General features: G+C 37.8%; 1 protein-coding gene and 1 long non-coding RNA gene across 3 annotated transcripts; one reads left to right on the forward strand and one right to left on the reverse strand.

Annotated features, from left to right (window-relative positions):
- Positions 1–35,171: 35,171 nt before the first annotated feature.
- LOC137011638 (serine-aspartate repeat-containing protein D-like) lies at positions 35,172–59,828 on the reverse strand. Of its 2 annotated transcripts, none has more exons than XM_067374661.1 (11): positions 56,464–59,828; positions 55,780–55,806; positions 41,847–41,921; positions 41,489–41,569; positions 40,735–40,809; positions 40,377–40,457; positions 39,600–39,674; positions 39,243–39,323; positions 38,468–38,542; positions 38,110–38,190; positions 35,172–35,838 (listed from the first exon to the last, which is right to left on the reverse strand). In XM_067374661.1, the coding sequence occupies exons 1-11, from the start codon at positions 56,483–56,485 to the stop codon at positions 35,603–35,605; spliced, it is 909 nt and encodes a 302-aa protein (XP_067230762.1). In that variant the 5' UTR covers positions 56,486–59,828; the 3' UTR covers positions 35,172–35,602. The 2 variants fall into 2 exon arrangements, with proteins under 2 accessions (XP_067230762.1, XP_067230761.1); XM_067374660.1 differs by lacking the exons at positions 55,780–55,806; positions 56,464–59,828 and adding exons at positions 47,429–47,506; positions 47,869–48,307.
- On the forward strand, positions 42,181–45,219 carry LOC137011492 (uncharacterized). The gene is made up of 7 exons (XR_010893477.1): positions 42,181–43,588; positions 43,960–44,098; positions 44,183–44,346; positions 44,557–44,620; positions 44,722–44,811; positions 44,919–45,013; positions 45,120–45,219. It is a non-coding gene; the product is annotated as an uncharacterized lncRNA (long non-coding RNA).
- Positions 59,829–61,081: the final 1,253 nt, after the last annotated feature.

Here is a 61,081-nt window from a genome sequence, read left to right on the forward strand (position 1 = left end):
TCCAACTTAAAAAGCATAAAGTAAATTGTCTCCAAACGCAGAAAACAGTGGCGCCGTGTATCATTTCTGATTAATGAATTCATTTGAGCTCAACAGCATGATATCAGCAGGAGCGCACATTGATATTCACCAAAACAACAACAAAAACAGGATTCCTTTGAAATGCCCCCAAAAGACGAAAGGCAGAAGTTGGCCAAACCTGAGAGAAAAACAGAAGAAATTAGCAGTTGAAGAGCATTTTCACTCTAATTTGTCATCGATGCATAAATCTTGCTGACAGGCAGCAGCGGCGTAATGGCATCGCGTTGGATGGAAAAGCTGTGTAAACTTGCGCAGTTGCAGAAACTGAAAAACTATATGTTGAACATCACCTTATTTGCATAATTTAGCGAAAGCCAATGAGGCAGCACCGAGAGCGCGTGTGGCGGCCGTAAGTGTTTGAGAGGGGGGGCCGTAAATGGGTCGCCTATGGGGATTTCTGCGCTCCGTAGGGGTGGGAAATGAGGAATATTTTTCAAACAGCAGGGGGAAAGGTTTTAAAAGCAGAAACACACGCAGAGATAAAGATGTTAATGCCATGGGGTGCGATGCAGGAAAACTCTCAGCGTTGAGAGAAAGAGTGAAAAATATCAACTAGGCTGCGTAATTTCAGCATTAAGAGGTCATAATCATGTTTCACTCGCGATATTAAAACCGAAGCGCACATCCTCTCATGAGAGGACTCAAAAGATAAATAAAAAGGAAAGATCATCAGGTAGGTTTGGCTAATGGACTGCAGGAATGTGTGTGTGTGTGTGTGTGTGTGTGTATAAACACTGCGGCGAGCCTCTCTCTCTCTCTCACACACACACACACACACACCTCTCGCAAACAAACACACACCTCATGCTGAATTCAGAAAAGACGCACATGCGTGTGTGTGTGTTTCTTTTATTGATGTTTGGACTGACTCTGCCCCGCGCTGACTCAAACACATTTGGGATTTCATGCGTGAGGGCTTTTGTTCACGGAAGGAAGCCTTTCACAATGTTGTTTTGGTGCTGTGTCATAAACTCCAGCGATTCTAGAAGAAAGCGAGCCAAGACGCCAAAGAAAGAGGAAGACTTCCTGGTAGAAGCTCTTTATAATGTGACATGACCACTGAAACTCTCATGAGTCAGTAAAACAGGGTCCAAAAGTATATTTTAGCAATGTGAATGGAGTACATTTCATGGCCCTAAATATTGAGCACAAACCACAAATCTGTATTTAGCATTGTTATTTTGTTTTTTTAAATCATGAATTATATATATATATATATATATATATATATATATATATATATATATATATATATATATATATATATATATATATATATATATATATATATATACACTCTAAAAAATGCTAGGTTAAAAACAACCCAAGTTGGGTTGAAAATGGACAAACCCAGCGGTTGGGTTAAATGTTTGATCAACCTGCTGGATAGTTTTATTTAACTCAACTATTGTTTAAAAATTACTGAATTGCTTAATTAAAATTAACCCAAAGTATGTTGGAAATTAACATATATTAATGTTCAATGAATAATTATTAAACAATAAACATTTATTAAATTGCGTATTAATAAATTTATATTAATAACCTATTAAACTATTAAATTTATATGAATAAAATATTAAAGTTTATTAATAAACATTCACCTTTTGTCTATTATTGTTGTCTCTAATTGCATCTGGTTTTTAATTTCCCAACTATTTTGGGTTCATTTTAAGCTAGCCATATTTTTAAATAATAGTTTTAAATAGGTTTAAATAAAACTACCCAGCAGGTTGATCAAACATTTAACCCAACCGCTGGGTTTGTCCATTTTCAACCCAACTTGGGGTGTTTTTAACCCAGCATTTTTTAGAGTGTATATATATATTATATATATATATATACACACACACACATATTTTTTTGACAAAAAATATTTTTTCTTCCAGATTAGTGACACACAGTAGGTGATTGTATGGCAGTCCGTCATCATCTCACAGTGAAAAAGCATCCATCATGTATTGACACAACTGAAATTTTTTTAGAGATTTTTTTTTTTTTTGAGATTTAGCAGTGAGTAAGTTCATGCTTGACAAACATCTGATGGAAAATCTTTCACTAAAAATCATTATTAAACACTAAAATCATGTTTTCTTAGGTCAAATGATCATTTTACAGTTTTACCAAAAAAAAAAAAGAAAACATGTTGCAGCTGCTATTAAGTCTGTTTTATTAATTTGTCAAAGCTAGTTTGTAGGGCTGTACGATTAATCGCATGCGATTGTCATGCGTGTCTCGTCAGTAAAGCCGGTTCTGTGATTAGCGGTAAATGTTCATCACCTGCTTTCAAATGGAGCGGCACTTAATATACAGAGCCGTAGTTCACTGACAAGCCACGCAATATCGCGTTCATTATCGAAGGCGATTCATCTGAACGTGATATTGCGTAGCTTGTCCGCGAACTACGGCTCTGTATATTAAGTGCCGCTCCATTTGAAAGCAGGTGATGAACATTTACCGCTAATCACAGAACCGGCTTTACTGACGAGACACGCATGACAATCGCATGCGATTAATGGTGCAGCTCTACTAGTTTGTATTTCCAGTTTGGCAAGTGCTAAAAAAATAAAATAATAAATGATAATAAAAAAGTTTTTTTAAAAAAAGGACAGGAACACAGGGAAAAGAAAACAGAGCAAGAAAGAAGGCCAGGAGCTGAAGAGTACAGACGGCTCTGCGGTGGCGTTTGGTCGAAGCTGCTAAGCCTCTTCAGAGCAGCACAAAGATTAGAGCTGAATGAGTGTGAGAGACAAAGATAGAGAGAATGAGAGAGAGATACTGAGGACGAGTGAGAGGCTGGACGGCCCAGACAACACTTGGCATTCGGATGTCTTTTGAACGCCAAAGACACACATTACACTGAGGAGCAGACGCCCTTCAGACAAAACACAAGGAAGGACATGAATCAAACACACCATGATCACAGGCCTGTGAGATCCAGAAAATCACTACCTGAACACTAATCACAGGAGAGTAGGTTGTAATGCACTTTACAATAATGTCCTGTTAGTTAACATAAGTTAATGCCTGTTAACAATGGATCCACATTGTTTCCACTAATACATGTTCCTCATGAACGTTTGAGAGGAACTTGTTCATGAGAATCTGTCAATCACAAAACAACAAAACTCGCAATTCTCATCAAGAGCACGTCTGGGTCACATTTCACTTCAAATCAAAACAAACAAGCTAACTAAAATGAATAAACAAGAGAAAAAAAGACATTCAAAAATAATAAAGTAAGAGATGTTTATGTTTTCTGTAATTTTTCCAAGGAATGTTTATTTATGAGACTCTTAAAAATCTTCTTTTGAATGCAGAGGACAAACTGCGAACAAAAAACTTTTGCTCCATCATGACGGTAAATGACTCTCAAAGAGAAAATAACATGCTGTACTGTTTTTATCAGCCACTTTGGTTCAGTTTCAAATGAAAATATTTTCCCCTTAAAACAATACATTCAGATATCTGAAAAACAAGCACTTTCTGCGGCAGTGCTGAGAATGTGAAACGCAGATCGCTGAGGACGTGCATCTTTGCGCAGAGCATGTTTTACACCCTAAACTGTGTTTTTGGATATGAAGTCGCTGCAGTGTCACTAATGTATGTGTGTAAGTCTCTTTCTGTGCTGATATTCGGAGAGAAGCCTTTTTCAGCCACATGGAGGCACTGCCTATTTTTGATTAATTCATTGTGTATATATTTATATATCTAGTGTGACATTGAGGAGGTGAGAAGGCATTTTGTCAATTCTTAAGTGTCTGACAAGTTGAATAAAGTTTGGCATAGCAGGAACACAAGGACGTCAAGGAAAGAATCAAAGAGAAACAGCGAGAGCGCGGGTGATTTGAGTGACACTGCTGCTGACCTCTTGACCTCGACGTCTCGCGGGGGTCACCGTCCCTCAGATGGAGGAAAAGGCAGTAGTGCGAAAGGTTCCTCGGTGACAGGAGGTCATCATGTGACTGGCCTCAACACTCTCTCCAGCTGTCAAACGCTCCATTTAGTCAAACAGCCAATGAAACAAAAGCAGTCGGAGTCGAGAGAAGTTTGGAAGGACAGAATTGTGAATTGTTTTGTGGGGATTGTTTCAATGAGATGGTCACTGTCAGAAAGAGAACTACAACATGATAAAGACAGACTGCAGTGCTGGTTTAGTTTCAGGACATGCGCAGTGTTTACATCATGTAGTGAGCCAATACAGTGGTTTATTGATGGAAAGTAACATAAATATTCTTAAAATCAAACATTAGATTACATTTATTCAACCCAGGCTCACTGAAAAAGATTTTGTATCATGGCACAGACTAATAGAAAAATGGCTACGTTTGTTTTTTGTCGGCTGACTCCTGTCCATGTCTAATGTGACTAGATTTCACAAAGTGGCAGATGAATTTGTCCCAAAATAACTTGGGCTTCGATTAGACACACAACTTTTGACGTCAAAAGCAAAAGATTTGGGGAATGTTTTCTCCTTTCTTGTTCAATAAAGCAGGAGACAATTTTTATTATTTTATTTTGCCTGCAGTTTATACAGTTAGTTGCAGTTCATTATTTGCATTTTGCATTGTTCTTTCCCTGCTGTCCTCAAGCCATTAGAACAGACCCACAGCCGGCGATGGTGAATCTCTGTGTCAGTCTGAGAGAAATGACTCGAGCGGTCGTGTGATGGTTCAAGTGCCTCTCTGCCGTTTAATAAGAGAGACTCTTTCCTAAACGCATCCTGAGCGGAACAACAACAGCGCCCGTATCTCTCACAGCAGGTATCGCTGTACCGCGGCAACAAATACCTCCGTCTGACGCGCTTTCACGATCCCCATCTGCTCTCCCAGGTGCTGTTTAGATTCCAGACCCCCAGGGGATGAACCACAAACTTTTTATGCTCCTTTGTAACGGAGAAAAACACTCAGTGATCTCTGCCAGTACCACATGTCACATGTAAAATACATCACAATAATGTAGTGGGAGGCCGTATCGCTCTCTGGTTTCTGTTGTTTCGGCTTCAGTGCTGAAATATTAAGCCGTTTTCACAGAGCGTCTGTGCGAGCGATTTCCTCTCTGTTGTTTAAACAAACACCTTGATTTTCATAAAGAGAGCTGAATGATCAGGTCTCTGGTAGTCGGCAATAAATCAATGTACCTGTTTTATTCTTTACGCTGGAAGATGAATTGCCCGTTTGATAAAAGATGACTTCTCAAACACCGTGACAATTACCTGCCTTATTCTCATTATGAAGCGGACAGCAGACACCTCACACAGTCACGCATGACGGCGCAGAAACGCCCGTGACACATTAATCATGAGACCGATAGTGTCTGTCTGTGGATTACCGAAGGAATTGTATCAGTACCTTTCAGATTTGTAATTTTAATATCAAACACACGCTTTTTAATAAAGGTTTATGAACAACACATTTGAGGGCAAGAACGTTAGACTTTATGCATCAAATGCACTGTGAAATGTTTTTCTGAGTCTCTTCTGCTCATCAAAGCTGCATTTATTTGATCAAAAATACAGTAAAACAGTGAAATATTATTCCAGTGTAAATCAGCTGTTTTCTATGTGAATATATAGTAAAGTGTAATTTATTCCTGTGATCAAAGCTGAATTTCCAGCATCTTCAGTGTCACATGATCCTTCAGAAATCATTCTGATATGATGATTTGATGCTCAAGAAACATTTATGATTATTATCAATGTTGAAAACAGTTCAGGTTTCCGTGGAAACCGTCATTTTTCCAGGATTCTCTAGCATTTATTTTACAGAAACCTTTTGTAAAATGTCTTTACTCTCACTTTTGTTCAATTTATCTTGTGTGAATTAATTCATTGCATAAATTGCTTAAATTGTTGCATTCAATTTTAAGTGACAATGTGCATACAGTAAGAATTTACAGTAATTTACACATAAATCTGTTTTTCATTAATGAAGCCCATTATTTCTGATTCAGAGTGAATGCCTGCTTCAAATAACGCAGCAATTCAGTACCAAAATAATCACCAAAAGGAACTGCATGACTGTTTTCAACCAGGTTGCCTGAACACTTGCCCTGTCTGCAATTGGTCAGTCAAATAAACTCACCTCATTGGTTAAGTCAAAAGTTCAAACAAATTGACCAATGTTCTGAAAGTGTCACAAAGTCACAGTGTTTCATTCTTCAGGATGTCAAACTACTAATGACCGACAAACAGTGACTCTGAACATTGAACTGACGCTCCATAAAGTGTATGGATATTTGAACATCACACCCAGCGGCTTTAACTATAAAATTATATATATATATATATATGTATAGAGTATACAACTGCTTTATTCTTTTGTTCACACACTCACAAATACACACTGACGGAAACAGGAAAAACTCTATCTGAATGAACTAAAGTAACTTCCACTAAACTCAAAATGACAGAATGACATGAACATTATTTTGTTGATTTCCTATCAAGTTTAAAGTGCAGTTTTTTCCCCATTTCCCGTATCTATTGCGAGTGACGGTAAGAGACAGAGAGAGGAGGAGATGGGCAGATGGACGTATGGATGGCGCAGATGTAATCACATGTGATTGAGATCTTTTGAGTTGAGAGAGTCCGAGAGTGATCTGCTTATTCCATTTCTGATGTGTGCTACAGACATAAGGAAAAATCATATTTGGCTCCCAAGAAACGTAATAAGCAGCACTTAAGATGGACAACATATTTATTTATTATCATGAATGTGTCCATGGCAGACTGAGTCAATCTCCCAGGCTTCCGTCTAATAAACTACACAGGAATCACCACAGGCACCAAACCCTTTTCACTTAACAAGAGCTGCTTTTTATGATCTACTTCATTTTAAATGGATAAATGGGGGAAAAAAGATGGACAAAAAGCTAGAAAAATAATAACAATCACTGTTTCCAGTCTGATATATAGCAGTTAGTTCCAGGGCTTTCCAGTAAAACCAACTGAAAAAAGAGAAGCAGAACACTGGACTGACAAACAGCGAGGCTTTGAATCACCTTCTTTCTGTCCTTCTCTTTGATTTGTATTTGTTGTGATGTGATGGTGCAATGATATAACGTTGTGTTTTGGTGGTAATGTGCTGGTGATGTGATACATGTTAGTATTTGAATAGTAAAAGTGTGATGGAAAGAATTGGTATAATGTTATTTAATGCTGGGATCTTGTGATGGTGTTTTGAAGGTGATGGGATACAGGGTGAAGTTATGATGTTATTGTGCGGCGGTGGATGATTGTGTTGTGATAGTGACGATGTTATATGGTGGTAAGGCTGGGACCTTGTGGCGTTGATGATAGGATAACATGGTTATGATGTTATTGTGATTGGTGTATTGGTGATGTAATCGTGTGATGATGAAGTCATAGTCCAGTGGTGTGTGATTCAGTAACTGTGATGGTCTCATAATGCAATATGATGGTGTTTTGTGTTGATAATGCTGGGACCTTGTAAAATCCTGTGATAGGAACGATGATGATGTCACAGGCTGTTGCAATGGCAGAGAGGATGATGAAGATGATGATGACAGTGAAGGGTTGGAGTCGTGTCAAGACAATGTGATTGTAGTAGTTGTAATTCTTGGGAGATTATGTGATTGTAAAGACGCTCATGAAACACAGAGCAAATGCAGACCCTCAGGACCCTGCAGATGGAGTCCTACATATTTAACAGTGAAAACCCTCGTTCTCCATCACTCTCCACAATATATGAGCCTCAGAGGCTCTTCCATACATGCCTACAACGATCAGGAAGAAACTAACAATAAAAATATACATAATAAAGAATATATTTGATTTGATTTAGAACGCACGCACACGCAAACACACACACACACACACACACACTGAAGCATTCATAAGGAATCAGACTTATTTGGGGTTGAATGAGTTTGGATTTGCTTGCATGTCAACAGAAGAACAGCAGCCATAGCTGGGAGGAAGAAACCTGTGACACACACACACACACACACACACACACACACACACACACACACACACACACACACACACACACACACACACACACACACAGATGGTTCACTTGTGTTTCAGTTACAGTGGCCTTACAAATGCATTATCTGTTGCCTTTAGCAAAATACCATCAGGGAGGAAAAGCAGTAATTAAGTGTGTTCTCGTACTCACTCAGCGCATTCAGAGCTTATTTTGACAGATTTAATTGTTTTAAATTTTGTTAAAATAATACTTGCGCCTCTTTGCTTTGATGGGGAAGTATTGTGTGTGAATGAAAGCCGTGTCACACTCACTCTAGTTCATTAAGAGAACACCGCCGTTGTGTTTTTGAGTTTTTGAGTCTCGTGGGGAGACAATTCATTTAAATGGTGCGAATAAAAGCACAGCGGGAAGAAATTCATCCACATTCATTCAGCAGAACATGTAAGAACATGGGTTTGTGGAGAGAACTGACACTGACATTTCTCAGCTATGACACACTGAAATCTATTCAGATAATTTTCTCTAAAAGTGTCTTCAGCCGTCATGCTGGATTAGCAGGGTCAATCTCACGAAAACATGTCCTGGTCAAATTTCACCTTAAAAAAACATAGTAAATACATGAGAAAATATATTTTTCAAAAAAAAAAAAAAAAAAAAAGGATGGTTGTGACGTTACTTTCATGATAATTAAGCACATATACTTTTGAGATTAATAACTGTAATACAGTATCTTTTGATTATTGTCATGCAAACAGCTGTGGCTGTAGTAATAAGCACAAGACGAAGGAGTAAGAACAAAAACACAATAAATCCAAAGTAAACACACAGGAGATCGCAGGAGAATAACATAACCACTCAAAACGGAACAATGAAACACAACAAACTTAAACACACATTGGAAGCTAACAGAAACAGAAGCAGGTGTGTAACTCATCAGTAACCATAGAAACAAACTAGTGGTGGGAAAATGAGAACAAAAGAAACAGGAACAGGAACTAAACCAAAACAGAACATACACTTTACAATTGTATTACAATAAATAATTACTGCAATTCATCCATAAAAGGATTTGCGTGTGTGTGTGTGTCTCTTTGCTATACTGGACAAAAAATGATGTGTATAGTCATTATTTAGAAAGCTCAGTAAATGTGTGTGTGTGTGTGTGTGTGTGTGTGTGTGTGTCTGTGTGTGTGATTTATGAGGGCACAAATGTGTATAATGACATGGGTATTACACTGGTATTATGACATAAACATGTTAGGAGGACATTTCATGAGTCCTCATATTTAAAATAGCTTTAAAAACATACTAAACAATGTTTTATTTTCAAATGTAGAAATGCAGACAGTTTCCTGTGATGGTTAGGGTTAGGGTTAGAGGTAGTGTAGGGGGAGATAATGTACAGTTTATACAGTATAAAAACCATTGCGCCTATGGATCTGGATCAACATGCACATTCCCAAATTTCTATATATCCTAATTATTGTTAATATGTAATTCATTTTTCCAGGAGATTTTGCTTCTACCTTCAGTTAAACTGCTAACAGTGATTGTAAATTAATTGCCTAAATTATTACATTATTTGCTAACTGCATTCTTTAAATTATAATGTTGACATGCATTCCCTGTAAAGCTATTATCAAGTATTGACTGTGGCATGACCGTAGATGGCGCTTTGGTTTCCTGTCCACTTTCACCATAAAAGCCTAATTTTTAATTTCCTTTTCAAATCATTTTCATCAGACAAAATATATACATTTAAAAACATTCACTATTCTTATATCTGAAATTTAAAAAAAAAAAAAAAGATTGTTCACTTAACATTGCCATAAATGCTGTGAATAAAAAAATCAACTTCAAAACACAAACAACTTTACTGCTTTCACTACACACAGTGAACATGAATGCACGAACATTACAGTGTTAATTTATGTACACATTGTAGCAACTCTGAACTCGTCTTGGCTTCACCTCGGGATTTAATTCAGCGTTTGGGAAAGGTCGCCCACTCAAGCGTTTTTCGGAGAGATTGATAAATGGTGGAATCTGAACGTGGTGTTGGAGGGGAATGCAGATATTAAAAATTTGGTCAAGAATCTAATTAGCCGGCAGTAATTAAACAGTCTAGCTGAGGGTCATTAATCTCTCGTGTGGACCTTTGATGTTTTGCATACTGTCCCACCATCATTAATAAAATTCATAATGCGTTCCTTTGTGTTGTTTTATCATCGTTGTTTTTTTGTAAGCGCACAGAGCAAGTGTCAACACATCACACGAGTTCTCCGCAGCTCATTTACTCTCTGCTCCACACCGCAACCTCTGCATGAGTGTGTGTGTGTGTGTGTGTGTGTGTGTGTGTGTGTGCGCCCGGGCACGGCCTGTCAGCAAATGCAAAGGGAGAAAACACAATGTTGTGTGGCCATTGTGTCCCAGTAATTACATTTATTACAATCAGTCTATCGCAAATCAGTCATGCTGTAAATATTAGAGAGACAGCAAAGTAATTTCTAGCATCATCATCCTCATGTCTTGATCTGAATAACACCACTGATACCTCCACTTCACACTTTTAATGGCCACTCTAGGATTACCGCGGTACGTGTGTGAGTGAAGGCTGCATTAATTTACTGTTATCTTAATGAGCTGTGCTGTAATATGTACATGCCCCGGTGTAAGTGCTGAAGAGATACTGTACCGTACTGCTGAGCTTAATGGTTTAATATATCGTCATGTTTAACACTGCACATTAAAATCACTGCTGACTCTTGACAGCTACTGACGACACATTGATGCAACTCTGTGTGAGAGAGTTTCTATCAGCGCTGAGATTCACACAAACATTCACATATAACATGATGACGGCTATGATTTATTATGACTTGATTCTGTCTGGACCATTCAAATATTTTACATTTCCACTTGTATTTTATTTGAGACCAATAAAGGGTTGCAACAGTTGCAAAACATCCTTTTCCAGCTAACAAAATGATTACAGTGCCCCTGCATTGCTGTTTGTGTATCATAAATAATATGTTTGTGTGTATATATATATATATATATGCCAATATTCTTACAGGTAACAAATTATTTTGAAAAGGCTACTACTGAACTTTAAATAAATCATATTTTCTCACCTCAGAGCCAAATTAATATCCTTATTAGTGCTTCAGATTATATTCAGATTCATTATTTTTCTGAATCAGTTTAGGCATCAGGAAGCATGAACTGAGCAGACATCCAAATCCTAAATCTACAACCATTTGATCAAAGAAATATCCTAATATCATCAATCGGACAAATTAAGTTCTTTCTTATCAAGAACAAATAAACCAGCCAATCGAAATTCAACAGATCAATACATTCTTTGGCCGTAGCACAAACTTCACAAAACTTTAATCAGTTTAGAATTCTATTACTTCAGAAAATTCTCAAAAATTAATGTTAATTTACTATTACATTATTACATTCAAAAGCTGCATTTGTTAATTATTTAATGTACCCGAACTAACATGAACTAACAATGAACAGTTGTATTTTTATTAAAGGGATATTTCAGTTATCATTTTCCCACCCTCAAGTTGTTCCAAATCTGTAAAAATGTCTTTGTTCTGCTGAACACAAAGGAAGATATTTTCAAGAAAGTTTGTAACCAGGCCGCTTTGGGGCACAATTGACTTCCATGGTAGGGGAAAAAATACTATGGAAGTCAATGGTGCCCCAGAACTGTTCAGTTTCCCACATTCTTCAAAATATCTTCCTTTGTGTTCAACAGAACAAAGACATTTATAGAGGTTTGGAACAATCTAAGGGTGAGAAGATATTTTTGCTTGAACTATCCCTTTAACTAACATTAACAAAGATCAATAAATACTGCAACAAATGTGTTGCTATCTTTGTTGGTATTAGTTAATGCATTAACTAACAGTAATAGGACCTCATTGTAAAGTGTTATCAATGATTTTGATTAATTTAATTTAAATAATTAGAATACTCAATAAAAACATGGTTGACAATCTTTGTGATATACGTCCATTGTGAGCCAGAGGTCTAAAGCGCATAAACTATTCAATAGTTTGATCATTTTAGACGGTGCATTTTAATAATCGGAACTGCAAACTGAACTGTGGATTTCTGTAAAATTCAAATCTCTGCCACATTATAACAGAAAACCAAGTCAAAATGGTCCATTTATTCTCAGTATTTAGAGAATGCTGCACCATGGCAACCCTTTCCGATAAGAAGCGTGGACTGAAGATGTTCTGAATAGGGCCTGGACCCGAACGCACACGCGTGTGAATCTGTCACGGTTAAGAGCTTTAGGCTGCTATTGAATCAGAGACAGAGCGGCGCGGCGCGGACACCACCGATAACCCGACATCATTATGCTCATGTTCCTCTGGTTTTAGCATGTGAATGTGGAATCAGGCCGGTCAGGAGACGCAGCCTAACAGGCCTAAAACAGGACGAGCGTCTGAGTGAGAGCCGAATTATAGAGTCTCAGACACATTTTACACACGGATCACTGCGTCTGCTGTGCGGAAGAACACGTGTAGAAACAACAGGAGAAACTGCAGTAATGCTGATGGTTTTTTTCGGTAATGATGACTATCAATTGCTATTTCAATTTAATGAATTTTTACTTTCTTGCATTCTAATTGCAATTCTGCATATTAGTAGACTGGGCTAGGTTACAGTTCGGGTTAGTAGAATAAGTTGCAAAGTTATTTATAGTCAGTAGAAAGGCAAGAAGATACGGCGAGGTAAAACATCTAATTGCAACAGTTAAACTGTAAAACAAAACAAAGATACAAGCAGAAAATAATCCAACGAAGACAAACAACAGCAGCCAATGAACTGAGTGAACGTGGGGTCATATATACACACGGTAATGAACTAACAGGAAACAGGTGTGAGTAACTAATCAAAACCATGGTAACCAAGGATGAGCTGGGAAATTAGGAACAAAGGAAACAGGAAACAATGAAAAACAAACTAAAAGTCCATGAAAATGAAACTGAAACAATAACAGAACGTGACGGTTTCTTATTGGTTTAGTTAACTATAATAACCCTGACCCCCCCAGCAGAAACACATTCATACATCACCGTCTTAGCATAAAGATATCATCTTTGTATTTATAGTTTGTAACACTCTAAATGTTCAGTAAACACTCATGACCTGTTCAGATGTTGTTTGTTGGTTTAGAACAGCAATAGCTGAATTCTCAATATGACACAAAACACATCGGCATCTGATCTCACGGCAAATGCTGAAACCAACGGAAGCCTGTCTGGCTTTCTTGAGTAACTCGAGATTCTTAAAGCAATATATACTATATAGCAATCTGAACTGCTTGATTGCTTGTATCGACTCAAAATGTAACTATATTATATTATTTAACTCTAATCTACCAAATTCGACTATCTAAAATCTGAAATTTCACTTGACACCTCCAGGTTCATGAATATCCTGCTTCATATCAGGGCAGGTTGTTGTGGGTCTGATTATGTGTGTGTTTGTAGGGCTTGTGTGTTGCTGTGGTTTTCTCGATGAATTTTACAAGTCCTGGTGTCACAGATTCCCTGCACCTTCAGCTCATGATCACCACTGCCAATATTTCCGCTCTCAAATTCATTAGCATTGGGTGATTAGCAGAATATTTTGGCCTCAAATACGAATCCAAACTTATTACATATTTAATCCAATCAGCGGCTCTGATAGATTCTGCTCTAAGCAGCCATTACATGCCTGATTTCATGTGACTGAAAAGCTGAACTTGGTCGAGGGGCTTGTAACACGCCACATGTTTCAGGTCGTACACGAGCCAAAGCGACACTTAGAGGATATTTCAGAAAGAAACAGACAAAGGAACTGCTATTACGAGGGTAACGTTCAGACGCTGTTGCTGCGGTGTTTGTTCTAATAGGATTTGGGGAAGATGTAGCGTTAAGGTCTGCTGTGGGCCGCTGGGACTCTTGAAGAGCTCAGCCCTGGAGGTGACAGAGAGCAAACGGCCCCTGAGCGGATGTTTTCCTGAGAGCCCAGGGGCCCGGGGCCACACCTACCGTACCGTACACTCTCAGACAGATGAGAGCGTGTGATTGGCCGCTCGTGGTCCGAACATGACAGTCAAACCTGAATATATTTGCATAGATACAGCAGCAGAGACCTGTGGGCGACTCTTACGGCCGGCCTTGTGTCTGTCTGTCTGAAGCGGTTCTGACCGCAGCTGTGCGTCTGACAGACCCTCAAAACACAAACGTGTACTTGATCACTGATGTGGGTGACTGTTGTTGTTTCATCCTGCCATGTGCTGCTCAGGATTCATTTGCATTGTTGGTGCTCTTTTTCCATTATAAAATTAAGCTACTAAATTTCTTAACATAGGAAGCATAAAATATGCCTATTAGATAGAAATATCCTGCCAGGTTAAAACAGTGCCACCTATTGGTCTGGTTGCATTTGACAGTTACTACAGCATGAAGACAAATTATGTTTTATTAACGTAGTTCGGGAGGAACAAGTCAAATAAGCTACACAATCATTATTTCATCTCATTACGTCATCTCAACCAGCTGTCAACAATCTGTAATCAACATATCTACCCAATCAGCATGCGTTCAGGCCTATATATAATCACAGTCAAACTCACCCAACACTCAAAAAAATGAATTGTTGGATTTACTTAAAAAATAAGTGTCAAGTGGTTCCACGCAACAATATTGAGTAATTTGTACAAAAAACTATTTAGTTGAATGAACAAAAGAATTCAAGTAAAGCTGACAAAATTTCTTTGAGTAAATACAAATCATTTGAACGTCACTGTTACATAATATTTAAATGTGCAGTTTACTTAATAATATGTTGATTTTTTTGAATAATCATTTAAATAAAAAGGATACAACATATCAGAATGCAACCCCAAAATGCATTCAAAAAATAACTAATTGAACAGACTCAATCAAACGAGTGCAGGAAATTAATCCTATAAACATGAGGATATGAGCGCTCACAGCCTAAACACAGGCGACACTCTTCTGCATGATGGTAACCACAAAATTCAAAAACATTACAGAAACTACTCTAAATGTCCAACATAACTGAACATTAAACACTAACATAAACTAACAACATCTTTCCCTTTACTGAAAAACACATAAAATAACACTTTAATCCCTAAATTGACTCTCCTAATGCAGTCCCTTGCAAAGCATGCTGGGAACTACGGATCCACTGCAAAGTTAGTTATGTCAACAATAATCTGTGCGTTTCACACAGCAATGTTAAGTTGACTGAACAAACACTTACTAAGTAAAGCTGACAATACTCAATTTTAGTAGAAACAATGCAGTTAAATTACGTTCATGTAGTTACATGAGTTTTTTTAAGTAATGTGAACAAGAGTGGTTTGAGTGAAACTAACAACAGTGAAAGTTCATTTTTTTGAGTGAAGGATCCTTGACAGTTTCCAGAATCCCTCCACCAGCCCGTCTCCTCACACTCTCGTGTCTAATCTAAAGGGGGGGGTACTCTGTGTTCGGGCCGATTACCGAGCTCGGAGCCCTCTCCCCGGACAGCACGCCAAATACGTTTACCAATTAATTTACCTGACTTATTTGTAAGTGTGAACTCGTGAAAGCAGCCTTATTTTTGAACGTGAAGCGCATGTGTAGATAATGTTCCAATCTGCAATGCATGTGTTTTCATTTTTGACATAAAAATTTAAATTTGAGATTACAAATCTGTGTAGATTATTTACTATATCTGTTAGATGACAAAAACTGTAATTAGTAATCTATTACATTACTATTTAAGGTAATATAATCAGACTACTTTTTGAATACTTTTAGATTACTTTTGACTCGTTTATCACATTGATTTGAAAATGATAACCTTGTACCATATCAATATAAAATACAATTCCATTCTTTGTTATTAACAACAAAAAATGCATTAAACATTACATTAAGCCAGATTTTCCAAACTGATTCGTAACTTGATGAAAAGTTAAAAATCTAAAATTAAAATAAAAACAAATGAAAATACTTGAAATGAAAAAAAGATGATTTTTTTTTCTGCAAACTGTTGTGTTTAGAAGTGTCATTGCCACAAATTAAATAATTAAATCATGTCATTAAATCATTACCACAAAAGGGGCGCTAAAGTGCTCATTACATCTACGACATGATTTCTCTTTCAGCTCAGAACAGTTTAAAGAGAAACCTGCTGGACAAGATAAAGGTGCCCTAGAATTAAAAATTGAATTTATCTCGGCATAGTTGAATAACAAGAGTTCAGTACATGGAAAAGACATACACTGAGTTTAAACTCCATTGTTTCCTCCTTCTTATATAAATCTCATTTGTTTAAAATGAGGCGGAAAACAGGCGAATCTCAACATAACACCGACTGTTACGTAACGGAGTGTACGCCCCAATTTTTGCATATGCCAGCTCATGTTCAAGGCATTACACAAGGGCAGTTAGTATTAAACAAGGGCAGAACGTCTGGATGTGCACTGCTGAATAATCAGACTAGGTAAACAAGCAAGAACAACAGCGAAAAATGGCAGATGGAGCAATAATAACTGACATGATCCATGATATCTTGATATTTTTAGTGATATTTGTAGTTAGCATGTTGCTAATGTACTGTTAAATGTGGTTAAAGTTACTATCGTTTCTTACTGTATTCACGGAGACAAGAGCCGTCACTATTTTCATTATTAAACACTTGCAGTCTGTATAATTCATAAACACAACTTCATTCTTTATAAATCTCTCCAACAGTGTAGCATTAGCCGTTAGCCACGGAGGACAGCCTCAAACTCATTCAAATGTAAACATCAAAATAAATACAATACTCACATAATCCGACGCATGCATGCAGCATGCATGACGAACACTTTGTAAAGATCCATTTTGAGGGTTATATTAACTGTGTGAACTTTGTTTATGCACTGTTTAACCCTCAGGGGTCTGAGGATTTTTGGGGCCCTGGAGAAGTTTTGACATGCCCTGACATTTGTGCTTTTTTCAGTTGTTCATAAACATATTAATTGGAAAAGTGTCATTACACTGTATTCAGCACAAACTAGGCTACAATAATATGTGAGGAACATGTATGTACATGTTTGTGTTTTTGAAGGAATAACGTTTATGCGTGGTTATTGAAAAAACAAAAAACTTAAGTCACTGAACTAAAGCAAAAAAAAATATATTAAATTTGTGTTCATACGACTTCTGGGTATTTGAGGTTGTAGACTAGAGTTTTTACTTCAAAATGAGGTAAACAAATTATGCTGCCTGCTTGTTCATATAAAACAATAGAGAGATTTAAATTTTCTAAAACATCTTTGGTCAAGAAACACAGTATGCGTGGAGGCGTGAATCATCATGAATAATAGTGATTCTCACCTGAGAAGACAAAAGTTTTATAATTTAAAATAATGGTATTCTATTATATTCTTTAAAGGTGCCCAAGAACGTTCTTTCACAAGATGTAATACAAGTCTAAGGTGTCTCCTGAATGTGTCTGAAGTTTCAGCTCAAAATACCCCATTTATTTTTTTAAATACATTTTTTAACTGCCTATTTTGGGGCACCATTAACAATGCACTGATTTACACTCGATTTACACCTGCTTCCTGCCACACGAGCTGTCGACTATATTACATTGCATTTACAAAGTTCACACAGCTAATATAACCCTCAAATGGATCTTTACAAGATGTTTGTCATGCATGCTTCGAATTATGTGAGTAAAGTATTTATTTGGATGTTAAAAGTTTTATTCTGAGTGAATTTGAGGCTGTCCTCCGTGGCTAACGGCTAATGCTACACTGTTGGAGAGATTTATAAAGAATGAAGTTGTGTTTATGAATTATATAGACTGCAAGTGTTTAAAAATGAAAATAGCGACAGCTCTTGTCTCCGTGAATAAAAAATAATTTAAAAAAATCTATGGGGTATTTTGAGCTGAAACTTCACAGACACATTCAGGGGACACCTTAGACTTATATTACATCTTTTAAAAAAAGTTCTAGGACACCTTTAAATTTAGTTGAACATATATATATATATATATATATATATATATATATATATATATATATATATATATATATATATATATATATGTTTAGTCACAGCTAAAGTGTGAAATGAACAACAGTGACTCTCACATGAATCACAGTGATTAAGGTTTCCACGATCCGTCTGAGCGATCTGACGAGATTGACCATGAAGATCACGTTCACATAAACGCGGCCCTGGGAAAGCCCTTTGCAGCCGCCGAAATCTCGTTCTGCGCAGCCGGTCTGAAACGAGCGCAGGCCTGAAGAGCGTCTGCGGCCCACATGGAGCCAAAGAGTCCACGGTTTACACAAGCCTTTCAAAGATAGTCTTTTGTGTACAGCTCTCCTCATTTTTCAAAAGACTTTCAATTACTCGCTTTCCCAGCGCAGTGTAAATATTTTGTAAGGCAGTTGGTTACAGTCAGTGCCTGAAGCCAAGACCTTTTAATTTGATACAATGCGCTTTATTAACAGACAGAGGGAGAGCGCGAGCGTTGCGGTCGCCGCCGCGGCACAAAGACCAGCGATTGTCACGAGGCCCTTCTGAGAGAGCGCTTGTTTATCAATTACTGCGAGATCAGAGTGGTTCTGAAGAGCCGCGGCGCGATTTATCTCCCTTCAAAGCGTCTTCTGTTCGTCTCGGAGAGAAGCAAGGAAAGGTTTATGTAAACAGATGCAGAAACAGGCCGAGGTTCAGGAGTGTCTCGCCTTTCTTTTCCCGGTCGCCCTTCTCTTCTTTCGCTCGTCCCCGCGTTTGAAACGAGAAGCCCTCTGGGCTTGTGTACTCTCTGAATAAGACTGTGTTTTGACAAACCAAGGTGAAACCGTGTAACGATGCATTCTCAGCTCTGGCTTTTCTTTCTGTGTGTGTCAGCGAAGGTTTGATGTGTGCAGTCTCGTCCTGGATAATGGTCTACCAGGGGACCGTTGTCATCACTGTCAATAGAGCGGCCGGAGGGAAACACGCGCCTCTACCTTTGTAGCTACTGTTCCCTCATCTGCCATCTTTCTTGGCTCTGTCTTTCATTCTCGCTCTCGTGTCGTTTGTATCCGTGTCAGGCAGGTCACTTTATTTCGCCGTGATGTGTCCTGATAACAGCGCGTGTATAATCAAAATATTCTGACAGATTCTTTCTTTCTGAACTCTCTCTTTCTCTATGTGTGTGTGGGCTGGATTCGCTCTCTCTCACTTGTTTTTTTCTTCATTTATATCTTCTCAATGTCAAACGAAACCTTGAAGAGGACTGATCTTTTTTCATGTATACGCTTTAACTAGATTCTGTGTCTTTGATATAATTACACTCCTGAGGGTTGAAGCGGGCCCTGTTTGTGCTTCTTGAGGCTTTGTAGAGCGATCAGAACTTTTCACGTGTCAAAAGCTCTTTCAAGCTTCACGGCACCTTGCTAAGAGACATGAAACGCTGCAAAAAACAAAATCCATATAAAACACCAAAACACAAAGTCCAACTGGACCAAAGAGAGACTGAGAAAAAACTTCATTAGCTTCATTTTATGCTTTGGATATAGAGAGATACACCGTCTGTCTGACTGACTGTCTGACTGTACTGAATAAAATACTGCATTAGTATTTGATTGCTGTGTACTCAATGCCGTCAATGGAAAAACTTTCTGTGACTTTCTGTGATATTACATTCCTTTTTGCATGTTTCGTGAAACTTTTAAAGCAGAATGTCCAGTGAGTGGTGCAGATGAAGGTGAATCTGGCAACATGTTTTTACGATGGTTGTTGTACGTTTCGCAGCAGTTCTGAAATGAAATATCCAGTGAGCGGCACTGAAAGGTTAATGCTGCATCACGTTTGAAATGAACAGACCACCGACCCCAAACCTCACCGATAGTGTTAACAAAAGCAAACATGAGATAAAAACATACCTGCTGAAGCAACCACGCCATTTTAGATCTACAAGTCTCTGAGCTCTTTTATAGCATATTGTGCAATTGTGTGAAAATAAGTCTTTATTATTATTTTGCAAAAAAGTAAGTAGAGGCAAGTTCTTCCAATGAGCATAGTTTGCGAACATAGCTATACAATGTGATAAATATCATGCAGTTTATAAATGGTCATTGTAATGTTAATGTAAAACAAAATTGCAAAATTGCTTGCAAACTATAAACAGCAGTTAGACTTATGAACTACGTACTTGGCAGAAAATTATGATGATAATTAACAATAATAAAGGTATTTTTGGTAACACTTTAGTATAGGGAACACATATAAACTATTAACTATGACTTTTCCCTCAATAAACTCCTAATTTACTGCTTAATAATAGTAAGTTATTAGTTAAGTTTAGTCATTGGTAGGATTAAGAATGTAGAATAAGGTCATGCAGAATGAGGCATTAATATGTGCTTTATATGTACTAATAAACAGCCAATATTCTAGTAATATGCATGATAATGAGCAATCAGTTAAAAGACCTTAAAATAAAGTGTTACTGTATTTTTTTAACATTGATGTATTTTGTCATGATTTCATAAAGGCAGTATGTGACTCTTGTTACAGTGATTTCAGCCTGTTTCTGGTGTGTTTGAAGTCATAAGAATGACTGTGAAATCACTGTAAGGTCTGAAACTCAGACTCAGACGGCACACGCTCTCACTCCTGCTCTAATGAACCGCTTTGAAAATGAGTTTTTCCCTTCAGGTAGAGTCTTTCTCAGTTACAGGTGTAAAAGATGAAATAAGCAGTGACATTACACTCATGAATCAATTAAAGGAAGCACATCAAGTCTTTCAGGGATAATTAAAGGTGTTTTGGAAAGGGATTTTCTGCAGTTCTGTTAATTTATTCACTTAAAGTGTGTGTTATGGTTGCGTGATCTCATTCATGTTCGCAAATCTGTATCTGTACGTACAATGTGCACATACATTTTTGTATGTTTGGACAGACGCTGAATGCACAATATAAGTAAGAACTGACATTAGTACCTCTGTGAGAGATCAGCGCTCAACACGATTCATGCGCGTTTGAGTTGGTGATTTCATATGTATTTGCACCATCTGACTCAAATGAAAAGCTACGGCACGTGAGACAATATGAAAATGTATGAACAAGATCATATGAATTCGTATAAATTTGCCAAGTTGTAAAATACTACAAACTTCTGAGAAGGACTCTAATATATCAGTAGATGATGGAGATTTCAAAAGCAAATTTATTTAAAATGAAACCCAGATGTTCTTTGTCTGGCAGAATGTATTAAAAGCAGAATCTGCCAAAATAAATAAATACATAAAATTCAATTATTTGTATTTGTGATTGCATCGTTCATGTCAATTTTTTTCAAAGCAAAATGTAGTTCAGTTTTCATTTTAACTAGAAACAGTTTAACCACATTTATTCAGCTCTAATCAATAACAAATCCATAAAGCTGAAATGATTCTGCAAACATCTGTCTTTAAAGTTGCACATCTGTAAACCGGTTCACATTTCAGACGGGGGTGAAAATGAAGCACTCGTCATAAATCAACACCTAGTGAAATCACATTGGTTATGTAAAAAACTAAATAGATACAATGAATGAATGAAAGCTATTTTAATGTGCTTCTCTCAAGTATTTCTCCTTTTGTTCGCTGGATGTAGTGAGCTGTATTTATGGTCCATTTGAAGGAGGGCTGAGAAATGGAAAACACTGACATCTGAATGTAGGTGACAGACGCCGGTGGCACTAATAGCGCGACGGCAGCCTGCTAATAGAGCGAAAATGTGACGTATTCACTTTAACTGAAACCTTGCTGTCAGATTAGCCGTGACTCCACACAACCTCCTCTATTAATGTGACACTCGCAACTAATGCATTCCTGCGGAGGAGAAGATAAAGGCTGAGGAACGGAGCGATTGTTTGTGTGAGAGAAATGGAGCGTTCGCTGAGCTGAGCGATATCACGTTAACCTGTTTGTGGAAATCAGCTCTGTGCGGCTTTTGTGGGGTTTTATTTATGTGAAATCACACGGGCGTGAGTGTGTTATTGAGAGAGAGGCTTGTCTTTGTTCCTCGCATCTTAAAGTCGCTGCGTAAATGCATTTGTGCACACAAACACACACCACAACAGTTAAATCGCTCTGAGAACCTGCTTTGAAGTCACACACACAAATCATTATTTTTACAGTCTTATTATACGAGTTGCTACCAACAACAACAGTGAAAAAGGAAAGTCATTTTGTTGTGTGTGTGTGTGACTGCAGATAAAACGCTGAAAGCGTAGTTGTGTATCAGTGACATCTGACTGTAGTCGAAGACAGAAACTCGTTCGATCTGATTCCAGCGTGAAGAACTTCAGCATGAAGACCTTTATACACACACACACACACACACACACACACACGCTGCAGCTTTTACACAATCAGCTGTAAAAACACACTGTCATTCGAGACCAATGATCGGATAAAAAGCTCTTGCATTAGCATCACATTAAAAGTACTTTGGAAAGTATTTCTGTCGGGTGAAAACTGATCGGCGAAATCAGATGCATCTGACAGCACTTTCTCACTTTTTATGGCCTTTGATGGTTTGAAACAGTAAGAAATGATCAGATACACACACAGATTTGGCTTACAGAAAAATACGTGATTAATGGGCCTCATTCATGAAACCTTCGTAAATATATATAAATTTTGAGTATTTTTTTGGAATAAAAAAGACCTTCCTGCATACTTCCTTCCTAACCCTAACTCGTTCACAGCTAGTGTGATCACACACGACCCAATTTACTGTCGATTAATAAGAAGGAATTTACCATATTGATTTTTCACAGGTGTTTTACCCATATTTTGAATTACGCATTGCCTTGTGTTTTAAGGTCAAAGAAAAAGTTTGTAAAACTTTATTGATAACATCCTGGCAGAAAATGATTTGTTCGTACAGCTGCTGTAGGATCTTCTCAGGGTTGACATAAATGCAAAAGAGACTAATTGGCCATATACCGTATTAACAAAAATGATTCAATTAAAGTTTTAAGCTTAGACTAATACTACAGGTGCTCAGAATAATAGTCATCTGGAATAAAAAGGGAAAAGCACTACGCTGCTAATGACATTTATTTACTATGAATAAAAATTAATGAAAGTTTCATGAATGAAGCCCAATGACCGTTTGATTATAATAACCAGATCTTCTGTAGAGATGAACTGACTGCTCTTCTAATATCAGCCGTAGTTTGAGATATCTTCAATTCACTAATAAAGATAATAATAAAAGAACTCTCAGATGAAGAGCCAGAACTTTTCCCATACACACTTTTTATTATTAGAAATATTATGAGTAGTTCTGGAGTAAAAACCGACCCGTTGCTACTGAGTTGAGCTACAAAACAGCCGAATCTCAGAGGAAGAGAGAAACACTACAGAAGAATGAAGGTCCAGAGGAGTCGCTGTGAGAAACGAATGACAGCTGGATCTGTTAATGATTATCTGAACTGAATATCATATCTGTGAAAGAATAAACACAAGATGATGAGATGAAGTTACAGTAATAAAAAGACATTCTTTCATTCCGAAAACAACAGCAACATTATGGATTTAAAATAAGGACAGAAACTGCAGATCAATATTATCCAGTAAATCTTCATCCTCAGTGAATCTCAGACAGAGAAGCAAGAGAGACTGATGGCAGAGACGTCTGCGCGTGGCAGATGTGTCCAGATGTGCCGTGTGATGGAGTCAGCGTGTTTCTGATCGATTCCGAGCGTCAGTTTAACCTGCGGTTCCTCCTGAGCACACGGACCCATTAGAGCCCATTACAGCACAGATGTTCAGCTCCGTCTCAGACGTATGAGAGCCACCGCACCTTCAGTCAGCTCTCACAATAACACACTCCAGTCCTGTGCACTCTATGGCCCGGGGCTAGTTGTCACAGGGTTTCTGTCTATATCTCAGGTTTATTGGAGGTCAAAATCTGCCCACAAATGCTTTACATGTAAAACTTTACACAGTTTACATTTGTGTTATTTATAGGCCATTATTTATTTATTTATTTTATTGATTAATGGAGCTTTAATAAAAATGTATTATTAATGGCAGACTGAGCATATTACACCATATAGTGTGACAACATGCCTCGCTATTGTATTTGGAGGATGTGGATTTTTCAACTTAAAATGTGTCCTTGCACAGACATGCTTAAATAAAAAAAGCTAGCTTGGAAAAAAGAGAAAAGTGTGACAACTAGCCCCGGCGTCCCATATAATCAGCAGCAGCATGTTTCATAAACGCTCAAGAAGACCTCCAAATATTCTCAGACTCAAAAATAAATATATAAAGTTAAGCCGCAGGAACGATTGTGTAGCGCGTCTCTGCGTGTATTAATAAAAGATTTATATTCCTGCCGTTCGGAGAGAGGTTTCGATCAGAGGTGGAAGTGTGCGGGCGGAATATCCGCGTGATGTGATTGGACGGGATTTGTGTCCGTCAGGCTGTCCGCGGGAACTGCGCGCGCGTCTCGGGCCTGTCAAATCCGCGCGGTTTTCTCTCTGACAGGGTCAAACGGAGCCGGCGGAAAATCTCACTGTCAGCTATTCCGATATTAAATATTAGAATTCTCATTGTTATAAGGACTCCTACTAAGAAAGCTTAAGCCTCTTGACTTATGAATTTTAAAAGTGTTTAAATCACTGAGAAGATTCTTCTGCCGGTGACCGTAATCTTTAATAGGTCTGTGAGACAGGTAGAGCGATAACTGTGCCGAATTAGAGCAATTGTTAAGGAAAAGAAAAGAAGCTAAAGTGTCTCTCTCTCTCTCTAGTGTGCTTATCAGTGGCTGCACGACGGCGTTGAGTCCGAGAGAGAGAGAGAGAACTGAGCCACTGCTGCCAGCTACACTAAAGCATAGATTACTCTACCAGTTTGGCTCCACTGCCAATTGGATTAAACTCCAGTGCCCCGGGCCCCGCGCTGCCATGTTTGACAGCAAACATGCGTCCGGCCCGCAGACGGATGAGATGGACTTATTCAAAGTCGAGCTTCTACTTTTATCAGCCCCATTTACAGCATTAGGAGAGACCTGTCAGGGAGACGAGCGGCGTAACGCTCTGACGATTGTTTGCTGGAGAGATTGACCATAACCAACAGGATAATCTGTATCCGCGAGGTGAAACGCGAGAATTTGTTTTGAACAATGTCGAAACGGAGAGCAAAGGCGTTAGATCTCGCCCCGTTGCGACCGCTCTGGTTTGAGACGCTCAAGACTTCAGAAACAGCATAAATCAGAACACTCTCTCCTTTTTTGATGGATCTTGTATTACAAATATTGAAGAATTACAACTGAATATAGTTTACTGAGGTATATTCCCAGAAAAATTCAGAAACTGTTGGTTGCTATTCAGAATATGATTGTTTTAAGGTGCATTTACACTAGAGGAAAATTTCTTGGTGGTTTAACATTTGATAATGATCTCATTCATATTTGTAGGTATCTTTATGTTAAATGTGGATCAAGCACATTTTCAAGTTTTGATAGACAGTGATATCTGGACGATATCTGGACACTTTCATACATATATAACTATAGATGATGTGTTCCTAACTTCACTTTTATTAGTCCTATCTAGATTTTATTTATTTATGTTTTTATTAAAAAGGTCATTTTTTAAGTTTGCTTTTGCATAATAAATGGGATTGTGCCTCAGAAAACAAGATGGACTTTGCAGCTCTTGGGTTTAATTTCTGAAGTTTCATCTCTAATTCATTTCTAAAGTTGTTCAAAGTTGTTGTCTATATCCAAATGTACAAAAAACGTACATTAAGATTTTTTTTTTTGCCAAGAATCGAGTCTTTTATTCATCAAGGATGCATTAAACTGATCAAAAGTGACAGTAAAGACATTTATACTGTGACAAAAGATTCTATTTTAAAATAAATTCTGTTCTTTTGAACTTTCTATTCATCAAAGAATCCTGAAGAATAAAATGTATGACGGTTTCCACAGAAATCTGAACTGTTTTCAACATTGATAATAATCATAAATGTTTCTTGAGCATCAAATCATCATATCAGAATGATTTCTGAAGGATCATGTGACACTGAAGATGCTGACAATTCAGCTTTGATCACAGGAATAAATTACACTTTACTATATATTCACATAGAAAACAGCTGATTTACCCTGGAATAATATTTCACTGTTTTACTGTATTTTTGATCAAATAAATTCATCCTTGATGAGCAGAAGAGACTTTTAAAAATCTCACCGACTCCATAGAGCACACTAAGGTATGAACGCTCACGAATGCGACTAAGATCCTGAAGTCAGATCTTGGCCTTTTGTGATGTTCAGCACTAAAGTTCCTCTGTGAATATGCGCCGTTTATATTCATCTACACTCAGTGCGTGTTTAATGTTTCGAGTGGATCAGCGCACCGTCGATCAGTGTTGGGTTGTTGTGTAGTTTGTTCGTCAGGCATTACTCTGGGACAGAAGGTGGAGGAAATGTTAAATTAATGAGCCTCTGCCAACTCGCTGCAAATGAAACGTGTAAATACATTGATCTTTTTCTCTCTTCTTCTTTTTTTTCTTCCTTTTTTCTTTCCCTCCCTCCCTACTTCAACCTAATGGCGTCTTCGTGTTTTTTCAGATCGCAGCGGAAGAAAAACCTGTTCGGAGTTCTCCGTCACAGCGTCTGCGTAAACAGCGCTCGCTCTTATCAGCCGGGCGTCTCTCCCCAGGCTACGGCAGATTTTTCATTTAGCTAAAAGCGCGGTGAGAGGTCTATGAGAATGATAATCCTGGCATGGGCCGCAGCTGGTATTTTCCTGCCGCAGATGATTAGTGGAATGTTTTCCATTCGACCTGGAGAAATTCTCTCAGTGGGAAGTTAACATCCGCTTAACTGTCTTTAGAGCTGCGGTTTCATCAGTCGCCATCTGACGCTCCTAAACACACGTGAGACGCAGAGAGAGAGAGAGAGAGACGGATGGTGCTGCTCAAGGATCAAGACCTTCATGTTTAATTGCAGCGGGAGGACAGTATGAGCTTGTACATCATCACAATACAGTTATTTTTTGCTGAAAATTCAACAAAACACATACTACATAACCAAGTCGCAATGCCTAACTTTGGACAAAATACAATATAAAAGGTGATCTTATTTGACTGTGTGTGTTTGGATCAGATTATTCAGATGAATTTAATCAGTGCAAACACAGCTTTACATTATGAAACACTCAGAACTAAAAACTCAAAACAGTAACACCAGTAATGAAAAAGTGTAAAATTCTGAATAGATTTTAATTAAGCTCATCATTAATACCTGCCTGTGGTCACATTCTTGCAAAAAATTAAATTACGTTGCTTCTTGCACCTTTTGCTGCACTTTCAAAGCAGAACATGGAGGAAAGCATTCTTGTTTTTTCTCTGAAACAGATGTATGTGAATCTGGCAAGGTTTTTTTGAACATTGGTGGTTGTGCGTATCGCAGCGATATGGCGAGAGACAGATTAATGATAAAAGATTAATGCTCTATCGCGTTTGAAATAATACCACTAAACCTATCAACAGAGTTAACAAAAGCAATTTGCTTCTTTGCAAGATAAAAATGCATTTGTTGAAGCAACCATGTCATTTTACCTTGTTTTCACAAGAAAAGTCACACATATGGAGCAGCTTAAGTGATGCAAATATTAAAATGTATTATTAGTTATGCACTAGTTGAGTCATAACAGTGATGGAAATGCCCAACAGTGTGTGTTTGCAAGGATAAAACACAATAGTTAAAACATTACAAGCACAAAATGTTGAATCTATGGATTGAGGTATAAAAGCTCCGGCTGATACCGGTGTACTTTTACACGTTACATACGGCCCTAGACTGAGCTCAAGTCTCTCTCTCTCTCGTGGGCAGGTGTGCGATTCCTTCAGTCGGAATTAAGCGGCGAGTCTGACAGCAGGTTTATCTGCCGTGTTCGACAGGTTTAAACATTCATTAAGGGTTCGGCTTAATTCTCCAGAGGAGGTGTAAATTCTCTGGAGCAGGTGTAGCGTGTGAATTTACCATCCCGGTGGATCTGCTCGCGATTATTTCAGCTCGGCTTTGCCTGACGGAAATTGAATAAAATGCTGTTTTCTCCACCTTCCTTTTCACTGCCGTAGACAAATATCAGCAGATGCGTTCAGACCGCGACTTCAGCTCAGATTATTAGGATCCACGTCACACATGCTGAACTTGATATGTATTCATTAAGAGAAATGAAAGCTATGCAGGATTTTTTAAGGGTTAATTAATCTAAAAATGTAAATTGAAAAAACTTGAAAATTATTTTCTCACCTGCATATAATTTCCCTATCGTTGTTTTCATTCACACAAAAGTAGATGTCATACAATGAAGGTGAACTGTCAAACTTCAAAAATGATAAAAGTATGAATATACAGAAGTAGAAATGAGATTTACAGTGTAGATTTATAGTGAAAAATGGATGTGACGAGAGGGTTAAAACTATTGTGTGTATCCATAATAAAGTTCTTTGTGAGATATTTATCTGATAACACAGGCTTCACTGAGCGCCGCTGGAGTGCAGTCGTCCGTCGATAAAAGAGCCCAATGAGAAAGAGTCCGAGTCAGTCACTTATGAATAACTGTGGGGCGTGCGAGCATTCGGCACATCTCTCTCTCTCTGTAGCCTGAGGTCAGAGAGCAGAGCACCATATGCACTTGCACAATGAACCCAAAACCTGTTTGTCCTGAAGACTCATCTGCGCTCGACTCCGTGTGTGTTTGTGTGTGTGAGACAGACGGGATCACTAGCACATACATCTGCTTTGTGCAGAAATGAACTCAAAGTAACTACTAACTAAACTATACTTTTCAGTAGCATCACAAGCTCAGTTGTTTCAAAACACTGTAACACTGTAACTCTTCCAGCAAGTATCGGTGTAGAGTCACAAAACATCACATTTCTATTGCATTGTGTTTGTGACGAGCGAATAATCACAGCCAGTCTCCTAAACGGTCTCTCTGATTCACTTTAGTCAATCCACTCTTTCGGGGGTTTACATGTAATAAATCGATTCAACAATTCAATCAAGCATATTCTGTAATGAAATATTCAGTTAAATGCTGCCGTGCATCACAGTGTTAAAGCCAGTTATATAAATTGGTGTTAGTTATATTTGTTGAATTTAGTGTAAATGAAGGCTTAAATTTAAAGTTTTATACTGTCAACTTAATTGAGATCCTCACTGGTAGCGCAAGCAAAATTAAATGAAATAAGTGAATGAATGAGATGAAGGAGATGATTCAAAAACATACTGCCCTCTTTAAAGGCTTCGGTGTGGTTATCTACATTAACTAGCAGCTCATAAATGAGTTAAATACAGTTTAATCCAGTGCTGTTATTGTAAACTACAAACAACTATTGAAACGTATGTTGCTGTGTTTAGTAATTCTGAATGGATCGGTGTACAGCAGTCGGTTTAGGGGATTTTTTTTAGCATCTCTGTGTTTCTGTTTGGTGTCGCAACTTGACTTTGTCTAAGCCGTGAACAAGCTCTTTGCTGTTGCTCTGAACACATACTACACCACTGTAAATTATGAAAAATCTTCTTCTGTAACATGCATTGGTGTGCATACATTTATGAATTACATAGACTCCTGCTATCATTTGGTTATTTGGTGTCCTTTCAGAGTCTCCTGGGGTCCTTTTTTGAAAAAAACACCACAATTTTGAAAAAGGCTTGCAAAAAATAGAGTTTTCTACTTTTAACGATGAATAGCTAGACAAACTGTAGTTACAAATAAGCTTCTTCACCACGGGTCTAACTAGCGTCTCTCTCAGGCTCGTCTCGCTGATTTCTCCTCTCCGGCGTTTGTTTGTCTGAGGAACGCTGATGGAAATATTGTGTAACTCGGGTCAGAACATGGAGTGTGTGTAAAACTCATATTCCGCTCCGGCTTGTTTATCTGCTGGTCTAGACTGAGAGGAGACCAACGATAATGACTTATTTGACAGATATAAACCACACAGTTTCATCTGAGTTTGTTAGCTCATCTCATGATCACAAAAATAAATACGCTCACGTTTTTTTTTGTCTAATTTGGGATTTTTTATAACAAAAGATGGTTTTGCTCCTCGCACAAAGATATCCTATAACTTCAAAGTTTTATTGACTTCTGTTATGATGGTGCTTTTTGAAATTTGACAGCTGAGATCTCTACGCATTATTACACTGAACGTTTCAATAAAATCTAACCATTTCTGACAGGGTTTGAGACGACATTAGGTTGAGTAAACCATGACTGAACATACATCCTTTATTTCAAGGAACTGTCAACAAGACCGAATAATTCTGATATGAATGACCTGTAGGATGTGATCTGTGCTGTTAGAGTAAAGTATTTTACAGCGAGATTAGTCAAAGAGACGGTAGTTTTCATCTTTCTCTCTTTTCACTCCGAGGTTTTTCCTCACCTACCAGGCAGATGAAATTTCTCCCAGGACCTGCCAGATCTTCACATGCTTCCGCTCGACTCTCCAAATCACTTCGGATTATTCCGAGAGCTAATACCTGTACAGGCCCAAATCCTGAAGGATGGGATTTACTGAACACAAGCAGCACTAATAATGTGACACATTAATCACAAGTGCTGTTAACTTTCATCAGCCCAGAGAGAGAATATATGTGTATTTAAGCTTACAACAGAAACCTGCTGAACGACAATGACAGAGTGGAAGAAGAGGAGGAGAAACACACACACACACACACACACACACACACACACACACACACACACACACACACACACACACACACACACACACACACACACACACACACACACACACACACACACACACACACACACACGCACACACACACACACACACACACACACACACACACACACACACACACACACACACAAACACACACGCACACATGCACACACACACACACACACACGTTGAGAGGTGCTTTAAACTAAAGCTTCAGCATCAGGAAGTGATGCGATCATAACACACTTTCACATTTTGTTCAGGATTCTTTCTTCTCTATATCTGCTGTGTGTGTGTGTGTGTGTGTGTGTGTGTGTGTGTGTGTGTGTGTGTGTGTGTGTGTGTGTGTGTGTGTGTGTGTGTGTGTGTGTGTGTGTGTGTGTGTGCTTTTGTTTATATTACATTGTGGGGACCAAATGTCCCCATGATGTAATATAAACCTGAGTTCACCTACATCGTGGGGACCAGCCAGCGGTCCCCACAATGTAAATGGGTTTATAAATCATATAGAATGAGTTTTTGTGAAAAAGTAAAAGTTTGCACAGTTTCCTGTGAGGGTTAGGTTTAGGGGTAGGGGCAGGGTAGGGGGATAGAATGTACAGTTTGTTCAGTGTAAAATGCATTGAAGTCTATGGAAAGTCCCCACAATTCACAAAAACAAACATGTGTGTGTGTGTGTGCGTGCGTGTGTGTGTGTGTGTGTGTGTGTGTGTGTGTGTGTGTGTGTGTGTGTGTGTGTGTGTGTGTGTGTGTGTGTGTGTGTGTGTGTGTGTGTGTGTGTGTGTGTGTGTGTGTGTGTGTGTGTGTGCGTGTGTGTGTGTGTGTGTGACAACTAACTAAAAGAAGTGACATCACTAAATAAACTACAGTATTAGTGATTTTCAGCAGAGTGAAAGTAGCTCAAACGATCCTCCATCTGTAGTGTTGTCAGATTGATTTGATTGAATAATTTCGTTCAGATGATTCATGTAAATGATTCGATTTAAAAAAAAAAAGTTTCACCAATTGTTCATCTTCTAAATACAGAAATATTTACTGAAATGCAACTATTCCACTGTCATAATAGTATAAACTGAGAAATCCAATATTTAGGATTCGTTTTAATTTTCTGTTTTGATTTTAATTTTAGTTAAAGTTTTTGAAATGTTATTGTTTTGACATTTTTATTTGATTTGATTTATTTATTTGTTTATTTGTTTTGTTTTTATTAATTGATTAATTCATTATTATTTAACCCAGCCACTGGGGAGGGTGGCGTCAGGAAGGGCATCCGGCATAAAGCCTGTGCCAAATTAAACGTGGATATATACCAGATTTCCATACCGGATCGTTCGAGGCCCGGCTTAACAAAGACAACAACGTGGAAACTATGCTACTGTTGGGCAAAAGAGGAGGAAGAGAGGAGAAAGGTGTGTCCAGAGACAGCAAGAAAAGAGGAAGAGTAATAGTGTGGAGTCGGAAACCTTGAATATTGGCACTACGACTTATAAAGAAAGAGAGCGGGATGATATGATGGAACGAAGAACAGCAGACATACTGTGTGTGCAAGAGACCAAGTGAAGGAGAGTAAGTCTAGGAGCATCGGAGGTGGATTCAAACTGTTGGAAAGAGTATAGGAGCAATCCTGAAGGAAGAGTGTGTGAAGAGTGTATTGGAGGTGAAGAGACTGTCTGACAGAATGATGAGTGTAAAGCTGGAAATTGAAGGGGTGTGTGATGGAGGAGAAAGAAGAATTTTGGAGTAAGATGGATGAAGTAGTGGTGAGTATTCCCAAAGAAGAAGGAGTCGTGATTGGAGCGGACTTCAGCGGGCATGTTGGTGAAGGAAACAGAGGTGATGGGGAGGCACAGACAGGAACTCCCATGGACTATGATATTCATGGATAATACTGTGATTTGTAGTGAGAGTCGGGAACAGGTTGAGGTGAGTTTGGAGAAGTGGAGGTATGTACTGGAGAGAAGGGGAATGAAAGTCAGTAGGAGCAAGACAGAGTACATGTGCACAAATGGGAGAGTTTAAATACTCGGGGTCAGCTGTCCAAAGTAATGGAGAGTGTGATAGAGAAGTGAAGAAGAGAGTGCAGACAGGGTGGAGAAGAGTGTCAGGAGTGATTTGTGATAGAAGGGAACCTGCAAGAGTGAAAGGGAAGGTTTACAAGACGGCGGTGAGACCAGCTGTTGTGTGGCTTGGAGGCGCTGGCACTGACAAAAAGACAGGAGAAGGACCAGGAGGCAGAAGAGATGAAGATGCGGCGATTTTCTTTGGGATGATGATGAGGATTTTAACTTTTTAGTAAATATAAACTAAATTAAAATGAGAAATGTAGCTGAAATAAAATCATTTAAAAAATAATAAAATATTTATATATATATATATATATTTATATATATATATATATATATATATATATATATATATATATATATATATATATATATATATATATATATATATATATATATATATATATATATATTAATTATATATACATTGTAATGTTTTTTCTGTCCCAGTGAGGAAACAAGCTTATAAATCATACAGATTTTTTTTTTTTTTTTTTTTTTTTGTAAATGTAAAAATGCAGACAGTTTTCTGTGATGGGTAGGGTTAGTGTAAGGGAAGACAGTTTGCACAGTATAAAAACCATTACGCCTATGGAGAGTCCCTACAATTCATGTGTGTGTGTGTGTGTGTGTGAGATGGCAGGCAGGAGTGTTTGGTAAATGATCAGAACTTTAATTACTGTGACCCGTCACGCACCAGAGACTCAAATACAGGACACACTCACTCTCTCTCACACACACACACACACACACACACACACACACACACACACACACACACACACACACACACACACACACACACACACACACACACACACACACACACAGAGAGAGAAAGCTATTTACCAGTGTGGTGAATCCAGCTCTTATCTCTCACGGTGTTGTGTGTGAAATATTCCTCAGGTCTCGTTCGCTCTCTTTAACCCTGTGTAATAAAACCTTTTAAGAATTCAGGAAAAAATGACCTTTTCTAATGACTGTTTTTAATTCATGAATATCGTGTGCTGAGCTGATAAATGTGCTGAAAGTGTGTAATTTAGAGACACATATTTATCTTTCTGAGCTTCTTCAGGAGAAATAAAGAAGTGAATTAAAGGAAATTGATGAGGGACGGAAGCTGAACTGGAGGAAGATCAAAACGATCATCATCATCACGATCATCTCCAGAGAAACTAATCATTGTTCAGGAACACACCTGACAAATCTCATTCATCAGCGATCACAGGGAGTCCAATGCTGGTTCCTGACAAAATCTCAAAAGAAGACTCTGAAAAGAATCACCAACCACTAAATATGGAAATATGGTTTTGTGAACAATTTTTATTAAAAATGCACAAAATTGTGAGACCTGTAATTTTCCTCATATATTTTGATTTGGTGGCACATGCATAAAATCACTAAGACGTTAGTATTCCTAGATAAACCGGAACGGTAAGTAAGCTGGCCTTTATTTGTGTAAGCGCACACAGACACTCATGAGCGTGAATGAATTCTCCGACAGGAAGATCCAGAGGAATCTTGGGAAGACTGTCACATAACTAAAGTAAACTTTCAGAGCTTATGTCATATGTCTATTTTAATTCATACCGACGGCTCGGAAGAAAGACGCCCGAAGTTCTCAGAGAGAGAGAGACACAATGTATAAATGGAGATTAATTCAGATTTTTGCTTGCTCAGTACTTACAAAACTAAAGCAATTTATATTCCTTCTCTTAACGATCCCTTTTCTCTGATTGCAGCAGTGTAATCTAATTGTAATTATGATAGCATCAGATTTATGCAGACGCTAACGTGATTGGAGTTACTCATTGCATTAGAAACTAATTTTTGATTAATGATGAAAGGGGTTGTGGAGAACGAGAAATGTTCGTGTTTTTTTATCTGTGACTGAAAGCGTCTGTTTCCTGCCTGCAGCACAGAGGGGCAGATATCAGAGACGAGGGGGCGGGGCAATCAATTACACACACACACACACACTCACACACACACACTCACACACACACACTCACACACACACACTCACACACACACACTCACACACTCTCTCAATCACACTCTCTCTCTCTCACACACACACACACACACACACACACACTCTCTCTCAATCACTCTCTCTCTCTCACACACACACACACACACACACACACTCTCTCAATCACACTCTCTCTCTCTCACACACACACACACACACATTCCTGTACATCTATCAAAGTGAGGACCGAGTCAATTAACCTGCAAAGCGAGGACCACCATTTCTGCTACAATTACTGGTACATCTATACTATTTTTCAACACTAGGTGTGTCCATGATTCAAGTTTTTAGCTCAGCTTCTTGAAAAAACACAGGGAAAGAACCAGCATTTTACCAGCGGAGTGAGGACATTTTCTAGGGGGCGCTATTGAGGCCATTTCTTACTTAATTATTTCAACTAACTTAAGTTTGCTTTTTTTGGCCATATTTTTGTTTTAGTGTGGACAGCTCAAAGTCCTTATTTAACTGAATTTTACTTCAGCTGAATAAGGACTTGCCTCATTATTTGATCATTATTTTCCTGTTTTCACATTAAAGCTCCTTTAAAAAAAAATCTATATTGTATAAAGTGCTAGAGAAATAAAAGGTGACCTGACAATTAATGCAAGTTTTAGTTTGAGTTTCATAAACAGTCTATGTAAACATGTTTAATTAATCAATGTATTTATTAGAACATGATTTTTCTTGCAGCAGACCTTCTTTTGAGAGTTACAATTGTATTATGAACAAAATTTTTGACATCCTTCCAAGTTCTGTCCTTCAGTGCCTCTTCCTCTTCAAGACACTTTACACAGTCAAGTTTTCCCGGAACCCGGTGCTCCGCCATGAATTTTCCCAATCGCTTATTTACAGCCCTTCTTTCTTCTTCTCGCCACGTTCTTTTCATGATTATCCTGGATGTTTCTACATATGACAAAAAATACCATATAGATTATGTGAGCTTAAAAACAGACACTAAAACATAGGTTTCTGAAACAGCTTTTGCTCAGTCACAGAAAGAACACTAATGTGGGGCTGCTTGATATGGTCAAAAAGTTATTCAATTCTCAAAGTAAAAAAAAAAAAAAACAGACTTAGCAGGGTTCCCACTCTTTCATGAACACCAGATTCAAGGACTTTCAAGGACTTTTTAAAGCACCGTTTATTTTATATCAAGCACCTATCAAATTCACATCACATATGGAGCGTCATGAAAGACCTCTTACGGTATTTAACATTTTTAATCCTCCAATAGCATTTGCATCCATTTTACCCCGGAAGAGGTACAGAATCATTTGTACATTAATTTTTGGAAATATATTAAAACTGTTTTCAGCTTTCTTATCCCTAATGTTAACAATTATTCCATACTAGTTTTGGTTTTCATTTGTTATGAATCATTACTTGAGTAAAAACATTATAATATAGAGAGAATATTATAAAATTACATTTTGCAATTGAATGAAAAAAAAAAGGATTATATGGATTGTAATTGTGGCTTAAAGTCAGAATATATACAATATATTATAGATAATATAGTAATTATTTTTCCTACTATGTTAGTCAATGGGGGCGAGATCTGTTTGGTTACTGACGTTCTTCCAAATATCTTTCTTTGTGTTCAGCAGAACAAAGAAATTCATACAGGTTTGTAACTACTTGAAGGTGAGTAAATGACGACAGAATTTTCATTTTTGGGTGAACTATCCAGCACGCAGATAAAATGTTTGATCGGCAAGGCTTTAAAACCCATGCAAATAATAAACTTTTGTGATTGTGAATAACTGCAGTGTCCTGTGAGTATAACTCTACCGCTGTTTTAATGTGATGTGAATGTATGTCGCTTTGTGCAACACAGTATGTTGAGACGGAGGACTGCAACTGACAGAAAGCACTATAGCACGATACAACGTTATTTCTTCAAAAGCAGATCGTGGAGACCTTTTAATCGTCCACGATCAAAATCGCACATCCCTATAAGAATGTTCATTTCAGACACAGCAAGTGTCACAGCTCAAATGTCCAAACCCCGCCTAATCACAAGCAAGGGGAAGTACTGCAATGGAAAACACTCTGAAACTGATTGTAAAATAATATTCCAAAGCAAATATACTACTAAGTTGGGCATGCTATAATTTTCACAAAATTTATTTCAAATTTACTTCAAGCACTTTCAAGGACCAGTATTTGTTTTCAAGTACTTTCCAGGCCTTGAATTCATGTGTACTTTCAAGGTGCGTGGGAACCCTGCTTAGTCTTCAAAGAATCAAGAACTGCATTGTGAATCATGAGTTCAGTGTTGTATACTGTAGCGAATCATGAGATTAGCATTATTAGTCCCTTACTGAATAGTCAAATAATTGTCCCATATATCATTAGTTTTATCAAATATCAAAATAACTAATTGCAGCTCTGTTGCTGAGTAATGACAGCAGGTATCCCCCTCCTTTTTAACTTTCTCCATATAATTAGAAAAATATCTAACTTATCAAAGATGCTGCAAATGAATTCCTCTTCTCAAGAGATGTTTAAAGATGAGGTTAATAGAGCATTTTCTTGAGCACTTCAACAGGTGTCTTCCATGTGAGGGTGACAGTGGGTTTTAGAGGGACATTCAAATGTCAGAAAGCTCTTGGGTTTCATCAGAAAGATGGTAATTTGTGTTCTGAAGATAAACGAAAGTCTTATGTGTTTATAACACCACAAGGGTGAGATTTTTTTTTTGATGAACTAACCCTTTAAAAGGAACACTTTTTTTAACAATAGGCTCATTTTCCATCTCTCCTGGAGTTAAACATTTGTGAACCAAATCCATTCAGCCGATCTCGATCTGGGGGTACCACTGTTAGCATAGCTTAGCATAGAATCGGATTGAATCGGATTAGACCAGTAGCATCTCACTCAAAAATGAGTTTCTATATTTTTCCTATTGAAAACGATTCAATCCGATTCTATGCTAAGCTATGCTAACAGTGGTACCTTCAGATCCGAAGATCAGCTGAATGGATTTGATTCACAAATGTTTAACTCCAGGAGAGATGGAAAATGAGCCTATTGTTAAAAAAAAGAAAGAAAAAAAAAAAGTGGAGTGTTCCTTAAGGATCAACTATCGTCCACTGTTTTGTGCTCAGTCATGCATATATTTGGCTCTGGTAGACAGTAACGGAGCGCAGCAAACACTTTAAACGAACATACCCTTCGATTTGGTTGTTGGGTTTCCTCTTTTTTTTCTCTTCGGAGAGGGCCTGTTGGCCTGGCTTGCTCTCCGGCTCTGATCTGCAACAGAAAAGCATTTGCACCTGTTACTTAGTGAATCCTCGGGTGTTGTTGGATCTTCAACATTCATCTGCACTGAAGGGTGTATTACAAATCCTTATCCTTTAATGTTACACGTTTCTCTGCTTTATACTTCATGCAACGTAATATTAAAAGACCAATTTGACTTTAACACATCTTTCATTAGTGAATGGCTGATTTATTAGGGTTCTATAACCAAAGGCAGGTTTTCTAAAAAAGGATTATTTGGCTTGATGTAAAACACTATTCAACTCACCATCCACATCCGAGTCTCCGTCCTCGCTGCTTTGGGCAGGCTTTTTCTTGGGGGAAAAGAGGTCTGAAAACCCGTCTGAAAAACAAAAAAACGTCTTATCAGGTCTTCTGCAGTGTAAAAAGACCTTCTGAAATCATGACCAGATCTCGAAGTAAAGCTGCATTTTTTAAAGATGATCCGAGATTAAACAACCACAAATGTGTGAACACTTAACATCTTTTGATGGACTGCTAGATTCACTCGTTCAGTAATTTGATGAACATTACATGCACACATATGCCTTGTGGACAAAGCTATGAAAAAAAAAATAGCGACGGGCTGTAAATCAGCTACTACTCAACCTAGGGCTGGGCGATACATCGCACACGACTGTCACGCGCATTTCGTCAGTAAAGCCGGTTCCCCGATTACCGCTAAATCGCCGTCACCTGCTTTCAAATGGAGCGGCATTTAATAGACAGAACCGTAGATCACTGACAAGCCACGCAATATCGCGTTCATTATCGAAGGCGATTCATCTGCGATAATGAACACAATGTTGCGTAGCTTGTCAGTGATCTAACTCAACCCCTTGTTTGCATTAAATTTGTTGCACTGCTTTTCTGTATCTAACATTGCCTAAAGAGCCTAAGTCAGGCTCTTATTTTAACTAATGCTGTGAGTATAAAAACCATACTGTATGGTGCCTATCGTCCACTGTTTTGTGCTCAGTCATGCATATATTTGGCTCTGGTAGACAGTAACGGAGCGCAGCAAACACTTTAAACGAACATACCCTTCGATTTGGTTGTTGGGTTTCCTCTTTTTTTTCTCTTCGGAGAGGGCCTGTTGGCCTGGCTTGCTCTCCGGCTCTGATCTGCAACAGAAAAGCATTTGCACCTGTTACTTAGTGAATCCTCGGGTGTTGTTGGATCTTCAACATTCATCTGCACTGAAGGGTGTATTACAAATCCTTATCCTTTAATGTTACACATTACGTTGCATGAAGTATAAAGCAGAGAAACATTAAAAGACCAATTTGACTTTAACACATCTTTCATTAGTGAATGGCTGATTTATTAGGGTTCTATAACCAAAGGCAGGTTTTCTAAAAAGGATTATTTGGCTTGATGTAAAACACTATTCAACTCACCATCCACATCCGAGTCTCCGTCCTCGCTGCTTTGGGCAGGCTTTTTCTTGGGGGAAAAGAGGTCTGAAAACCCGTCTGAAAAACAAAAAAACGTCTTATCAGGTCTTCTGCAGTGTAAAAAGACCTTCTGAAATCATGACCAGATCTCGAAGTAAAGCTGCATTTTTTAAAGATGATCCGAGATTAAACAACCACAAATGTGTGAACACTTAACATCTTTTGATGGACTGCTAGATTCACTCGTTCAGTAATTTGATGAACATTACATGCACACATATGCCTTGTGGACAAAGCTATGAAAAAAAAAAAATAGCGACGGGCTGTAAATCAGCTACTACTCAACCTAGGGCTGGGCGATACATCGCACACGACTGTCACGCGCATTTCGTCAGTAAAGCCGGTTCCCCGATTACCGCTAAATCGCCGTCACCTGCTTTCAAATGGAGCGGCATTTAATAGACAGAACCGTAGATCACTGACAAGCCACGCAATATCGCGTTCATTATCGAAGGCGATTCATCTGCGATAATGAACACAATGTTGCGTAGCTTGTCAGTGATCTAACTCAACCCCTTGTTTGCATTAAATTTGTTGCACTGCTTTTCTGTATCTAACATTGCCTAAAGAGCCTAAGTCAGGCTCTTATTTTAACTAATGCTGTGAGTATAAAAACCATACTGTATGGTGCCTATCGTCCACTGTTTTGTGCTCAGTCATGCATATATTTGGCTCTGGTAGACAGTAACGGAGCGCAGCAAACACTTTAAACGAACATACCCTTCGATTTGGTTGTTGGGTTTCCTCTTTTTTTTCTCTTCGGAGAGGGCCTGTTGGCCTGGCTTGCTCTCCGGCTCTGATCTGCAACAGAAAAGCATTTGCACCTGTTACTTAGTGAATCCTCGGGTGTTGTTGGATCTTCAACATTCATCTGCACTGAAGGGTGTATTACAAATCCTTATCCTTTAATGTTACACGTTTCTCTGCTTTATACTTCATGCAACGTAATATTAAAAGACCAATTTGACTTTAACACATCTTTCATTAGTGAATGGCTGATTTATTAGGGTTCTATAACCAAAGGCAGGTTTTCTAAAAAAGGATTATTTGGCTTGATGTAAAACACTATTCAACTCACCATCCACATCCGAGTCTCCGTCCTCGCTGCTTTGGGCAGGCTTTTTCTTGGGGGAAAAGAGGTCTGAAAACCCGTCTGAAAAACAAAAAAACGTCTTATCAGGTCTTCTGCAGTGTAAAAAGACCTTCTGAAATCATGACCAGATCTCGAAGTAAAGCTGCATTTTTTAAAGATGATCCGAGATTAAACAACCACAAATGTGTGAACACTTAACATCTTTTGATGGACTGCTAGATTCACTCGTTCAGTAATTTGATGAACATTACATGCACACATATGCCTTGTGGACAAAGCTATGAAAAAAAAAAATAGCGACGGGCTGTAAATCAGCTACTACTCAACCTAGGGCTGGGCGATACATCGCACACGACTGTCACGCGCATTTCGTCAGTAAAGCCGGTTCCCCGATTACCGCTAAATCGCCGTCACCTGCTTTCAAATGGAGCGGCATTTAATAGACAGAACCGTAGATCACTGACAAGCCACGCAATATCGCGTTCATTATCGAAGGCGATTCATCTGCGATAATGAACACAATGTTGCGTAGCTTGTCAGTGATCTAACTCAACCCCTTGTTTGCATTAAATTTGTTGCACTGCTTTTCTGTATCTAACATTGCCTAAAGAGCCTAAGTCAGGCTCTTATTTTAACTAATGCTGTGAGTATAAAAACCATACTGTATGGTGCCTATCGTCCACTGTTTTGTGCTCAGTCATGCATATATTTGGCTCTGGTAGACAGTAACGGAACATACCCTTCGATTTGGTTGTTGGGTTTCCTCTTTTTTTTCTCTTCGGAGAGGGCCTGTTGGCCTGGCTTGCTCTCCGGCTCTGATCTGCAACAGAAAAGCATTTGCACCTGTTACTTAGTGAATCCTCGGGTGTTGTTGGATCTTCAACATTCATCTGCACTGAAGGGTGTATTACAAATCCTTATCCTTTAATGTTACACATTACGTTGCATGAAGTATAAAGCAGAGAAACATTAAAAGACCAATTTGACTTTAACACATCTTTCATTAGTGAATGGCTGATTTATTAGGGTTCTATAACCAAAGGCAGGTTTTCTAAAAAAGGATTATTTGGCTTGATGTAAAACACTATTCAACTCACCATCCACATCCGAGTCTCCGTCCTCGCTGCTTTGGGCAGGCTTTTTCTTGGGGGAAAAGAGGTCTGAAAACCCGTCTGAAAAACAAAAAAACGTCTTATCAGGTCTTCTGCAGTGTAAAAAGACCTTCTGAAATCATGACCAGATCTCGAAGTAAAGCTGCATTTTTTAAAGATGATCCGAGATTAAACAACCACAAATGTGTGAACACTTAACATCTTTTGATGGACTGCTAGATTCACTCGTTCAGTAATTTGATGAACATTACATGCACACATATGCCTTGTGGACAAAGCTATGAAAAAAAAAATAGCGACGGGCTGTAAATCAGCTACTACTCAACCTAGGGCTGGGCGATACATCGCACACGACTGTCACGCGCATTTCGTCAGTAAAGCCGGTTCCCCGATTACCGCTAAATCGCCGTCACCTGCTTTCAAATGGAGCGGCATTTAATAGACAGAACCGTAGATCACTGACAAGCCACGCAATATCGCGTTCATTATCGAAGGCGATTCATCTGCGATAATGAACACAATGTTGCGTAGCTTGTCAGTTATCTAACTCAACCCCTTGTTTGCATTAAATTTGTTGCACTGCTTTTCTGTATCTAACATTGCCTAAAGAGCCTAAGTCAGGCTCTTATTTTAACTAATGCTGTGAGTATAAAAACCATACTGTATGGTGCCTTGCTAAAAGTAGGGGTGGTCCGAATACCATATTTTGAGCTTTGAAGCTCTGTAGAAATGATCATTTTTATTATCATTTCATTAAAAATACTAGTTACTAGCCCAGATAGCATGTAGTAATCGGCCCAAGCTCGGCTGCCCCGCGGCACCTGCGGCTCAGAATCGGCGTGTGTTAACCGGGCCGATTGTGGCCCGCAGCTCGCTCTGGGACATGTATATTTGTCAAGGCTGTAAAGCACTGGGCCGATTCCTGTTCACTGTAACTGGCCCAACTCTGGCTATAGAGATCTGTGCCACTTCTGGCCATGACTCGGCTTATGTTCAATCACAGATGGTTACAAAAGCAAAAATTAAAATTGTCTTAAAATTGACTTCCTGGTAGTATCTGATATGAATTAACTAACATTACACGTTTAATGTTGCGAATTTGTCAATAACAACATATCTGCGGTAAAACCTAATATAATAAAAGTGCCATATAAGAAAGAACATTCTCTAATATGTATAATATCAAATCCATTTATAAGTAATGTAGCAATTCATTATTTTATACGCTTTCATGTATTTTAAACACGCTTCACTGCGCGCTCAGGTGATTCATTCATGTTCACGTGCGTGGCAGGGGAGGGGTCTCGTACCTGTGCTAGTGGGTGAATCCGCCATGTTTGTGCGGTTTGAAGCGGACGCAAGCAAAACAATGGATTATTTACCAAGAGATATTAATGTATGGAGTCATGTAGAGAAAACAGTTCTTGTAAGCATCGACGCACGTTTACATTTGTAGTATTTTTACTTAGCAGAGGCTTATAAAGGAACTTTCTAAAGTTAACTTCACGTGGTTGCTGCGAACGCGGCTTGTTTGGCTTGTCTGAAAACGTTCGATATGCCACTACAGCTAATAAATGGACGAAATCTTTTCTATCTTTGATCTAAGCATTGATATGTGGATCTCGAGTTTTTATGCTGCATTACACTTAGATGAGCAACACTCCGATCTGCAAACAAAGAGCTGAGGAAGAGGATGATGACGGGCCTGCATTCACGAGAAAGAGCAGGTTTGTCTGTTTGTTTTTAGTTTCCACGCTAATAGATTTATATAAATGCAATTGTAATAAGCAACAGTTCTTTTACTCCATGTTTCTTCAAGAAGGTGAGTGAAGAGGATTTGTTTACTATCATAGAAGATCATTGTTTTCAAATAACCTCAATTAACTAAATACAAAAGCTAGTTACATAAGCTAGTTTCACTGATTTTGTTTTTTGTTATGATGAGAATGTGCTGCAATCCTATGCATTAGTATGTCTGAGATCATCTTCAGATGCTAAACTAGTTGCTTCTTCACTCAGCATGTTAAGACGCACAGAAATTAGTGATTACTTCTCATAACATCCCATAAATTGCTTTTAATATTTCTCTGTTGTGTAGTAATGAAGAGAAGTGTTATCATCGCTGAAGAAATTGCAGATTTGAATCCTCAGACACTGAGCAGTAAATAACACCATGGACACCATGTCCATGGCAAGATGTTGCAACTAGCAAGATGTTAGAGCCAATGAGAAAGCTGGTAAGTTAAAGTAAAGTTTGGCACATTCAGTTAGACCATGTTACTTTTATTAACAGATACTTGTATACTATTTGCTCTTTACAGGTTGAATGTAAACCTGAGTAAATGCCGCTACTTTAATGATTATTTCTAAGTTTACTGAGCGATGTAAACTGCTGTCATCCACGTCACATCATTGCTCTAATTGACGTTACCTGAAGAATCCTTTAAGCGTAGCAGATCTTCACAAGCGTCTGGAGCCAACTTATGTAAGTAAAGCAAAACATTTTTTTGTTTTTTTCTTATTTGATTTTTGTAAGGATATCTTCATGAAGAAAAGGTATGGGCAACATGTGTTGCTGCTTTTTGTTAAGCACACTGACCTGAGAAATGTGATTTTATTCCTACATTCATGTGAATAAACTAGCAGTAGCTTTATCTATGATTAGTAAACCTTTACAATCTTTCTTTACTTGCAGGCTGAACTGGATGCTTCTGAAGAGTTAGCTTCAACACTGAAGGTAACTTCAGTTGAGTTGACATGTAAGTTGCGTGATGTCTCCTCAGATAACTGGGCACAGACCTGACTTTCTCTTTTCTGCATCCACTGTTGGTAATACACTTGTGTGGTTTTGGTTTTCTAGGTTTGTACAAAGTTACACCATATCACTGAAACGGCACGCGTCAAGATTTCAGAGACTCTGCGTGACATTTTAAACGTTTATGATCTTCAGGTGAGTTGAAATGTGTCAACACTTACTACCTCCATCACTGTCTTCACTGTATATAAAATAAAGTTGGCTTGCTTGTTTAACATGTTAATTTTGGCTTGACTCTGAAGGGCGTGCATGATATCAACATGAAACACATCGTAGCCCTCCGTGCTCCTCAGTGTACCTGTGTGAGGAGGACCCACAATTCTTCAAGACTTGACATGTAAGTATTCAGTGCATTAACAGAATTGCTAGTATCGGTGAATGTAACGTTCTACTTTTAGTCTACTGAGTGAAACTTACAGTTGGACCCTCTATGCTTATTTCAGGAGGCGTTGGGAGAGCCAGACATCACTGATTCTGTCATTGTGGTCAACGAAAGCACAAGTCCTTCAAGCACTGCAGTTGTGATAGAAGATGATCTAAAGTTTTATAATAAAAGACTAATCTTCAAAAAAAATCTTCAATTGTACAGCTGGAGGTTTATTTTATTTATTTAGTTTTTGTTGTTTTTTGTCTTTTGAGTTAGTTTTTTTATGTAATGTCCTGCAGAGGTGCCTGATCCTGTTCCTGGAGATCTTCTTGCCTGCAGAGTTCAGCTAAGTTATTCAGCTCATTATTTTGCTAAGTACAACAGCAAAACTTTTTCCATTTACCAATGTATTTAAAACATTAAGTTTGTCTATACTTATTCAATTTTATACTCTGTGTATAAGTAAATACTAGGGCTGCCCCCTAATAGTGGACTAACCATTAGAAGAGACTTGAAGAGGCTTGGTCGACCAAGATTTTATTAGTTGGTTAGTCGCAGAAAAATACTCCACAGGAAGTAGCGAAGTCACGCAACGCAGTCGGTGAGGGACAGATCGTTAACGGCGGGAAATCCAGACATTCGTCTATCATTCATCGACCTCAAATATGGCTTATCACTTGAAACATGTAAGTAGTAGCAACTTTACAAGTCCACTAGCTCTAATGTTAGCCTAGTCCTATATAAATGTGCTCTATTATTTGGAATACATCTATATAAAGCTTGGAATGTCTTCAATTCAAATAGAAAATAAATATTCTCAGATTATGTAATCCATATGAAACTTGCATATATGCGATGATGAGTCAGCATTGTTGACTTAATCTCTGCAGCCGAAAACACAGAAAACATTATCAATGATTGAAATGTTTAGACAGTCTCCTTGCTGTTTTTTTCACGACACATTCATAATCGTTACATTTGCCGGTGCGCTGAGGCTAGCTTTATGCATGCGTTTGAGCGCTGATTAGGCTATGTATATATTAGATTAAAGGCTCATTATTATGATTTATGGCTTATTAATATAAATGTGCGATTAGTCGACTAATAGCTTAAATGAACGACTTGAAAAATCTTTAGTCGAGGGCAGCCCTAGTAAATACCAGTGTATAATTTTTCAAAATGTGGTAAATATTTACAATAATTGTATAACAACTGCTGTTATTTGATGTAATATAGTTTTGTAATTGTTTTGTAAATAAAATGTTTTCATGCCAACCAGATCACGTGAGTTCTTTACAAAGGGACATATAATTGCTTTCATAATAATGTGATGTTTGTATAGATTTAAGTAATGTTATTTATGTATTCTAATTTATATAATTAAAATGCAAGTAAGCGTTTTGGCTGGATATCAAATTTAAATGAAAAATGTATGAACACTATGTTAGATATATAAACGGGGCTGGGCCGTTTCTGGCGCGCTGTGCGCATTTGCGACGGCCCGATACCGGCTTGGTTCCGGCAGCTTTGGCATGGTAACGGTTGCCGCGTCTGGCCCGATTGACTCGGGCCGGAATCGGGCAGTGAGTACACCAGGCATCTGGTCCGAGTGCAGCAGAAGGAAGCGGGCCGAGTGGTTAGTCTCCAGCAGGCGAGAATCTAACCAGAACTGGCCCGATTGTATTTTGCTATCTGGGAGGGTTTACTGGGATTTTTAAAGTCACTATACAATTCCAGAACAATAATTTATCTATTTTTTTTATTTATTAGTTTACCGACTTAATGCAATCACTCTACCGGTGTGAAAATGCCATAGTTCTGAAACTGGGACTTAACTCTTTTTGGTTTAGTTCACTTTCACAAGCCAATATTTTAAAGCGTACCAAAATGTGTTTATTCAAGTCACATGCATTTACAACTGTTCTCTTATTAGTCAGTTTCCTCTGTCATCCATTAAAATGACTGACAAGTTCGCTCCACAAGCTTATTGCGCCTTAATCTGTGACCGTCAAGACACACGCAAACACTATAGGGATGTAGCCGTCATTCCCGTTGATGAATTATACCACGAAGTTGCACACAGTCGCAAAGCATGCACAAGTACTTAAAATTAAAAGCAGCCTCTGACCACGAATGTCATTGCCTTTCACTTTTATTTTTCCAAACTTTTTGAAAGATCACCTAATGAAAGGTTTGATTATTGTGTTTGTGAGAGGAACTGTAAGCAAGCAGAATACGGATGTTCTGCCGTTAAAAACTAAAATTAGAATTGATTCTTAAATTCTCTAAATCATTCTAGAACTCCTTTTTCTGGGAGGGGCTTTAAACACAAAGTTTACAACTCTCTATATAGACAAATCTGAAATGTTAAAATTTAAAGCTTACCCTCATCGACCTCTCTTCCTCTCTTGACTCCTTTTTTTGTTTTTCTCTGTGAAACAGAAGTTGATGTGGGACTGTCACCTGTAAGTAATTAAAAACAATCAAATATTACTGCTTGGTTGTCTTGAAAAGTCATACGAACATACTTTTGATTAAAAGAGCTATATTTTTTTAAACAAGAACTGCATATATCAGCGTAATCACTAAAAGTACACACTCCTCACTTACGTTCACATAAAAGCAGTGAGTTAACTGCTGATGTACTTTGTGACTATGGTCACCTAAATAAGTGTTAATGTTTAGCTGTTTAAGATTCTTCCACCAAATAAATGAATGGTTTTCTCTTAAAAATGACCACAGTGGCTAAAGTTACTATTTAAAATATAAAGATGTAGGACTACACAATACAACTGCATTTAAAATAAACCAGAGCTTATACATACCACATACTGAAGGATGAAGCGTGTTAAGGTTCTTCCCTCTCAAGGTCTCAGTGCCTTGCTCCATTGCAAACAGAAGCTTACTTATCTTAGCAATTTGAAAAGTTTTGTCAGTCTGTCGGTAAAAGTCATGGTGAACTCTGATGTCATGACCCATGAACCTTGCGACTTGCTCCAGCTCTTGTTCACTAAGGTCCAAGAGTTGGCAGAGTGTGGCAACCTGTTTTCTTAATTTAGTTGACCTTAGGAGTTCTGGGTTTTCTGCTTTGCTTTCTTCTGCATATTTACGCAGACAGTCACATCCACGTATGTTTGTCATGACACCGGGTCTTGCAAAGAGATAAGGATTATCAGCAGGTACACCAGCTTCTTCTCTTCTTTGAACTAGCAAATCGATCGACTCTTTCATTCTCTTTGTCAAAAAAACAGGAACCTTCTTCCCTCGTTTCCCCCTGATTTCAATGCGGATTAAGATTTTGCTGAGCTCCTTTTCTAGTGGTGTCAATGTCTCGTAGATGTCCTTATTAATGGCAGTACAAGAAATGTTTGCCTTCTTGTAAATGTCAAGGGTCAAGCGTGATGCTTCCCCTTCACGACGTTTGTTAAAAATAATGACCTGTGCCAGAATACTTTCATTTAAAGCCTTGTATGCTTTTATATTCATCTGCTCCATCAGTGCAGCTCTTGCTTTATCCTCTACTGTCCTCAGATGATCTCTTAGACAAATCACATTTTTGGTAAGAGGGATGTCATCTTCTCTGTTCCACCTTTTCTCTTGCATAGTTTGGTGAGCAGTGATGGAAACACTGTTTCTCCAGTTTTTCTCTAGAAGTTCGAAGAATTTTTTTGCTTTTTTCTCAGCCAGATCATTATCATTCATGAGGGCTTGTCCGATCATGACCTCCACTGCCCCTTTGAGACAGAATCCAATTTTGACAGCAGTTGATGGTTTACCAAATTCATTTTTACCAGGGCTAAACTGTGTAAGATGTTTTGCTACGTTAACAACAAACTGAAATTTAGATGGGGTACACAAGTCTGCAAGGCTTTTGACACTTTTGTCCATTTCCTTTGCTACCAACATGAACCGTCCAAGCTCCCTCATTTTCTGAGCAATGTACTGGTGCCTCGACTTCACGCGACCATGTTTTCCATACAGGGATTCACCATACTTGCATATTAGAGAATCAGTTCTGATGTGAAACGAAACATCATCCTGACGCATATTATTGATGATCCTCTGAATTGCATCTGAAGAAACGGCTATAGGAAGCAGGCATGCAGCACGGCTCTGTACTCTCCCTCGTGTAGTTTTTGTCTCATCTTTTACACATGACTTCTTGGTTTTGCACGAAGACTCATGTCTCCACAGGTCATTTTTTCGAAACATACCGAAACAATACGGGCAAGGCAAATAATCCTTGACAGAGGCTTCATCAGAGGGCTGCTTCCAAGTCACTATTTGTCCCCTGCCTTTTTCCAGAACTTCTGCATTGTGTTTAAAGTCTCCTTTATTCCGCAACTGTTCTAAAAGGATCTTTCTTTCTTTTGACCGTAATGGAAAGCTGAAGGCATATGCCACATCTTTGATTTCGATATGCTTTCTCTCTAAATGCCTTGAAATCTTTGAGTGTGCTTGGTTACAGTACAGGCAATAATGTTTTTTGTCCCAAGCTCGTTTAAAGTCTTCCCTTTTTGTACAAGTTTTTAAGGTCACAGTTGATTTGCCCTTATTGCTTTTGTTTGTCTTGTGATGTTTTTTGTGTCTTTTCACATAAGTTACAGGGTTTTTTTGTTTTTTATTGGTGCACTTGCCTCTTATCTGATCTTCATCTTCACTCAAAGTTTTGTCTGAGCATTCACGTTCTTCTTCACTGGACAGGCTCTTACATGATGCACCCTTGGTTGGGCTCAAATCTTCACTGCTCAATGATGCACTCTTGGGATCTGGATTGTAATCTGGGTCTAATCCTCCACAGCTGGAAACCTCAGATTCCATGGAGTCACTCTCTGGCTCCTCATGAATATCTTCTGACTGTAAGATAAAAAAAAGTAATCATCATGAGATAAAGAGTAACTTCATAAAGACACTTTACCATCATAGTTTTGAAGACAGGATATCTAAATTACTGATAACAAATTAGGTCAGTTGTAAATTTGTATTATATGCAGGGGTGCACGTGGCTTTTGGTCTGGCTCTCAAGGAAGCACCTGGAGATGCTGCTCAGTGCTCACACTTTACACATATCCTACAAGCTGTTGTCAGCACAAATTAAATTAAGTATTGCTTTATGTTTTTCAAGTAAATTTGTGCATTTCGGTGCAGACATTAAATAATGTAAAAGAAGACTGTATAGTCGTCACTATATACATTAAATGTAATTAATTAATACAATCTATCTTTGCTAAAGCTACAAAAGTGATTTTCTCTTTCTCTTTTGTTGTTCGATTAAGATTGGTGGTGACAAACAGTTGCTGTTGGCTGCTGTCACTTTAAGACAAATGCATGGATATAATGATACACATCTGGTTTACTTTCCCAACTGTTTACAACACAGTCGACACTTTATACTTGTCTAAGTGGATGCTGCACACTGGTGGTGGAGGAGGAGAGACCCCTGATATGATTGTAAAGCACTTTGGGTGTACAGTAGTACATAGGAAAGCGCTATATAAATGCCTCATTCATTCATTCATAAGGTACTGCCCTAATCATGATCGCTATCTTACAAGAAATGGAGTAAAATCCTACTCCAGCAAGTAAACATGTCCGTGTTCCTGTCCCTAATAATGCCAAAAATGTTGGTACTCAAAAGAGCCTACCTCCATGTTTTCTGGTGTGTATTAGGGGTGCAACGGTTCTCGGTAAAAAATCGAACCGTCCGGTTCTCCACTCACGGTTCGGTACGCACTTGCCCCGCGGTCCATCTCGAATGACGACGCATCTATTGGTTAATATGGTTTGTTTAAAACAGCAACGTGGAAAACAGACAGACAGAGTTCAGATAATGTATGTTTCAGTCGATGGATGCTCAAAACGTTACAACAACGATAATCAGAAAGCGTGGACAAAACAGTCACTCTTTGTAAACTGTTCACTGCGAGTGCCGTATGCTCTAATGTCCAGTCATTTACGCCGTCATCACCCGAGCACAGGTGAGACCTGAACAGCACACGTTGCTATCTGTGTTTAAGCTAAACTCATTTAAGCCTTGCTGATTTAAACCTTTAAGAACAAGACGCGAAAGAGAGCCCTCGCGCTGTGAGAAGATTTGTGTGCGCTCATCCGACGCGCGCACACGCTTATTTCAGTCAGCGCGCAAATACTGAGTTCTCTTTCGAGTCTTGCGCTTCTGCGGACAAATTCATACTAAAATGATGTCAACATGCCCGTCTTGAGAGTATCCTAGCAAACATAGTCGGTTCTGTCTTAAGTGAACGTATATTAGTCGAGAAAGACAGCGCATGTGTAACAGTATATGTACTGGATCGTGCATGTCTTGAAGGGAAAAAACTATTCCTGCTGCCTGTATTTAATGTTAAATCAAACAACAAATGACAAGGAAATCACTCACTGCTCTTGACTGAATAGTTTTTGTAACTTAAATAATGATTAATCTTTATTTATTTTATACAGTAAAGATAATATGCAGTGTTATTTTATATTTGATTACTTTATCCATTTTCTGTACCTGAAAACTACTGTTAGATTCCTGAAAAACCTGAAAAGCACTGTTTATTTTATTTGAATATTTGCTTTATTGTACTTATTTGTGATGTTGCTTGTAGCTTGATTGTTTGTTCTTATTTTCTTTATTTTTATTTGACAGTAGTCCAATTTTCCCTAAACATAGCACATACCGAACCGTACCGAAACCGTGACCCTAAAACCGTGATACGAACCGAACCGTGAGCAATTTGAACCGTTGCACCCCTAGTGCGCATCATTAATTTTTACCACACACACGCACCAGTTATGTGCAGGCTAAGAAGCAAATACATGTATAAAGTATAACAAGGCTGGGTTGCTTAAACTGTCCATCATATTAAAAACTGCTAGGCTATATAAGATAATTGTAAAAAAGTGTATTGTATTTCACCAGATTCTATAGTGTAAACATATTCAAGCGAGGAGATGCCAGATGCACAAAAAAAAAAACAAAAAAAAAACCGCATATTCGAATACCAAATTTGAAAATCGAATACCAACCTACAACACGAATAATCGAAAATTCTGGTCCAGCCCTAGTAGAGAAACTTTCGCAACACTGCATGCATAGAAAGCTGCCTCTCAAAATTTAATAGAGCATGATACTAAAACGAGATCCCTTCTGCATCTTTTTGCACTTGAATGGAGTAATACTAACCCTTAACCTTTAGACCTACAATATGGGTGCACTAATGTGAGATAAAGGATTGGTTCACATTCAAATGAAAATTGTCTCATTATTTCCTCTCCCTCAAGCCATCTGAGGTGTATATGACTTTCTTCTTAAATAATTTAAAAATATGGCTCTTCTAAGCTTTGTAGTGGCAATGAACAGTTACCACCAGTTTGAAGCTCAAAAAAATGCACCCATCATAAATGTCCCCCACACGGCTCCGGAAGGGTTAGTAAAGGCAGTATGAAGACAATCCATGTTTTAAGAAAAACATCCATATTAAAGTCAAATATCGAGCTTCTGCTAGACTGCCTTACATATTTAACTGCCTTGCGCAGTTTAAAAAGCTTTAGCTACGTCCAACATCATATGTTGCATCATTTATGCTTTATCTTTAAGTTAAATATGTAAGGCAGTCGTGCGGAAGCTCGATAATTAGTCTTAAATATGGATGTTTTTCTTACAAAAACCCACAGATTGTCTTCAGAAGGTGTTTATTAACCCCTCCGGAGCCGTGTGGAGGACGTTTATGATGGATGCACTTTTTTCAGCTTCACACTTTGGTAACTTTTCACTGCCATTATAAAGCTGGGAAGCGTCAGGATATTTATTAATATAACTTTTATTGTGTTCATCTGAAAGAAGAAAGTCATATACACACAGGACGATGGAGGGAGAGCAAATCATGGACTTGTTTTAGTCTCAAACGCAACTCATGCTTTAACTCAAGATTATCTGTGCTTAAGTTAAGCATGAATTAATTAGTGCATTAGTATAGATCTACATCTGCTATACTGAAGCTGCCTAACAGTCATAAATTGTGATCTAGCAGCAATAATTCAGATTAACGACTTATTACGAAGATTCACACTGGTTCAATCAAATCACAATTGTTCTCTCATCCTCAACATATAATGGTCATTACAGATCGGGGCCGGATTCACGAACATCTTCTTAACCCTCTGGAGTCTGAGGCTGATTTGGGGCCTGGAGAACTTTTGACATGCCCTGACATTTGTGCTTTTTTCAGTTGTTCATAAACATATTAATGGAAAAAGTGTCATTACACTGTATTCAGCACAAACTAGGCTACAATAATATGTGAGGAACATGTATGTACATGTTTGTGTTTTTGAAGGAATAACATTTATGCGTGGTTGTTGAAAAAACAAAAAACTTAAGTCACTGAAATAAGGCCAAAAAAAGTATAATAAATCTGTGTTCATAAGACTTTAGGGTATTGGAGGTTGTAGACTAGAGTTTTTGCTTCAAAATTATGTAAAAATTATGCTGCCTACTCCTTCATATTTAACAATATATTGATTTAGTTTTTGTAAGACACTTTTTGCCAAGAAACACAGTATGCAAGGAGGCGTGAATCACCACTGAAAATGGGCCATTCTCACCTGAGAAGACAAAAGAATTGGATAGTAATGAGCTGAAATGACTTGCATATTAATGAGGCATTTCAGTCAGGTAGGCTGTGAAAAAAACCTTCTGTGATGTCTCAAGCTCATTATGATATATGAAACATACAGAAAAATATTATTACAATATAAAGTAATGGTTTTATATTATACTTTAAAATATAATGTATTTCTGTGATGCAAAGAGTCTGAATATAGGCTTTTAGTTTAAAAGCATGCACATTTGGAGAAATATTGGATTCTCATATGCTTATGTCAATTTTCTATACAGAGGAGTTATTTTTATTTAATATTCACTGTCATTACTATGAGCGCTGGTGTTTTCAATTCATCCTTGAAGTCGGAGGGCGCTCTGTGCATTTTAGTCCACAAATTCATCTAAAAGAAGAAGAGGCTATTCCATGAATGGAGTTTCCAATACATACAGCAGCCGGAGGGCGCTAAAGAAACAAAAACTCATCTAAACTTCATCTGTAGAAGACAAGTAAACAGGAAGTAACTGCATGTCTTCTAGAGATCGCTAACCATGACTTTTACAACCAGATAAACACTTTTCAAGACAATAAATACACGATTGAGATAATAAATGCATGTATTGACTGAATTAGCGTCTGAATAGCGCTGGCTCCGTGGGCGTGGCCGCATTAGCAGATAATGAGCTGAATCACGGATTTCTGACATGGCTCTCTTTTCATACAGATTACATAAACAAAGAAGGTTTGTTTTCGATTTGACTTACATGATTTAAAACCTGACATCTTAACGTTTTTTTAGACATAAGTGTAATTTTTTTGTCATTAGTATTCACTAAGTTACAGTTCATTTTCTGAGAACTATCAGATTGGAGTTCGTTCAGAGGGAGAGGAGAAATCACGCATCATGTTAGTTTTCTTTATTTTACAAAAAGCACAAAATTCTGTTTTTACTCTGAGTGTACACAAATGAAAGAAGATATTCCACAGATTAAAATGGTGTATAACTCTTAATTGTATGTGCAACATTGACGGAGTATTTTGAGTCTCTTTCACACTGATAAGAAAAAAAACACGGTGGTATCGCCGGCGATACCGTCAGACCTCAGAGTGTTAAGAAAGAAGTTAAGAAAATTCTTAAGATAAATACTAAGAAGTTCTTAAGAATGTTCCTAAGTGCAATTCTTGAAAAATTCTTAAGAAGATCTCAAATATTTTCTTAAGAACATCTTATTTTTTTTCTTACGAATAAAATTAAAATGGCTATGGCTACAAAAAAATGTATTATCGCCACATTTTAATTGTATCACTTTATTATAACCCACTTCTTTAAAGACATTAAACCCGACATTAACCGTCAAAAGAGAATACTCTCAGAAAAGATAACAGGGATGACAAGAAACGACTGATTGCAAATGATCCGGAAGCAAAGAATCGTAGCGCAACCTTATCACGTGAAGTGGAGAGGACTTTTTTGTTTTTCGCTGCAAATTATCTCTCAGAATATGTGTCAGATACATTACTGAGTTTCTTAGTAGCCTATAAAGTCTAAGCAGAGCATGATGAGGAAGCGTGAGAGGATCTGCTCGATCTCTAAGAGGCCTTTCTGGCTCTATTGACACTTCCATCTGGAACACACACATCTAATTAGCCAAGTATACTAGATTATATAAGTAAAATATTTAAGTAGTTACACAGTTTAATATAAGTTTTATAATTTTGTAAGGTTTAATATTTGAAAAAACCATAAATTTCATTAAAAATCTTACCTTTTGGGGATTTACGAACAGTATTCAGTTATCCTAACTTTAAGAAGTTATTTAAGATGATTTTTAAGAACATTCTTTTCAAGAATTTGAAATTTTCTTAAGTTTTGTCTTACGAACAATCTTAAGAAAAAAGATAAGAACATTCTTAAGAAGATTTTTTTGGGAATACAAAATATTCTTATCTTTTTTCTTAAGTTAAAAAATAAGAAGAAATTGGCAGTTAAGAAGAATTTTATTCTCAAGAATGTTTCGTGAATCCGGCCCCTAGACATCTTTGGAATGTTATAAGTTTGTGTTGTATCATTTGAAATTTGTTTCCTTAATTAAATTTGTTACTAACAAGTACATTTGTAAATACACATACCTGTGTTGACTTTGCTTCCATGGTTACCTAGACAACAAAGATTGAAAAATTATATATTAGTTTAAATTAAATAATTCCAGTCACAGGCTACAATAAATAGCAGGCTATACAGGAGTACTAGACAGTAATGTTTTAGTATTTATTTATATGACAATAAAACCTAAGTATACACTAATATACTACATTAAAAATTACAAACATATTTATTCTGTAAAATTGACAATGTATAATATGCTCATAGTGAAGTTGTTACACAGATCCAAAGGCTTTTCTCTGACTTGTATTTGTTATTGCAGTTCAGTCGTCAGTAATTATGTATTTAATTTGTTCTTAACTTACTCTAGCTCATCTGTAGGGAGAGTCTCCCGCACAGCGCGCGCTGATCTCTCCCCTGCCTTCCCTTCCCCCACCGCCACCGCCACCCCCATCCCCCACTCAAGAGGCCTGAGCTCATTAACAGTACCTGCGCTCATTAACAGTACTTAATTAATAGAAAAATAAAAAAGTCTGAGACCATAAAATCTTAAACCTTTGTAAGAGTATATATAATTATATAAATGTATGCGCAAATGTTCGGCGGTTCCCATCGGCACTATCCCTAATAACCCTTCGCCCCCCCACTCCTTAACATCAAAGTTACAAAAACAGAGAATACTACAGATAATAAAGATCATAAAATCTCACCCGCTCTGTAAAGGCTGCGCATCGATTATGATGAGCTCGTAGTCGCTCCAGTCTTCTCTTAAACCGCTCCAGGCCGCTGCCACTCTCCTCCGTCATCTTAACAAGAGTGCAGGTCGAGTGCAGGTCGAGGGCAGGGGGCGGGGCGATCAATTAACACGTTTGGGATTGAAGGGCAGCTCAGAGTCTGTGTTTCAGCTCAAAGTTTGTGTTTAAAGGTAGCTCAGAGTGCCTCGCATTATTCAATACTACATTTAATATTAATAATTAAACAGTTCATTAAATTACATATTAACATTTTTAAATTGCCGTTTATTACTACAGTTCTCTGTAAATTAATTGACATACTACAATTCCTCTGTTAAAAGAAAAATGTAACAATGCACATAAATTTAAAAACAGTACTTTTATTGGTTAAGTATATGCAAAAGTATATGCAGTATATGCAGCAGGGCTTACTGAGTTACTAGTTTGTAGGCTCATATAAAGCCAGCTAAAACACAAAGTAAAATGGATGTACACCAAACCGTTACAGCTACTGTGAGGGTACAGAGACTCTAAAAGGTCCAACTACAGGTCATGTGAGTGACCAAAATATGGAATTGGATCCAAAGCTTTTATTATACATGGTGGCCTTAAACAGATCTTTCAGTGTGAGACTATGAGACTATAACAACAAACCATGATCTTTTCCCAAATTTTCCCAATATCTTTTATCAATCCAACTACATCAGAATTAAAATGTCATCATGGACCATGTATTTAGGCCCCATGTCTAACCTTAACCATAATCGTAACCCTAACCTAACCTTTATCCTAACCCTAACCCTAACCTAACTTTAACCAAATACTAACCCTAAACTAACCTAACTTTAACCAAATACCAACCTAAATATGTACTCACACTAGACAGTTGGCACGGTATGGAGAGATCACACTCATCCAACTACAGTTTTTTTCAATTGCTAGCAAGCATTTACCAATACTTAAAGTATTTTCTAAACTCTTAACACAGCAACACACATACATCACACAATTAGCCAAATAGTTCATTTTCTGCCCAAAACCATATTTTGTTAAATAAACTCAAACTCTACATTTCAAAATGCTAAAAACCTTTTTCAGCACATACTAACTCTATCAAAACACAGCAAACCTGATTCAAAATCGAGCCGTTCTGCCAAAACATAATCATTGCGATTTGATTGACTATATGTTCACTGTTATATGTTTAAAACTGCATTAATTGTCATGTTGTAGTTCTACCTGCAGAAAATATGAAACCCATAGTTTTTAAAATTCAGTTTCCTTTTACTGCAGTAAAAGTATAATGCATGTAAGCCATTCTATATTTTTGGTTGAGTGTTGAATGTGTGCATTCTTGGCAACAGAAGTGAGTCATTACTTTATAGAATGTACAGTAGAAAAAGAGAAGAAAGAATTGCTCAGGGCACCTGCTGGTCAAATGAGTCCCCAATGCAGAACTTCAGTTGCCACCTCTGTTGAAATCTCTTTCTGAGGGAGGGTTTGTGGTGTTGATGACGCACTCATAGAGGGTGGGATGGTGTCCACTTGGTAGCTAGTGCACTACGCAGACCACATATTCTGTATATATGGAACAATACTAGTGGAATCGATGTAGTAAAACCGTTACCGTAGTATAAAGCTTTTACTGAAATGAAAACATGATATTGCTGACATTGATCAACAACAAATCCAACATACATGGTCTTTGGTTATTATGGAAGCTTTTTTTCCTCCACAGAATAAAAAAGCGTAAAAGGTTATTGTGACTTTTTATAAAAAATATTTTTTATTTTGCAATTGTGAGTTTACATCTCACAGTTCTGACTTTTTTTCTCAGAATTGTGAGATATAAACTAGGAATTGAGAGGAAAAAAGTCAGAATTGTGAGATAAAAAGTCACAATCTTTTTTTATTTTCTATGCATAGCAGAAATAAGCTTTTATAGGTTCTACATGTGTAAGGGGGAAAACCATAGAGAAAACCATTTTTTTCCAGTACTACTGTTGTTGCAAAAGTACAGGTTTTATCCTATATTTAAAGATTGGAACATTGGGTCTTCTTTTCTGACTTGCGGTGTTTAAGCATTTGCAAATAAGATGAGAAAGATCCATGATTTTGGTATGAGGTAAGCTTATATGAAAATAAAATTTAAGCATTTTAGAAACGTGTTAATTGACTGTATTTTGTGTGAAAATGACATGAATTGTGTTAATGGTGTGGCCACAACAGACGGATGTTCTGCTAAATGTGTTTAGAGTTATGAAAATGTGACTACAGATTGGACAGATGTATGTTAGCAGTTGAAAAAAACTGTAAACAGACTTTGAAGATCAAACATGCTCGGGTGCGGTTCAGATAACCTAGTGTGAGTACACCTTTAGAAACAATGAACTCAGGACGTCAGTGGAAAAATGCATATAGTTCCTAATATATATCATATACCTACTATATTGCTAAATGAACACAGTTTTCCATATCAACAGAAAAATATCCTGGGATAACCTTCACTCCAGTTCAAGAAAATATATATTGTTGTGACTTATGAATTTGCACATGATTTGTCTTAAAGCATATTAAAAACATCACATATACATATAAACAACATAAAAAAAACCTTGATTTTCACCGCAGGGGGACTTTAAGAGTCAAATCAGAGTCGGGGATGTTGCTCCATGTCTATATCCTGATCAGCTAGCTTTTGCAGTGCTGTGCTAACTCAGAGGCTTGAGGAGGGATGTAAACATTCACCAGCTACGAGTGGACTTGAGCCCAATCAGTCAGTTGTCTCACAAGGTAGCCTAATGAGTGAAGTCTGTGGCAATCATCAAGAAAAGTTAGTTTTGTAAATTGTAGTGCTGTAATGCATTTAGCAGTCAGACTGCAAACAGCCCCTTGCCTCTCCCCCCCACACACACATTACACAGAAGGACACAGAAGTTTAGCTAGGTGTGTTAAACTAAAATGAAACGGCAATTTACTAAAATTTGTGTCAAAAAGACATTGTTGGACTATAACTAAATAACTGCAGTGTTCAACTCTAAGCCCCGTCGTCTCCTGTTATAATCATTGAAAGTAAACCAAACTAGATTTTGTTTATTTCATATGGTTTCATGTAGTACCTGAGTCATACTATGACCAACCATTGATTTTACATACTGTCCACTAATGTACTCTCACTACTGATTTCAACAACATGCTAATGCTGTTCTTATTATTGTGTTCTTAATGCTGTTTATGATGACATACATGCTTATGTTCTGCTTAAACAGTGCTGTATTCAAGCAAGTGTAGTTGTGTTGGCCTATTTGATATCAGATGCATTTTAGGCTAGGCCCACTTGATTATCTTTATGTCCACCTACATTGTAATTCCTAGCTATGCTAGTGGACCAGCAAGATCATGGAAAACTCTAGCAGTGAATACAAAGGCTTGCAGTTAATGGAGAGGGCTTCAGCAGGAGGGTGGTAAAGCCTGTTTGAGTGTGTGAGGGTGCTCAGTAAATTTTCTTAATTAAATGTAGGGTTACCAACCGTTCCGTACAATACGGAATCATCCCGTATTTAAGAGTTCAAAGCAGCATTATTAAACCTATACGGAACGCAGTTTGTCCTGTATCAAGCTACATGGCAATTAGAGAGTCGATTATACATTTACAGTTTGTAATGTGCGGCCAGGGAGTGTACTGTAACTAAATCATAGACAGAGTTTGTGTACGTGTGTGTGGGGTGGGTGTGCGAACCACTGGTTTAGCAAAGTCCGCTCACGTGACAGTGACGGATCTTTCCCACTGGTTGTTGCTACGTTACCTGGATGACCTGAAACATCCAGGCAGGATGCTAGATGACAGCGGCGGGAGGTTTATCTTGCAGTGAGTAACGTTATTATTATGAATCATGATGGCAAATTGCCCACATTGTAGAAGAAAAAAACGTTAACAAAAACATAAAACAGAATGGGAGACGGAGAACCCATTGCTTGGTGAAGTCAGGGGAAATATGTATATGGAAAATTGCAAGTTATGTCGGAGAGATTTCTTTGTAAGCCATAGTGTAGTTTGCGACGTAAAATAACACGACAGAATGACCAACAGCAAAAGACCCACTTTGAAAATAAAAATACCATATTCTTAAATGTACATAATCTATTTCTCATAATTTTTGCATTCACAATTATGTGGTAAAATTTGCGCAGACAGGGGTTTGTGTGTAATGTAATGTGTGTGACATTTTAAAATTACATTAGAATTTGTTTTAGAATTAAATTATTCATAAATAGATCAAGTAAAATTAATATGCTAATATCTAAAATTAACATTTAACATTTATTAAAGGAAAAAAGTTATTTTGTCAAATACTACAGTATATTTTGAGTGTCTCTTATACTGTACCTTATTTATACTTAAAGTACCAAGACTGTCCCGTATTGTTTTTTGCTGCAGTTGGCAAACCCTAATTAAATGGCAAAAGGCAGATGGGCATGCATAGCCTAATGTCCAGCAGTTTTACCAGAGGTGGGTAGTAAGGAAGTAAATTTACTTAGTTACATTTACTTGAGTAGTTTTTTGGAAAATTTGTACTTTTTAGAGTAGATTTAA

The sequence above is a fragment of the Chanodichthys erythropterus genome, chromosome 21 (assembly GCF_024489055.1).
Source record: "Chanodichthys erythropterus isolate Z2021 chromosome 21, ASM2448905v1, whole genome shotgun sequence".
NCBI lineage: Eukaryota > Metazoa > Chordata > Actinopteri > Cypriniformes > Xenocyprididae > Chanodichthys > Chanodichthys erythropterus.

What these genes read in the sequence shown, in the direction of transcription:
- LOC137011638 (XM_067374660.1), bottom strand. Translation starts at nt 48,274, where the DNA reads ATGAAAGAGTCGATCGATTTGCTAGTTCAAAGAAGAGAAGAAGCTGGT. An exon ending in CCCAACAACCAAATCGAAGG is followed by an intron (nt 39,675 to 40,376) that starts GTATGTTCGTTT and finishes TTTGTTTTTCAG; the next exon opens with ACGGGTTTTCAGACCTCTTT. An exon ending in CCCAACAACCAAATCGAAGG is followed by an intron (nt 38,543 to 39,242) that starts GTATGTTCGTTT and finishes TTTGTTTTTCAG; the next exon opens with ACGGGTTTTCAGACCTCTTT.